Source organism: Indicator indicator, chromosome 14, assembly GCF_027791375.1.
Source record: "Indicator indicator isolate 239-I01 chromosome 14, UM_Iind_1.1, whole genome shotgun sequence".
In the NCBI taxonomy this organism is placed as follows: domain Eukaryota; kingdom Metazoa; phylum Chordata; class Aves; order Piciformes; family Indicatoridae; genus Indicator; species Indicator indicator.
The window spans coordinates 12122539-12194627 of NC_072023.1; the positions used below are offsets into that span (position 1 = coordinate 12122539).

Genomic DNA, 72089 nt, shown 5'->3' on the forward strand with positions numbered 1-72089 from the left:
CTAATTAAAGTGTGTGGAAACCAGAATTGTGGCCTAGGAGTTCTTATGCACTTACCACAGTCCACTACAGAGCAGCAAAAGATATTTCAGGCATCTTGGTTACTTAAATTCCTGTGCTGGTCTTTTGGATAAAAACATTGCCTTTTGTAGCAAAACTTCTTTCTAAATCAGCTGATAAATTCTGTTGCCAATCTTCAAATACTCATTTTGTGGTCACGGTTCCCTTGGATAAAGCGATTGGTAGAGGGAAAAATCTTCATGTTACATCTGAGTTATCAGTTGTTCGAAAAAAACCCCAAATAAGTAGTTCTGTGAACAGCAGGGCTTCTAAAGTTGGCTTGCTGTGCCCACATAGGAGTGAGTTATCCAAAATAATGTTTGACGATGCTTTGATGCAGCAGAGGTGGATCTCTTAAAAGGCTGTTAGCTACTAAAAACTTTGACATCTTTACTGTCCATCAAATCTATCTGAAATTGTTCCAGAAGTACACCAAAGTGTAGGAATCATAACATAAATGATACCATCTCAGAAGCCCGGTTTTCTTAGGAAAAATAGATTGAAAATTCTCCAACCCTAAGCTATTTTTATTTCCAACAGCCTGTAAAAATATGTTCTTACAGTGTCTTGAGCTTCTGGAATTGTGTTATCCCAAATCACGCTGGTGTAGTCTTCCTGACCTTAGTTTTTCTTTATGCCAATCGTTTATTTGTGTTCATGGACTCTATTAATGAACACCAAAGTCAACAAAGCTTCAAGTTAAATTAAGACTGTCGTTTTAATAAATTACCATAACTATTATCGAAAAATGAAAATTGAAGAAAGGTAAGGTAAAGTGGCTTGTGATGGAGGAAATGTCAAATTGAGACTGCCAATATATCATTGTTTAATGGCCATGGCAGTCTTAGGTTGATGGTTGGGCTCCAAGATCTTAAGAAGTCTTTTCCAGCCTAAGCAGTTCTGTCCACAGTCTTTTCACAATTCTGTGTGGAAATTTCAAAGTAGAAACAAATGTACATTAAATCATGTTAAACACAAAAGATGAAAGATTGTATTTGCATGATTTGCAGAAACTGCAAAACAAACTGACCACACCACGTCAGAATAACTTAACTTTCAGGAAATATCTGCAACCTACCCTTCATGCAAAATTAAGATGATAGACTCATAGAATTAATTGGGTTGGAAGGGACCTTGAAGATCACCTAGTTCCAACCCATTGCCATGAGCAGGGACATCTTCCACTAGACCAGGAATTGTCCTAACTCTTAACCTTTTTTTACTAGTTTTAATTAAATTTTTACATGCCATTGTAGTTTTGTAATACTGTAGGCTTATTTTTATATTAGTCTAATTTAAATTATTTTAGACTGATTGCCCTCTCTTCTTTCCTTGATATTATAGCATTTTAGGAAAAAATATAATTTATTATGTATGTTGCAACTCTTTAACATAATTTGTATGTTGCTTCAGAGAAAGATTGGTTATTACAATTTTAAATTTGCATGCTTTTGAATTGTACATATCTATTTTACCTTGTCATCTCTTTGTGGGGATAGAGGGCAGTGGTTCTCAGCACTTAAGACCTTTACTACCCAGAATATTGCTTTGGGTTTACCGCCTCTAGCATTTTGAAAGTTGGGAAATTGGAAGCAATAGCATAGAGTGGGAGGGACAATGATGCTCCCCAGTGCATCAGGGCGGTTCCATTTGTCCCTACCCTTGTGCCTTGTAGAAATGATTTTCTCTTGGGACCTGCTACCTTCAGGGCCACTGGAAGTCTCAGGCTGCACACGGTGTCTGCCTGAAAACTTTGACTGAGGTCTGAAGAATGGAAGAGCTAGGCCCTCACCAATTCACTTACCTTCCACATTGCTGTTTCTTTCACAAACCAGCACACTGGTTTGTGAAACTTCCTCACTCACCAACTTTCCCTTTTCACCTGCTCATGTCTTTCAATGTAGGCAGTTAAATGTTGGAAGAGATTGGCGTTTTTACATATATTTGCTTTGGAAAGATACTGGATGATCTGAAAATTTAAACCAATATCTGGCATATCTTGTAGAATTAAAATATTTTGAAGCTTGAAGATATATTTTTTTTTTTTTGCAGACCCAGTCTTGCTTATGGAATTGTAGAAGATCTGAGATGAATGAAAAAAACATTTTTGCATGCAAAAAAGGATAATTTTGGTTTAACTATATAAAATCATCAAGTGTGGCACTTGACGACTCGTCTACAAGATTTCTTCCCTGCCATCTGAAGAACAAAGTGCTTCTCAACGTGTACTTCTGTAGCACTATGACTAACTGTAAAGGCAGATCAACCATCTCCAAAACAAATAGCAAAGTTCATGACAGAGAAGGTTTTGTAAACTGGACCATAAATCTTAATACAATTCAGTCAGATAAATTTTTGAGATTGCTTTTGAGCATGGTTCCTGTTGTTTATCAAATTAACCAGGAGGAAAGACATAAAAAAGTGAACGGTGTCTGGCAAGATGGATTACAACCAGCAGGACACAATTTTAGTGTTCGATCTGAACTACACACAGAGTACCACCACTTCTCAGAACAAACTTTTCATGGTAGTAATGGACACAGCCCATCTAGCTGTAGCCCTAAATATGATGATTTTACCAATTATAATTTCCATGATGGAATGGACACTTCAGAAACAGATGCCATGTTGCAGGAAGACAATCTATCTAGTGATGGTACTGAAGATACCATTGTGGAAGGAAGTAGAAAACAACCCAAAGAATCTAGTAGTATTATGGCATTACAGATACTTGTACCTTTTTTGCTAGCAGGATTTGGGACTGTTTCTGCTGGCATGGTTTTGGATATTGTACAGGTTGGTATTTATTTTGGAAGATGTTTTTGTAACGGGTAGTCTGTGAGGTTTATAATTCTAATGTGTGATACTGTATATTTCTACAATATTGAGGAGCAGTTAGGTCTGTCTATGGTTCTGTTACTGTGAACCCCTTCCCAAACCTCATCTTAAACAGTTCCAATGTTTAATTTGGAGTTATTCAAGTCATGGTAAGTGTTGTCACTTAGCCACAGTGAGCTGGTGAATAAAAATGCTGCCTTATGCTTTAACTAAGGATAGAAATACAGTAAGGGTCCAAAATTCTGTTGACATTGATAAATGCATACATAGTCAAGTGGGGAGGGTAGTCAACTGTGATGCTGCTGTACATAGGAGTTTAAAAAGATTAGAAGAATGTTGCATTATCTCATCTCCTTGGGTGCTTCAAGTCTACTGTGTAGATTTAGGCTGTGATAATGCATATGGTATATAAAAATATGGATTACGTCAATATGTTACATGAAATTCATATGAAATTATTTAGAACTTTTTTGAATTTTCAAGTGTACGTAAGTGACTTTTTTTTTATATCATTATCAGTAAGGCAGGATTTTGAAATGTGGCAGAACATGTTCTGAAAATGAAAATTTCGGAACAGTGCGCACAAAGTTACAGAAGAGTTTGCTGTATAAAATCTGAGCTTTGGAAAACTGGACTTTTCTAAATTTTACACTTAGAAGTAAAACAATGAAGATTTGGTTGTTGTTGTTGTCGTTTTTCCCTACTAGCAGTCTCTCTTAATTTGACAACTAATTCCGTGGTGTTTTTACATAAAGTTTCTACACAGCTGGAAGGGAAAAGATGAAAATATTTTTGTAAATTAAGAGTGGAATTCAAGAGCAGTCATAGTACTTTTGAAACTGTGTACTGTTCTAAAGTCTTGAAAAAAAACCTTCAGATTAATGATGTCCTTTTTTTAACTAGGTTTTTTTTAAGGCTAAGTGTTGTATCTGTTTTGGTATTCTCATCTTTGAAGTAGTAATACGTACTCATAAATCTGTTTTGTCTAGACGGATAACAGTTCTGCCTCAAAACTTTTAGGTGTAATACAAAAAGATTGACTTTTTTTGAGGATTAATTTATGATTTACAGTGTTTTTTTTAATACTTTGTGGATGGTCTAAAGATAATGTTTTCAGTTGAATGTTTCCCACTGTATCCTTTATATAGCACTGGGATGTGTTCAAGAATGTTACTGAAGTTTTTATCTTGGTTCCTGCACTTCTTGGTCTCAAAGGAAATTTGGAAATGACCTTGGCATCCCGTCTGTCAACTGCTGTATGTAACTTTCTCTTCCTCTTTGCTTTTCATATGTGTGTTGTAAACACTTCGAAAGGAATGTAAATCTTTGGAACACAAATATTTTGTGTTTATGGCTTAATCTTGTGTGTTTTTTCACACAGCGCCAGTTGCACTGGGCACAGGTCTGCAAGCTAGTGGATAGCCAGCTGCATCGTCCATTGTGTTACTGCAAAGCAAACAAATGCAAAGTCTCTAATGGTTCTAGTTGTTAGTTAGAAAAACAAACCACCCACCCAAACACAAGCCAAAACCAAACAAAACCCCCACCCAACAAAACAACAACCACTAAATAAAGACTGTGGAAACTTGTTACATGTAACTACTTATAAGTGACAGCTTGAGCTTAGCTGCAAGATAAAAATTTGAACTCCAGGACAATTGCCTTGATTGCTTTGCTTCCCCCCAGGTTTCTAAAACAGGTGTTGTGCCATATTGTATCATTGCTTACTGGAGAGTTTAATCAAAAAGCTTACTACTAGACCTGCAATTTACATGCCAGTCAGTTCTCTTAGACCTCTATGACAGAGGTGATTCTGACCTTTGCATTCTTCACATTGATAATATTGATCCCTACTCAATCTTTGGCCATGCCATCCTCATCCTAGGTGAAAACGGAGGGACTGTGTTAATTCAGAGCATATCTAAAGTTATTTGGAGGCACTTGTATGATCCTCTTCCCTTCTCTGACTAAATTTGCACTATCTGTCTCTCCACCAGATGCTGTCTTTACATTAAATGCAAGATTGTGCCCCTGTGAATAGCTTTACCCTTTGAAGAGGAAATTTCTACCTTGAGTTCAGCACTGGAGCTAATTCATACCCTTTTTGCTCAGTTAACTTGTAATTGCATCTGAATTTGTAGACATGTCTATGCTCTTGGGGCTGTAAACTAATTAGCTCTCCTTCATTTTGATCATGTAGTCAGCCAAAAAGTAATGTCTTGTTTGCAAGTTTCTGTTATCTGTAACATACCTGATTTCAAGTGTTATCTGATCACCTTCATTTGTCTTGTTGCCCAGATTCCTACTTTAGCTGCTTCTTACTGGCGCCCTCAGTTTCCTATCCACTTTAGAATGAGTCACTTGTCTAGCTCTCTCAGACTTGTTTTTAATCTGCCTCAGAGCATAGCTTGTACTTCTCTTTCATGTTAATGTTTGCTCTACTCCCCCTGCCCACTGCTGTACTGGCATAACTGTGTAAGGTGTACTTGGGTAAACTGCCCATTCAAACACAATATTTATATTGTGCATGTTTTGTCCTTCAGCTTTGTTCTGTGGTTTTGCTCACTCCTATTGTCTCAGTTCACACTGTTGTCTTTTCTCTATTCCTTTTTGGTTTTCAAGAGGAAGTAAAAAAAAAAACCAAAACCCCACCAACAAACAGACACCAGGCAACACCAAAACACCAGTCATGCCTGCAAGCTTACACAGACGGGTGTTTTGACTGTGTGTCATCAGGGTTAGGCTTTAGCAATATGACTTTACAAACTTTTTGTTTAGGTCCATCTGTTCCACAGTATCACAATAAACTTGAGCTTATTTTATGGAAATTTGCAGCTGAAAGGAGCAGCCCTTCTACTTTTATTCCCTGCCAGACCCTAAGAGCATTTATGCATGGTTACATAGTTGCAGGTAGTAGGTAATTTTGTAGCAGAGAACCTCTTCTTGCTCTCTCTCAAAAAAAAAAAAAAACAAAAAAAAAAAAAAAAAGCAAACGTTTTCCATGAAACCAGCAAGCAAATTTATGTTGCTATGAACCCACTCGTGGAGTTGGTAGATCTGGGTCATGAAAAAAAAACCATGAATATGTAGCTAAAATTAGGAGAAGGAGGAAAAATGGCATTTGGCAGTGGCTGATGGTTAGGCTGGATTAAGCATTTTACTGTTACTGTTATAGCAGGGACTTTGGGGATTTTTTCCAAAACTTCTCCAAGTGAGAAAAAGAGTGAAGCTCTCCATAACCTGCCTTTTCATTCATTTAGCATACATATTTAAATAGAATGCAAAGGAGAGTCCTATCTGGACTTCCTTAAATATTTCTGTAATAATTAAATGTAATGCATGTATTTGTAGAGAGTTGACTGTGCTTTGAACACCATAAAATATTTATAGTGTAGAGTGAGATAAAATGTCTTACTACATTTGTAAGTTTTTAAGTTAGAATTTCTTTTAATGCTTTGTCTTCTCAAGTCATTACTATCACAAAATGGAGAAGAAATGGAAGTAAAACTAATTGGAAAGAAATTATCAAAAGATTAAAAATATATTCATTAATACTTTCTGTATTTTGAGAAGAATATTTTCTTATAAATTAGTATTCTATGGGAAAAGAACAGTAAAATTTATGCTTAACATGTAAAATTTTTTCACTTATCTCAAAGGGGAACTTAGTTTAAACATAGTCATACTGCAGTTCTGTGAACTGTTCTTCAGATCTTGTCTGTAAGACAAGCAGAAGTAGGAAATATATTATAAAAGAGTCTGCATGTACTTTTTAATTTCTTAGCATAACTTTTTTTGCTGTCTGTCCAGCCTTAGGATTTATATCACAGCATCATAAATCTCTATCTGCATTGTGTAAGGGAAAAAATTAGAATACTAAGCAGTATTAGGTGTGCTTTCTGATCTTCCATCAAGCACTTGCAGTTTTTCCTTGTAGGTAGTTTCATTGTAATCAGTTAACATGCTTGCATGAGAGTGTGTGTGTGTCCAACATATAAATCTACACATTTTTTCCACTGGCTCATAGGATCTGAGAACTATGGAAACAAGTTCAGTCTAAAGTGACTGAACACTGGAAAGGTTCCCTTCCAGCCACTGATCTAATCTGGGGGTGCTTCAACATTCCTGGAATGTAAGGTGGCTAGCCAATATTAAACAGAATACTATGTAAAATTACATCAAGTTTAGCTATGTTTGCATAGTTACTGTAAGTACAATGTAAAATAAAGAGCAATGCTTGACTTGAAAAAGTATAGCTTGCTTTTAACTTGCTTTAAAAACTTTTTTTTTTTTAATGAGTTGAATTATTTGTGTGTTTCTACCACATTTTCAAGTAATACAAATTTAAAACCAAATGTCTGAAATTATTTTCTAATTTTGACAGGTAAATATTGGAAAAATGGACTCTCCCATTGAGAAATGGAATCTAATAATTGGCAATTTGGCCTTAAAACAGGTAAGTAGAATGGATTTATTTGATTAACTCTTTTGAATGAAGTTACTGAAAAAAATCCATCACAGACATTGGTAAGTTTGGAGACAGACAGTGTTAATTGGAAACGAGCTCTACTGCTTATGGTAAATGTACAAAGATTTTTTTTTTTAACAGTGTAGTTCTCTAAATAAAGATGAGCTCATGTTGATCAGAAGAAAAGGTAAAGTATTTTTTTGTCACTGTCCCACAGGTATTAATTTTTTTAAATTTTTCTGAGAGAGGATTTGAGGATTAGAGAAAAAAGTTCAGATTTGGCAAAACCTTTTAAATTTGACCACTGTAACGTTTTCAATACTGTATGTGCCTCGGATTCGATCTTTAAAGAAAGTACGTGATAGAGCTTTTGAACAGTATTTTAAACAGCTGGGTCATCTGAGGAAAGGAGTGTTTGCTCTCCAAAGCAACTATTTCTTAAGCTAAAGAACTATTTCATGTTCATATGTTATAATACAACACACTGAAAAAATAGGTGAAACATTTATGCTGTGCGTTCACTTTTTTAAGTGGCTTAGGAGTCTCTTTAGGCATTGGCTTCTGGTAAACCTGATCCTCTTTTCACTGATTTTACTTTTGTTATTCTTGAGTCTCTGAAATGCTGATGAAGCCTTTTTTGCTGTTACAAGATTTTCTTCTTGATCATCCAAGGTTATCATCATCTCTACAAAATGGATGAGCATGTTTCTTTTACACCTTGCAAACAATGTAGATAGGACAGAACAACAGAAAATGATTCTGTAGTCGTTTTAAGACTACAATTATTTTAAGAATTATTCAAGTGTGGGTTTTTTCTTTTTTTTTACATGCCCCCTCCAGGTTCAGGCAACAGTAGTTGGTTTTCTGGCAGCAGTGGCTGCTGTTATATTGGGCTGGATTCCGGAGGGTAAATACCGCTTCGATCATTCGGTCCTTCTGTGTTCTAGCAGCGTAGCAACTGCATTTATAGCTTCTCTTTTACAAGGTAAGAGGAGTATGTATATTACTTTCCACAGTTATTTAGGTATCTGTGGATGCTGAATGTATATTATGTTGCTATGACTTGTTGCTGTACCAGTAAGGTAGAACACAGGTGAAACCCAGCTGAAGCATAGGATGCCCTTTTGCAGTTTCCACTTAGGCCTCCGTATGGCATTCCTCCCTTGTCATACTCTTTGAAAAGATTTGACTTGCATGACCTCCTGAGCACATCTAAAACAAAAACTATGGGGTTTAGGATTTACCCAAGATGATGCGGAACTTTTTCCCTCTGTTTTCTGTGTTCATTAATGTACAAAATACCTGTAAATTAATATGTAGAGTATATTAAGAGATACTTGTACTAAATAGGTATGTCTTACTTTGTAATTAGACCTGGATGTTAGCTCAGCTGAATCCAGACTTTCTGGTTACCCCTTCTCCTTATATGTTAGTTTGTGCTCTGCTTTGTATCTGAGGTGAACAAGTTGGCTCGTTGTATGAAGGATTTGGACCAAGGTCAAGTCCCTTTCTACCAACCATGCCAATGTCTGTCTGGAGCCATATTTCATGATGAATTTCATCTTCTCTTCCCAAATGTCCAGAAACATTTAATAACAAAAGACAAAGGCAGGTGGGGAAAGTACCTCTGTGACATATCCTAGTCAGTAGTCTTAATAGTAAGACAAATAACTTCTCTCTTTTTTTTTTCTTCACAAATTTGATATGCTTAGTTCAATGAAAAGTACAATTTTTTTTTAAGTGACTACAAAGCCTTTGAGTTTGATCATATGCAGAAATAAGAGCAGTGAGAAAATTGGGGAACATAAGCACATTTTTTCCACTTGTCATGTATAATTTGGACGTGAAGAGAAAATTTTGCTGTTCTCTGGTGATGGGCCAGCACAGGAAATTACTTTCTAAGCTTCATCCTCCTACACATGGATCAGGTGCTTTAGAAATATTGTGATCCTACAGGATAATTTCAGCTCTTTCTTTTGAAAATTTAATGGAGTGTTACCCTTTTGGCAGTTTCTCTGGAAATGAACTTCCTAGCATAACAACACATACTATTATTGATAAAATACATGAAACATGTAATACTAATAGTTTCCAGAATTCTTTAAAATCACACAAAGGATGGTTATACACAGTTGAAGCTCTTATGTGTATTATATAAGAAGAGGGAAGTTACTCAAGTTATGCCAAAGAAGGATGTTAATAAAAGCGTTAATTTTATTTTTAGTAGCCATTTTCATCTTGCAGGGAAGTTCCTCTTTAAAAGCTAGTGTTACTATTTATAGGAAGAAAAAAAAAAAACAACCAACAAAACAGAACCAGAAACCTACATCCTCAATTTAAAATATTTTAATTGTATAACAAGTAACATTTTTGTATGTTATCTTAGCATTTCATTTATCATGTAGCTTCTTGAATTTTGGTGCTAAGTCCATGACTGGAAATCTTGTGTGATATCAGATTTTGAAGGTTTTAATCCTATGTTGTTTTCAGCCTAGTGTCATTTAAATTTTAGACAGCTAAAGTTAGTAGGATGTAGTAAAAATACACTGCATGCTTTTTTTGTTCAGGAAATGGCTGATTTGCAATTTCAATAATTCTAATCATAAAGTAGTTCAGTGTACCAATGATTCTTGACTTTTTTTTTGTGTGTGGCTACTGTATATTTTTAATATATATTTTTTTTTTTTTTAATGGCTAAAGTTTTAAAAATACCAAATCAGTCAGCTGGGAAGAGCAATCATCCTGGGACACAAACTGAAGTCTTACTCATCAAGTTTGAAACTGCTGTTGTCTGGCAATTTTCTGTGGAGTTACAACATGGTTACTGTACTGTTGTCTCTGTTGAATCTAGGAATAATAATGGTTGGAGTTATTGTTGGATCAAAGAAGACTGGTATTAATCCTGACAATGTTGCCACTCCTATAGCAGCAAGTTTTGGAGATCTTATCACCCTTGCTATACTAGCATGGATAAGTCAGGGTCTTTATACTTGCCTTGGTAAGTGTGTTTCTAAGTGTATATTTCTTCTTAGGAACCTATTTTGGTAACATTAGCAGGTTGGGGAGAAGGCAAGCAGGGAGAGATTTAGAAAACTTCTAGTATGGCTGACTCTTTTCTTCTACATTTATACTGTTAAATGATAAATCTTAGAATCATTTCAGTTGCAAAAGACCTCTTAAGATCATTGAGTCCAACCATTATCTAACTCTACTGAGTCTCATACTAATCCATGTCCCTCAGCATCTCAACTCTGCAGAACCCCTCAAGGTTTGGTGATTCAACCACCTCCCTGGGGAGCCTATTCCAGTGTTTGAGAACTTTTCAGTGAAGAAGAAACCTTTTAATAGCCCACCTAAACCTCCCTGGTGCATCTTGAGGCCATTTCCTCGTCTCTGATCTTGTGTGGCAACATTATGCCATGATCTGTTTTAAGATGATAGAAATCACTAATCACAATCTTGGCACATCTACTTATTATCTGAAAGATTCTCACAGTGTCATAATTCATCTGTGTGTGAATTAGAAACTGTAGCTACTACATTTACTCTTTCTTGAGGTGAAGGGAAGTTGTCTTCAAGTTTTGTTGAATGCCCATCCCTAAATCAAATATTTGCTTCCAGAGCCTTTTTAAAATGTTCTTCCCTTGCACTAAGGGGAAGGAGTTGAGCTGGCTCTCTTGGTCAGCTGCTGGGAGTTCTGCTTTGAAAATGTTTCATTGTTAGGGTGTGGTTTTAGACAACATTCAAATACATCTTGAGCTGTAACTATGCCCAGAATCAAAATAGCAGTAATTTAAGTACTTTTACTGAAAATAACAAGTCTGCAAGAAGTATGTATTCAAAGAAGTGAAGCCTAATTTTAGATAGGTTTGTGCTTTGGGATTGCTATGACTTTTAAATTATTTACACAAAGACTATTGTGAATTTCCTTCTGATTCCAAGTGCTGTCCAGCTCTCATTGCAATACCTCCTTGCTGCTTCATCCTCCCTACTCCAGCTTCCAATCCCAGCCTATGGGTTAGTAATGCAATAGGTGGGATTCACCTCTGAACTGTGTTCTGAATTGACTATTTCCCCTATGATTTATTAGCCTAAATATTCAAATATACTGGAAAAGCACATGTTTCTGGCTCCTTTCTGCAGGATAAATATTGTTTTCAGATAACAAGTTGGAAGGGGGAAGTTTTTTATATACAGACTTTCTCTTTGCCTGTAATAGAGCTGTAAACCTGTGCTTAACCTTTGATTTAAGAGGGTGCTTGGTAACACATGCAGAAGAGGCACAGGAAATGACTGTGGCATTCTTACCTTATCTAGGACCAAATCAAACATCTTGTTTGGGCATCTGTGCATATTTATTTATTTATTTATTTAGTTAGTTAGTTAGTTATTCAGTTAATCTGAGTGCTTTTAAAATAATCACGAAGCTACAAAACGTGTGGATTTAAATACTAAAAGTGTAACAAATCTTTCTGTCCGTAACTGCCCGAGAGCCGCGGCTGTGAGTCATTCAGTAGCTGGGGAAAGCACTAGAGGGCTCCCCAGGACCAGCGCTGGGGCCAGCAGAACACGGGGAATGCTCTGCAGCAGAAGACTGAATATACATTAGATAAGGAAGTCTGTCATTTGTCAGTAATGATCTGAAAACTTAATTTAAAGACTTAATTTAAAGCTTTCTTTCTTTCCCTTTTTTTTTTTTTCTTCCACAGAACATGGCTTAAATATATACATTTATCTCTCATGGGTCCAGGTTGAGAAGACAAATTTTGTTACTCACATTATTGTTTTCTGGTTCCTACCAGCTGCTTTGAAGTACTGTATTTCCAATTTCCCTCTAATTCATACTAGAGTCTGCATTATTTTCAGCAGCACTGCACTGAAGAGTATATCCCTGCACGAGGAGTAAACTACAAAGCATCTGAGTTCTCTGAATGAAAAGATTAATTTCTATTGCTTTAATAAAGGAATGAGGGGTTACAGTAAATGAGGCAATGAGTAGTTCAAGATGTACTGTGCATCAGTACATTTTTGTGGTTTTTATTAAGTTTGATGAAACTATACTTGTCAAATGAAGAAATGATGTATTGTGCTACTTTTTTGAGCAAGGACTCTTTACTTTAGGCCCACATCTTAGATCACAGAATGAAGAGAAAGGAGAGGGAAAAAAAAGAGGCACCACAAAGGAAGGAGATAATATGCTCTAGAGTATTTAGATAAGGAAAGGAAAAAAAATTACTTGTCTTTTGGGCTTTGGCTCATGCTCATTCTAATAGCTTTCTACTTTCAGCTTATCCAGTGAAAGGTATCTTACTATCTTTTTTGCTGCAGTCAATGCAGAAGGATAGGAAGTTCTAAATGCAGTACTTCCAAGACTAATTTTAACTCCACTAAGATAGCATCAAAGTAGTAATTGCTTGAATTTGCAGCCTTTGTAATGAATGAGAATACATTTTTATATATTAAATCTTCTTCTTTGGTAAAATGTTAGTGCATTCTACGTTAACTATTTCAACCTATTAATTTAAAATATACTTTGCATTAAGACTTGTTCAGATTCTGCAAGTTTAGATAGAATGTATTTAACATTAAATACAGGACAGATTTTTTACAGAAGTAAACACATGTAAAAGTGGAGTGCTTGTATAGTTTATGTATACATATTTATATGTATGTATGTATTTATTTGCCATTGGAATAAATTCTGCATTATTTACCTCACTGGTGAATCAGGAAGCCTTGGATCACTTTAACAGCTTTTGTGTGGATGGGACTGTAAAACCAAATAGACTGAAAAAACATTATTCTTTCTGGAGAGGCTGCTGTTTGCCATATAAGCTTAGTTTATGATGGCACTCACTGGTATTTGCAGTTGTGCTCCTATGAAATATGATGCAATTCTGATGGATAGGTGTAAGCAGCAGAATTGTGGCTGTGAATTTTCAGACTCAGACAGGTTATAAAGCTGAACTGCTGATATAAATGCCTCAACATTACACATTGTACTTGCATCATTTTTAGATATGCTATTTCTGGGAAAACTACCATATTATCTGTGCTTCAGAAAGAAGGGGGTGTGCATATGCTATGAATTGGTACAAACAAAATGCATTGTCGATATATTCAGCTTCTCTCTCTTTTTTTTTTTTTGTAAGATATGTTACAATGTAATATTTTATACTCCACATCCTTATTGAATATTTTACATCAAGCGTCACACAAAGATCCTCTTCAAAATTCCTTTCCTGTATGGATAGCTCTATCCTTGAGAAGATGAGAGGCAGTGATCACAGATGACAGATGTTAACCATTTTGTTTAGTGTGGCACTTGAAAATAGGTACAGTAGTGATAAAGACTATAAAGATTCCTCAGCTGGATGATATATAATTTATTTTACAGTCCTTAATTAGGGAAAAACTGTAAGAATGTCTGAAATTAAAAACTGTTTTCTATATTATTATTTTAGAGACATATTACTATGTATCTCCTTTGGTTGGTGCCTTTTTTTTGGCTCTGACTCCGATGGGGATTGTCATAGCTGCCAAACACCCAGCTACCAGAACTGTTCTCCATTCAGGATGGGAGCCTGTTATAACTGCCATGGTTATAAGCAGGTAAGTCTATTTGTCTTGTTTCATCTTAGTAGTCATCCAGTGTCTCTGTATATCTTATTTAACATCCAATTGTACTTAAACATTTAAGGAGTAAATAAAATGTAATCTTCCCAAACCAAGGAAATCACAAAGTTAAATCACGGGTGGGAATGAGTGAGGGAGCCAGCAGTAGCCTGTGGCAGCAACTGAGCAGAAGTGTGCCATTTCAAATGAAAGAAACAGTGAGCTCTTAGTCTCCTGCATTTTCCTATCAAGATTGTTCACTGATCTAAGAGATTATTTAATCCAGTGAAAATTATGAATCTTAAAAGGGGAGTGAAATGACTTTGTTGTACAGGAAGTCAAATTTAATATTTAAATAACTATACTGACGTTAGTCTGTAGCTGAGAATGAGGTAATAGGGTGAGGGTAGAAATAAATTGAGAAGAAAATGGTGGCTTGAAGATGTTCTAAGACAGACTGCTAAAAATGCTTTTAAATACTAATTAACTCACCTGCTTGCCTTGTTCTAAATATTGTACTTTTTTTTTTTTTCAGTATTGGTGGCCTTATACTGGACACAACTGTATCTGATCCTAACTTAGTTGGAATTGTTGTTTATACCCCAGTAATTAATGGTAAGGCTCTGAAGGGGTTATATGCTACTATATATCAACTGAAACACCTTAGTTTGAGAAACTTACATCACAGTAAATTTCTGTTATGCCAAGTAATATCTGCTGTATTAAGTTTTGCTTTTGACATCAACGGTTATTTTAACAGCTAAAGAATGCTTTCTGATCTTAATACAACATTTAAAACATGATAGAGAATGTGAGAAGCAGGAAGCTAAAGTATGCATTAAGAAACTGAAGGTGTAAATAATGAAGCAGCATATTGAAATATGAATTGATCCAATAATATATTGAAACCATTTTGACTGAGGAAAATGTAGATAAAATTTTATTTTAATGGATTTTCTTGTAAACATCCAAGGACAAATTTTCAAACCAGTAGTTTACTGTTTGCCTGTAATGCATATAGTTATAAGAACTAATAGGGATGCTCCAGGCAAGTAAATAGATTTCTCAAGTAAAGTGTGAGTTGTTTCCCATGCTTGCTGTGCACTTTCCAGGTTTGCAAGAATGTATTTGTGAAAATTTGGTCCTTAAATTAAGTGCTCCATCTTCTAATGATAGCAACAAGGTGAATTTTATATAACCAGTTAATATTTTATTGGACTGATGCAGTTTGAGAATGCTATGTTTTAAAACACAGTATCACAGGATTGATACACATTTAGTTTGCAAAAATTATAATCATCAGATCTGTTCCCACTGTATCGCTCCTGTCCTTTTCTGCTTTTGTTTTTCTCCATTTGATTTCTTACATTATTTTGCACTTTTCACGTATTGCTGATTTTTTAAACCGTTTCTGCAATTACCATAATGATTCTGACTTCTAATTTTTGGCTTATAAAGTGCTGTTGACTTAAGTTGGCCTTTTCAAATTCCATATGGATATATTCTATTCTGTTATCTTAGCTATTAATTAAATTAGTTATGACCACTTATTTTCCATCTTGATAATAAAATTTTAATATGGACACTTAAGTTTTAGTTTTGAACCACATTGCCCTGATACAATGAATTGACCAGAGGTTATTAATGGAAATGTAGCATGGGTTAGCACCAAAACATTTTGGTAAGTATTACTACAATTGAGAGTTAGTCTCTCTGTTGCTGTGACCATAAGGCAAGCTGTTCAGTGAGAGAAGGAAATTGTATTGCTTTGACAGAAGAATGTTCTTGGCAAATTCATGTTAGTTCCCGTTTTACAGCTTTTGTATTTTCTAGATACTTATAAATTGTAATTTAAAATAATTTGTTCTAATATAGGAATATAAATTTCACTAATGTACAGATTCCCTGGATCATCCTTTTTAGCCTTTTCAAAAGATTTTCCCTTTTACAGCCCTCTGGTATTCTCTAACCTTCAAGATAATCAGTTTGCAGAAATAATCACAGATAACTCATGTATTATTCATCTAGCTCTCTAAGGATTCACTAAATTTAACTTACCCTCAGGCTTTACATCTGTAACTTTTCTTATGATAGCCCTTGTTGGTAATTCCCTGGATTTGCTTCCTCAGAGTATTGTTTCTTCTCTTTAAGCAGGTGTACCCAAAACAGTCAGTACTCTTACCAGTGGTTGTGCTTTCCTAGATGACATCCCCTGATTACTGAAGCAAACAACTGCCTGATGATTGTTTCTTAGTTTTCTCATAGGCTTCTACTTCTGTTCCAATACAATACTAGAATAGTTCTGGATTTTTTCTTTAGGCTCATTTATTCTCTTCATACAGACTCACTTATTCTAGACTGACTACCTACGATGGATACAGTTCCTATGGCCTTTCTCAAGGCCTTATTCCCCTAGCAACTGTTCTAGTGATGACAGTCTTCTACCCTTCTTTCTACCCTTTCTTTCAAAAAAATTAGCTGTGAAACCTCGATTGCCTTCATGTTTACATTTTACCTTTGTAACATTTTTAGCTAATGATTTGACTTAAGTAGATAATTGCTACGAATGACAGCTTACTATAAACGTGCCTCTAGAGAAAAGGGTAAATGTACTGCTTTGGGTTTTGTTTTCTTTCACAAGTTTACCAACAGAATTAAAGCAAAGTGCATACATTATCTAGAGACAAAGAACTATCATGTGTATCATAGCCCAGGATGATTAGCTGACAGGTCAAAAGATCCTTGAAGAATGAGGTAGGTAGAAGAGAGAGAAAGCTGGGGCTATTGAAGCAGGCAGGGAGAGAATGTGTCCTTCAAGAAGGCAGGGACAGCAAGAGTCATGTTTGGAGCTGTGGAGTCTCACAGTGGTCCTGTGGAGATGATGCTTGTGATGATTATACTACCTACATTCAGCCTGTTGCTTTTTCATAAGAAGTCTTGTAATTTTAGACTGTTCTTAGCCTTTGTCATCTGCTCCCTGCAATGCTATGTAATGCTTGAGAATGTTATTTTCCAAGCCACACCAAGTGCCTTGCTCTGTTCATCTGGATTTTTAATGCTCAGCTCCTTCTTTTCATGTTATACGTAAAGCAGTCTTTCCACACCTCTAAAAATTTAAACTTCTTCAGGACTAATAGTGGACCATCAGTGAGTTGTTTATAGTCCTGAGTCCATATTTTGAGGACCTTAGCTATTATTCCAAACTTAAACTCTAGATTTTAAGAAGAGAAACCTCATATCATGCTTCCATTTTGGAGCTCACAACAAGCTCACAAGCTTAACAGGTGAAGACTAGAGTCCTGCCATGGTAGTATAAAGTAATGATAGCCTAAGGGCCATGACCAGTTACTATCAGTAGCCATAATGCTTTTGCAATGCCACTGCACAACCACAGAAGCACTAAGGAATCCTGGTCTTCCTTCATCTACAGAAAAGCAGAGGGGAGTAATACGTGTTTTATGTGTGTGTGCTAACCCCCTCAAGCTTCAGAAGTAGAAGGATAGAGGCTTTTCTGCTGGAAAATAAATGAAAATATATTCTGGGTAGAGGATGCAGAGTGGCCCTGTTTTATGGTACACCTCCTGGAAAAGGAAATTGTAGGTAGATGATTTTTTTGGTTGCTATTAGATTAGCCTCTCCTGGGTTTCGTAATTCTACTGGCACCTTTTGATATTGCTGGTTGGTATAGTTTAGTAGATTGGGGTTTAGGAAATCTTTTGGTTAAAAAAGCACATCTGTTGACACTTATTTTCTGGCATAAAAGGTGTGCTAGACCACTTAACAGATGGCTTTTTTAATATTACTGTTGCAGAAAGCTTTCTCTACCAGTGCTTTCCTGGCATAGGAATTGTTTTAAGTCAAAGTTGTGAAAGGAGCTGAGGACTTCCCCATCAAAATGCATTTCAGATGCTTTTTACTTTCTCTTACCTTGAAGTTTGTTGCTCCTGTGATATAGAGGACCTGAAAGAAACCAGCAAAACCTGAATGAAATATTAAAATAATCTAGGATTTTAAGCTGTTGGAATTTTTTTGGTGCCAGTTGGCCTATCTTGAAGTCCTGAACATTGTGCACTGTAGAGTTTTCAGTTGTTAAGCTTCCTGTGTGTGCCATTAAGTAGCTTTCAACTTGCTCCTATCTAGATGGTTTGCATAGTCTTAACCCTACTTTCATGACATGTATTACAGTGTGGAGCCATAAATCTTTTGGTTTAAGGAATATTAGTCTGGAATTTGAACAACCTCAAAGGTTCCTACTCCTATTAACAATAACTGCAAATATTTCCCAAGAATATTAAAATAGTTCTTAAGCAGACAGGCATTTATAGTCAGCTTTACTGCTGGTGGCTAGAAGTACTTCACAACCACTTTTCCATTTTCCCCCCTTATAAACATGTTTTTTTGAGATGAATAATTATTTTTAATTACATGGTTGGTTGGGTTAAATTGTAACTCTGCTTTAAAAAATAAATAGTAAAAGTGAGGTTTCAGCCATAAAATACTTGAGATTTAGATGTCAGTGTTTGATGTACTGAAATTCTGAATAAAATAGCCAAAGCCCAAGCATGGCTGCGCTTCAGCCTAGATTTTCAAATTGATCTTTATATTTTCTAATGGATGAGATGGTTAAAATTTGCAAATCCTCTTACAACATCACAGTGTGTAGAATTTGGCTCAAGAATGCAATTTGCAAGTAACTGAATTCCTTTTGTGCTGAAAAAAGATAATGCCTGAAACAATTACATGCTTCTGAAATTGCAGCAAAAATGAACTAAGGTGCAGTTACCAGATACAGCTACTTTCCTTCTCCATTTTCATTGCATACTTGGACAAAATATTGTGAGATATCCTAAGTATTTGCATTTCAGGAGTTACTGCATAATAACCAATATGATGATAGACTTATAGACTTTACCCCATTTTTATGTGTTTTGTAGAATAGAGGTTCTGCAAATTAACTCTGAAAACACCTGAAAATCAGCAATGCTTTGCAGGCTTTTTGTAGAAAAAACAGTTGCCACTGCAGATAGTCCAAAGCAATACTCTTTAAGGGTAACACAAAGCTGTTGTAATGTTCCTTATTCTTTGGCTATGCATATTGTAGGAATATTTGATATCTGGAGGGAATAAATGTAGATCAAGGAATATGAGAAACACATATGAGAAAATGTAACACAAAACTTATTGAATGCCCGTTGTCTGTGAGATTAAAGTTTAAGTTTATGTAATATATCCCCCAAATGATACTTTTTTTAGATGTCTGTAGGATAAATTGAATGACAGGCTTTCAGATTTTTCGGAGAGCTTTTGCTGCAAGTTGTTTTGGAGAATATGGAAAGAAAATACCCAGAAAATATTCTTCCTCAAAAAACCCCAAACCAAACACAGAAAAAAGGGGGGAAAAAAGCATTTTTAAAAACAATTATTTATGTTAGTCTCTCATAGCATAGTTGTACTGCCAGCTTGCACACAACAAAGTAGTTCTTTGGTTACCCATTGTCTCAGACAGCTAAGCATCTGACATTTGTAAATTGCAAGGGAAGACATTAGTGCCTGTATTAGTACTGCAATAATTTCTGTCTCTTGGGAATTTCTGGGCTGGCAACAGACCTTTCCAAACATTTCACCAGCTTGTCAGGATTTTGCACATGTTAGGGGGTGAAATTCCAAACCACTGGAGGTGACCACCACCCTAGACACTTGCCTGTACTCTCCCACACACCTTGCCACTCCTAATTATCCAGCTTTGGGGCTGATACAGGACCCCAGCACACTGATCCCAGCCACCCCACAAAGGCAAATTCACCAACACAGAGAATATACCACAGGGGAAAAAAAAAAAAAACAAACCAACAAAACTTTCTTAACAATCCTCAATCCTTAACTGAATCCTCTTGTTATCTCACTTCAGTTATCTCAACCCTTTTATCTCCTGTCAGAATCAGCCATCTTAGTTAAGACAGCTGTGATTTTTGAGCCGCATGTTGGGATGCCCAATAGGGACTGTCCTGGGTTGGCACTGCCTGGTCTTGCAAGCCCTTCTTTCTCCCCACACAGATGGAAGAGGAAGTAACACCAAAAAAAAACCCTCTATATTGAGATAAAGAGATGAGATAGTTTTACTGGGAATGATACAATACACAATTACTGTAGCCTTTTCACATAGAATGTGCTGCAAAATGCAGAAGCAGCAGCAGAAGCCAGTGCTGAAACAACTCCCCTTGGCCCAAGCATGCAGCAGCCAGCCCTGCAGGAAAGACTGACACCCCAGAGCAGGAAACGGGGAACGGCAACGGGAACAGGAAGACTCTCATGTTACAATCTGAACTTCAAGCCTCATGATACTTTGTTCCAGCATTTTCATGTTGAAGCTGGCGTGGTAGCAGCATGGGATTGAATACCAGCAGCAGATTCAACTCAACTCATGACAAACTCCCAGCCTGTACTGGGTCATAGGATTTTTCCTATCCAGACACAAGACTTTGCATTTCCTTTTGTTGAACTTCATGAGGTTCCTCTTGACCCAGTTCTCCAGCCTATCCATTATCCTCTGAATAGCAGAATAACCCTCTGGTTTATCAGCCACTCCTCCCAGCTTTCCCTGGAGAATGTTGCCTTGTTTATCAAACATGTAGTATGAGATCTGAGGTAAAAAAGAGTCTGGTGTGTCACCCAGTGCAGTGGATGATCTCAGACCTGTTCAGCTTCCCATAACTTCTGGGTCTTTCACCTGTAATGAGGGTTGTGAGACACAGATTTACTTCAAAATATTCTGAGATGCATTGATGTAAAGTACTTTTAATATGGTTCTCCACATAACATGGTTACTTCTATTATTAGAAAAAAAAAAAAAAGACCTTTATCCAGATAATGATTAATAGACTCATGCCCCTAGGCCTATTCACAAATGCATGACATGGTTTTGGCTTTACTTTGAATATGATTTTCTGTGCTCATTAGACAAAAAAGAACTCTGATAACAATTTTCAGAAGAAGCATTCTTGCTTAGTTAGCCCTTAAATGGCTTAATAAAATGATGAGGTTTTAAATTTTCTTGCAATGCTGGAAGTCAGTGTGACATCCTTCATGCTTCAGCACTGTCTCCTCTCTTCTGCTTCTTGACAAAGCAATACTATCAACGTTAAATACATTTGCTGTTCTGAGAAGAACGCAGTAGCAGGATCAGGATTTTACTTCTGAAAAAAAGTTGCAGTTCTCATGAAAATGAGAAGAAGCTATCAAAGCTAGTCTTTATTATAAAATATTTGCTATGATGGCTGCAGTGCTGTTTTCCAGGGGAAAAAAAAAAACTGACTTAAAAATTTGTGGAGGCAGTCCTTATATATGTCTAAGAAATTTTCGAAGTATGAGCAGCTACTGAGCACATGACTATTTTAAGCATTCAGAAGATGCTGAAAGCTATCAGTTTTGTGTATTGACATTTTGTCTACCTAAACAGTTTTATCTGTTTTCTGCTTCTTACAGGAATCTGATAAATCTGATGCTGCTGAGATAACTTCACATGCACAGTAATTGCTGTTACAAAACAAACTCAGTATCTCTGTGCATACTAAAGTGATTCATTCAATGCAAACACAGCTTTATGAAAGTCATTCTTTGACCACCAGAATAATGAAGCCTGATTCTGTGCTGATTTGTATCTTGATTTTTTTTTTTTTTTTTTTTAAAGCCCTTTTGATCCCTGGTGTTCCCTATGGCTTCACACCCCAGCAATAGTTGCTGCTCAGAACATTCTCTCCATTCTCACCCTGCTTTCCACAACATCATCATTGCTTCTTCTGTGTCACTGAGCAAAAGGCATCATGCCTAGCTTCAATCTAGGTGCTGACTGGCCAACTGGCATCCTTATGTTACTAACTACACAGCTCATATACTACTTTTGTCTTACTCAGGCATGGGTTTGAATCTCTCTATTTACCTAGCTAGCCACCTTTTACTTTTTCTTAGCTTCTTTAACCATACTTGGAAGTAGTTAGTGTTTCTGTCTTTGTGTCAGAGGTGGTTGAAATTGGTCAAAAGGTTCAAAAATAATTCGAAGGAAGAACTGGTAGATGAACTGACAGAACAAAAAGACACCGTGACTGGAGCTTTCCATCACTGTACATTGCCAGGTGGTAGAGACTGAGCAGGATTCTAGGAGTTTTTACACTTTTAATACTTTTCAATTCTTTTTCTTGTTATCTTTATGCACAATGGAGCTTGGAGCATACTTTTGTCTAAACCATGGTTATACAAAAATAGAGACTTGTGTTTAATAGCTATCCATCAAAAGACTAAAAACCAATCATACAGCTTCTTTCATGTCTGTGTTGTCCATGCAATTATTTTTAGTGGCTATTAGAAGTGGGCAAATTTCCATTTTACTTCATTCTTTTCTTTCACTCACTTTCCCTTGTTATTAATTAGGGAAATAGGTTCAGATAATCTTTCACATTTCTGATTGTCTTGAGTTTGTTGAAGCAGGTGATTATCAGCCACAACAGGAAACTGCATACATCTCAGGAAATATTTGAAATCTAGGGGGTTTGTACTAACGTAGTTTATGGTTGCATTGCCACAGACCTCAAAAACATACCTTGAAAAATGGCCCTGTTTACATCTATCTTTTGTTTCTTCTTGTAGTGCTGTAAGAGATACAGATAGAGAGGGGGTTGCAAATTTTTTTGCTTAATATTGTTTCGAATGTATCAGTTATTGCAGTTGTTAGCTTGCTTGTAATTACCCAGACTGCTTTTATCTCCTCTTTTTTAAGCAGCAACTGTTTCATATTTTCTAGTCATATGGCACCATCCCCAGCTTTGTAGATCTATTAAGAAGCAGTTTTGCATAACAGCTTTTTTTGTAATTTAGTCACAGAAATTATCTGATCTCCATCCAAATGTAGCACATTAATCCCTAATTTTATCTCTGCCTCCCTTTCCATACCTCATTCTCATTTGTCAGAAATCTCAAAACTTATTGTTCTCAATCAAAAAATAGATTTTGGACCCTCCTTAGATTTTTTTTTTTAATGTATAAACCTCCTCTGTAGCTTAGATAAATCCTTTATCTCACTTCTTCTGTAGTTCATCTGAAAGAAAGCCACTGTTGTTTTTATTTTCCTTGCAAACACTGACTCAGCCTTTCGGTAGTTCATATTTTGTCCCTGTATCTCCTGACTGGGAAGATGCAGGTAATTGTAATGCAATTGCCAATATTTTTTTTCTAATATCTCTTTGCTTTATTTGTATTTTAAGCTTTCTGTTTAAAAGTTCTAGTACCTTGCTGGGTTTAGCCTTTTAATTGTGTCTTTAAGCATCAGTGAGGTAGGGAATTTTTGAGTTCTCAGTATGAGATCTTTGTCCTTATTACTCCATAGTCACCAAAATGATTTGGCAAATAGTGTCTTCTGGTGACTGCTACACATCAGTCAAACTACTATTAACAAGGGCATTCTCCTTCTGAAGTGGGGACAAGATCTGCATTACTTCTTCATAACCATATCTTCTCAGAGCAGCCTGTGGCTATGTAAAGTAGATGGGGAAGAAACAAACAAAAACTAGTGCCACTGCACTCTGTAATGTAGATAAAACAAGTTGGTTTAGTTTTCTCTTCATTGAAGTAAAAATTCATAGAACATAGCCTAGGTTGGAAGGAACCTCAAAAGATCATCTGGTCCAGTATTTTGTGGGAAAGGGAGCCTAGGTGAGATTATCTAGCACCCTGCCCATTCATGTCTTTAACATCCAATAATGCACCAAATTGGAGCTCAGATTTTTTTACTTATTTTAATGCTTGGTGTTAATCTGTCTTTAACTAATACACATTTGAAGGATGTTTCTCTTTTAGACTTTTTGGGTGGAGGAGACTGTGGCAAACTTAGAGGAAGCTGGCAAATTTGCAGAAACATTGCCTACTAGAGGAAAAAAAAAATACTTAAATTTACCACTTACTCCCTTTTGTATTTCAGGTATTGGTGGTAATTTAGTAGCAATTCAAGCCAGCAGAATTTCTACCTACCTCCATTTACACAGCATCCCTGGAGAGCTGCCAGAAGAAGCCAAGGGTTGCTATTACCCATGCAGAACCTATTATGGTACAGGTATGTGTAGTCAGTTAATTGTTAAAACTGCTGTTTCCTGTTTTCTCTTTTTTTTTTGCCCTGTATGCCAGACTGTACCACCAGTGAGAAATGGCCACAAGCAGAACCTGTATGCAATCTAAAGGCAGCAGAAGAGCAGCAGTTTCCTTTGCCCCTGATAATCACAAGGAGCTCCCTGCAGGAGGCTGTGTGTGCAGAGGAAGGAAGTTCAATCTCCTGAACCTTATGGATAATACTATTACTAAACCAAGTCCCTGCTTTCTATTTCCCATTTCCTATTTGCCATTTTCTTTCTAGGTTCTTGATTCAAAATTACTCCCCTGCTGTATATGTAATAATAATGATGTAGCAGTGTGAAGAAATGTAATGTGCCAACAGCACATTCATATTTATGAAATTACCTGGAATAGATGAGAAAAATGGTACCTATGAGGTCAATTTTTAGAAAGATGAGGTACTTTTGAGGATGTCATGAATATGGTGTCCAAAACATTCTCTTTCCTAGGAAAGCTTTAGGAGATCGCTGCAGCTTCAAAAAAGTAGATTGTATTGCATGAGTACAGAATGCAAGGAAATAGTTTGTACCCTCTTCAGGAAGGGGCTTTTTCTGTCAGACATGAGAGGTGGCTTTTTTCCCCTCTTTTGGCAGAAAAATGTCAATTGACAATAGTCAATGCTGTGGAATTCCAGAATTGCTTTTTTTAGATATAAACTAATAAAAATCTGTTAAAGTAATTGGAAGAGTTTAACTAAATGTTGGTTTTTTTCCAATTTTTTATTGTAGGAGTAAACAACAAATCAGCCCAAGTTCTGCTTCTTTTGGTGATTCCTGGACACCTGATTTTCCTGTACACTATCCACTTAATGAAAAGTGGTCACACTTCCTTAACTCCCATCTTTATAGCAGTGTATTTGTTTGCAGCTCTGCTACAGGTAAGAACAAGTATAACTGGAAAATGCTTGTATAAAATCAAGTTCCTGAAGAAAAAAATGTTTTATCTACTTTCTGACACCTCAGGAATAGTACAAAAAGGTGAGCTTGAGCACAGGCTTTCAGCACACTTTGTAAGTAACTGATTATCTCTATTGTGAGTGGCTTTTGGAAGACACTTGACTCTATAATTTCCCAGTCATGCATCTTGTGCTTTCTCTTTCATTTGCTTCCTGGAACCATTGCATCTAAACCCCCCCATCTCCAGAGGGGAAATGAAGAGAAGGAAAAAGTAGCATTTATGAATGGTGAATATACCATGGAAAGCTCTTAAAGAAATCTAAAGTAATTCACATTACATTTTTTTACACAGTAGACAAGAAGGTTATGGCTTGCTTGGTGAATTCTTAATTGTTAATCTATATTAAAGTTGCAATTAGTGTGACAGTGATCACTGTACAAGAAATTGTAATTGCATTAATTGTCAAATGTTGTTACATTATTTTGTCTGGTCTTGCCTAGTATCTTGTTCACACCCAGGAAGGGCAGTTCTTGAAAGATGCCTTATGAAATAGCAATGTCTTAAATTGAAATAATTTCACTTAGAGAAATCAGTAATAGAAATTAAATGCTTTTAGTAAATCCACAGCCAATTTTTAGCTAAAACCTGGCTGAATTAACCACAATGTGACCAATTTAGTTTTAAAATGCAAACGACAGTGTCATCAGTCATTGTCCCACATGATGTCCTAAGATGGAGAGCCATAGACTTGATGGATGGATGCCTTGGTGGATAAAGAACTGGCTCCATGGTTGCACTCAGTGAGTTGTGATCAACAGTTTGATGTCCAGGTGGAGACCAGGGAGAAGTGGAGCTCCTCAGGGGTCTGTCCTGGGTCCAGAGCTCTTTTGTCAGCAACGTGGACAGTGGCATTGAGTACACCCTCAGGAAGTTTGCAGCTGACATCAAGCTGTGTGGTGCAGTGCACTCACCTGAGGGAAGGGATGCCATTCAGAAGAATCCTGACAGGCTTGAGAAGTGGACCAGTGCAAACTGCATGAGGTTCAACAAGTCTAAAGTGTAAGGTCCTGCATCTGGGTCGGGCCAGCCCTAGGCACAAACGCAGGCTGGGTGCAGTGTGGGCTGAGAGTAGTCCTGAGGAAAAGGACTTGGGAGTGTTGATTGATGAGAAGTTCAACATGAGCCAGCAGTGCACTCATGTGGCCCAGAAGGCAAATTGTAACCTGGGCTGCGTCAAGAGGAGTTTAGTCAGCAGGTCAAGGGAGGTGATTTTTCCTCTCTGCTCTTGTGAGCACCACCTCAAATACTGCATCCAGTTCTGGTGTCTCCATCATAAGAAGGACATAGAACTCTTTGAGTGAGTCCAGAGGAGGGCCACAAAGATGATCAAAGGGCTGGAGCACCTCTGCTATGAGGATAGGCTGAGGGAGCTGGGGTTAGTCAGCCTAGAGAAGAGAAGACTCCAGGGGGACCTTAGAGCTGCATTCAAATACCTGAAGGGATCCTACAGGAAGGCTAGAGAGGAACTTTTCATAAGGGTGTCTAATGATAGGACTAGGGGGAATGGTTTTAAGCTGAGGGAGAGTAGATTTAGGCTAGATCTTAGGAAGAAGTTCTTTAGTACAAGGGTGGTGAGACTCTGGAATAGGTTGCCCAGAGTGGCTGTGGATGCTCCCTCCCTGGAGGTACTTAAGGCCATATTGGATGAGGCATTGGTCAGCCAAGTCTAGTTGAGAGGCATCCCTGCTCATGGCTGGTGGGTTGGAGTAGATGATCTCCGAAGGCTCTTCCCACCTAAGCTGGTCTATGATTTCTTAACAAAAAAATACAGTTCTAATGTTCTGAATTGCCTTTCTGTGTTTTTCAGACTACTACTTCAATACAGATAGGTTTTAAAAACTGTAACTATTTTAATCTTATAGGAGAATTCTATACTTTTGTGGTGTAATATAACTGGTAATGTTCCAACCTTTGCAAGTGAGAATGTGATGTGATAAAAGTTATGAATTGCTTTCCATTTTTCTCTTGCAGTCCTGCTTTCCAGTCTTATCACTTGTTTTATGTGTTTTTCTGAGGAAATGATGTTATGCCTTCACTCTGTTCTGTCTGTTCTTTCTAATAACTTCAATCCTTTGACCCATTTCAGTAACGTTTTCCTAAGTCTTGCTCTCTCAGTGATACTAAATTCCTACAAGCTTAACATAAACAGAGTGGGGAAAGAGTCCCTGTTAATACCTCTGCTGAAGGCAAGACTGCAATGTGATTGCAGCCATTATTGGACTTCAGAGATTTCATGTGGGAATCAGCTGGAATTCATCAATCAATATGAAATTCATGCAGTCTTCTGCCTCACCTGCAGTCATAATACATTTAGGGATACAAACCTTTTCTTCAGCAGCAAAGGGTAGAATAAGATGTGAGAAATGCAAAAGTGCATTTGAAAACCAAGTTAAGGCATCAGGGCAAGGCTTTCATATCAGGCAGTAATTCAGACATGACATGGGCACATATACATGTTAAATTGATTTGTACAAATTCAAAGTCTGATTAGAGTATTCAGTTTTGCAGTCAGGCATCTCCATTGCATTCCATAAGGCCATACCTGAGTTTCATGATTTTCCACCTATAAACAAGACATCTGGGTTGTTGGTTTTTTTTTTTTTTTCCCTCATTTCCTTTTACAGATGATTTTTTTTTCTCTTTGTCTCCTGTCTTTCACCATTACAGGCAGTGCGAGATGTATTTACTTTGAAACTGAGTAACACTGTTGCATGCTGTAACCTCTTATGGGTCTTGACAGATTTACAGTATGGAACTCCATGTATATTAACACTTTCTGGAAATATTTAATAGGTTCTTTTCTCATTTTAGTTTTTCTGGCATTTTTTCTAGTAGTAATTATTGTAGTTTTGCATACCTCTAATTAGAACAAATGAAAAATTTTCAGAGAGATGATGCTTAAAACTTTTAACCCTTATATCTTGAACATATTTTATTCACCTGTCAAACTGAATCACTTCCCTATTGCAGTTGTGTGCTTTTAAGTTTCTCCCTTCTCAAGGAGAACACTTGAATATTTGTATTCATTCCTCTTTCCTTTTATCTGTGACATCATTGATGGACCTGAGCATAATAAAGAACAGTTTTCAAGTTGTTGGCACAAGCCAGCATCCACTGATACTCATTTTTTTTCCAGAATTCTTCTGTAGTTTTGTCCACCCAATGAAAACTTTTCCAGTTACAGTGTAAAAGTGTATCATCACAGCTAATTATTGTAATTTCAGTTATCAACAAAACAAGTCCATTGACAATCTTTTGAGCAGTGAGAGATCTGCATTCTAGGCCTTTTTTACAATGTGTTGGACTTTGCATTAATTTTCCCTTTGCATGTGAAAATGGATGTCAAAAATTGCAATTCTCCTTGCAGGCTGTATCTTTTATGTTTGAGATGGTCAGTGATAATTTAATACAACATAGTGATTCCCTAAGGTAAGAGCTAGTTATTGGTTAGTCCTGTGTTTGAGGAGGCTTGATGTCCCCAGTTTGCCCTATTCATTGCCTTATGTTGAGCTGTAGGATGGAAAGGGTAGCTGAATAATGATTATGGCAATATATTACCTATTTACATTTTTTTCCACTCTGTTAAAAAAAATTAATGCTAAATTAAAAACAAACAAAAAACCCACCCAAAACCCAACCACCACCACCACCAAAAAAAACCACCAAAAAACCACCCCCCCCAAACTCCCCAAAAGCCAGCAGCAACAAAATGAGTTTTCTGTCTTTAAAATTCAAATGGCTATTGTGAGACTGTTGTAAGATGTTAAATTATTTAAAGACATATTTTAGAGGTTGTTAATTAACATCAAGACCTGTTTATTGTCTCTGGTTCTTCAGCTTTGTGTTTATCTAAAACAGAAAGGAAGGAGCTAGGGAAATGACAAAAAGAGAACTGGAATGTTACAGTAAGCTTAAAAAAACCCAGGGAAAGGTTAATACAAAAATTGTCTTTTGTATTTCTCTCTTCCTCTGTCAGTTTATGCTATTCCACATTATAGCTATGGTAAATTTGTAACATAAAATGTCAAATAGAATTCATATGTATCAAGACTCTTTCAAATTGTCTATAAACTTCAATATTCTTCTTTCAAAAGTGACAAAATGGATTTTGTTTTTCTGCACTGCAATCTTTATACAGTATTATTGAAGCTCCAATCAGATAGTTAATTATATTTTTATTAAATTCTGATACTTCTGTTGTTTTATTTTTAATATTTTTTTTCATCACCCATGCCTACCAGCTTCCTACCAGTTCTTAGCTATTCTCTCCCCAGCATGTCATTTAATTGAAATATTTATGGGAAATAAGTAATTAATATGGCATGGTCTACATTAGCAACAGTATAATTTAGCTGTTCTTGTCCAAAAATACACTATGTAGTAAAAAAAAGAGTACATTTTCACTGAATATATAGTTGTTTCTAAAAAAGCATTAAGATATTTACAATACTATGAGTATCCAGTATTATGATCTGCGTTCTCTCTGAATAAAATAGTTCTAGGTGTCTAGACTTAAGAAACCTAGGAAGTGTTTTGGTTTATTTTCTTTTCTGCTAATTTTCCCCACCTTTAATAGTACAGTTGTTTCTGTTCTTTAAATAAATGCATATTCTAGAAATGTTATTCAATTAAATATGTAGATTGGTCCTTTTGAAATCCATCGCTGTACTCCCTTTAACTTTAGTAGGGCAAGGATTTCTCAAGTATATTTTCATAATGGTGGGGAAAACTACACAAATATGTATATTAATCTGCATTCAACTGGAACTTCTAGGCTTGAGTTCAAAAGGTCTGAGTTAGCTCTGTAGTGAAGAGTCCATTCTGTGTTTGGGCTCCCCAGTTCAAGAGAGACAGAGACCTGCTGGAGAGAATCCAACAGAGAGCCACAAGGATGCTTAGGGGACTTGAGCATCTCCCCTGTGAAGAGAGACTGAGAGCCCTGGGGCTGTTTAGTCTTGAGAAGAGAAGACTGAGAGGGGATCTGATCAATGTCTATAAATATCTGAGGGGTGGGTGTCAAGTGGAGGGAGCCAGGCTCTTTTGGGTGGGTCACAGTGGTAAGACAAGGAACAATGGGTTCAAACTTGAACATAGAAGATTTCACCTCAACATGAGGAGAAACTTCTTTACAGTGAGGGTGATGGAGCACTGGAACAGGCTGCCCAGGGGGGTTGTGGAGTCTCCTTCTCTGGAGACTTTCAAAACCCACCTGGATGCATTCCTGTGCAGACTACCCTAAGTGATCCTGCTCTGGCAGGGGGGTTGGACCTGATGATCTCTTGAGGTCCCTTCCAAACTCTGATATACTGTGATACTGTGATGAATGGCAGAACCAGAGGAAAGTAAAATGTAAAAAAACCCATGCTGAGGGAGGTATCACCTGTATGTATGTAGGGTACTTAGAATCATAGAATCAGTCAGGGTTGGAAGGGATCACAAGGATCATCCAGTTCCAACCCCCCTGCCGTGGGCAGGGACACCTCACACTAGATCAGGCTGGCCAGAGCCTCATCCAGCCTGGCCTTACTACTTCACATAATGCAGCATGCAGTGTCTGGACAAGCCAGTGTGCTCTAATAAAAACCAATGTGTGGCCTCTATTCCAAAGGAATCCTCTTTTCCTGAAAATTTTACAGAATCAGGTCCCACACAAGCACGTAGCAGTATGCTACATGCAATTTGGTGTTTGATCCACAAAGAATGTATTAACTGAAAGTCAGGCCTCCCTCTACACCTCAAAAAGGGTCAAGTATTTTGTAACTTTATGAAGCTATGTACTGTGCAAGGTTTCATCCTCTGTCTTGTCAACCTCCAGTAGAATGAGAGCAGCATTGCAACTGCCAAGCCTTCAGTCCTGGCAGAGGGCTCTGAGCATTCAAAGGCAGCCTCTGTTCTGCATGTTCTCACTGAGCCAGTAAAATGCCTTCTAAGGAATTTTCACACCTCCTAACCAAATCTGAGCACACAGTTATGTTACAGACTCGGGGAATAAACAAACAATAGGAGATTCCTAGAGCTATTACCAAGCAAATAAGCAATTCCAAAATGCAGTCCTTCTTATCCTCTGAAGGTCAGATATCTAATGCTGTGAAGTAACTTTTGCAGTGCTCCAGGGCAGTTTGCAGCAAAAGAAAACCAGGAATTCAGCAGTGCTCATAAGGGTTTCCTGCTCACATCAAAACCATCTTGGATTTCTCAGTAGTGTGAGGATTCCAATGATGGTATGGGCCTCATGGATGTGGGAAAACAACTCATGGGGTATATTGTACATTATAGAGAAATAAGGAAGGTGGTGTTTATAGAGAAAATATTGATGCATTTTAACTACTGCTTGTTCTAATAGGAAGATTACTTCTGAAATGTAGAACTGCTAAAGAGACTGCATGATTCAAGGAAATATGAAAACTAAGGTCCAAACCTGGACAGTTCTGCATTTTCAACGTTTTCTCATTGCAGCATGAGAAGGAGACTTGCCTGATTCATTGGGATCTGAATGTAGGGTATCACCTGTTCTTTTACTTCCAGGCCTGTTGCTGTTTGTGGCAGAAGCCTGGCTCCTACCAGGTGCTTAGCTGGGATATATATTTTTTCCCTCCAGAAGGCTGAGCTCAAAGTGCTTATATATGTAGCAAGACACATCGAGTGTGCTACAACTAGTGCAGACTGAGCACACCTGGTCTCATGCTGATAGCTATAAATAGGAGCTATCAAGCATTGTCAAGATACTTATTTCATATTTTGTTAGTCTAAAACTGATGATGTCTTTAGTTTCATTTTCCTCAATTTTGACTGTATTTTTTTTCCCAGAAGAACAATACTTTAGTGTATCTTCCCTTTATCAAAAATCTGGCATGTTGCCTATATTTTTGTAGTCCTTGCTCTGGCCTTTATTTTCTTGCTCAGTGACTACAGAATGTATCCCTTTGCTTAGATAGATCTTTTTATGTATATAGATATTTAGGTATTTTTAACCTTTTTTTAAACTTCAGGATTATTTAATACTTCAGTCTGGAAGAATTTGTAAGACTGTTTCATAATTCTACCACTACTCATCTACTTTTTTTTTTTCAAAAACCACTTCATTATTCTCTTCCTCTGTATATGATAATTAAAAAATACCAGCTCACATCTCAAACAGTTCTGTATATATTTACAGGCTCTTATCACTTTTCTATAGTATTTCATGCTAAACAGATAATTTTTGTACTATCTTCTTAGGCTTTTCTGTAACATTGATCCCTTTATTTTTTTCCCTCAAACCATCTGGTTTTCAGTTTGAAGTATGAAGGCTTTCTTCTTCATAGCATGAACACAGGGTAGAAGTACACAGTTCCTGTACTGCTGTGCCACCTGTGTCATTGTGCTGAAATGAGTATATGTCATTGATAAATCCCAGAAAATGTAAAGTGTGGTGCCACTTAAAGTCACAAGTATTATATAGTGTCTTTTGTATGATTTTCTGTCTTCTTTTTACCTCTTACAGATCTTTGTGAGTGACTTTATCACTTTAAATTCAAGGATTATCCTCCAAAATGCATCAAACTCGTAGCAGGGATAGTAGGGCTTTTTTTTTTTTTTCTCTCTTTTCTCCCAAGCAACAGTTGATTGATTACTTTGATCACTGCCTTTTCCCATTGATAAGAAGTAAAACCTCATTAAAGATTAAAGTCACTTTGATCCTGCAACACCAACTACTGTAGCCAAATAAGCAACCCTTTCCAAAGACAGGTCTGTATAATTTTTGAATCTGTTTCTAACCATGCAAATGCATTATGATGCCATTACTCCTTCACCAAAATTCAGTCTGGTGAACTGCAGACTCATTCCGCAAGCAGTATGCCCCAGCTGCCTTCATATACTTTCATAAGCATCAATTAATCTAATGTTACAGCTTTTTTTTCCTATTACTTGGAGAAGCCAGGCTTGTTATAGTTTGTGTTAAGTGATATGCACCTGTAAGTTGAAATGAGAAGGTCCCCAAAACTCGATTTCCTGACTACTCATTTTAACTCATAGTTTAAGTCAGCTATTTTAGGGTGGAAAATACATAGACAAATTAAAGGTTTTCATGTCATGATTTGTAAAAGCCAAACGTGCATTTAAAACTTAAACTGCCATTTAGACTGAGCTGTGTGGGCTGTGTCTAATTGGTTGTGTCATATAAATGCATTATAAATGAGTCTTGGAAGGAATGCTTTCATCTTCTAATAGAACCATTGTTGATGTGGGGCACTAGAGTCTTCTGTGCACATCCTGCAGGAGATGTTAATGTGCAGTATCTTCTATAAACAGGCTTCTTTTTGTCTGTGTTAGAAGAAGGAGCTGACTCAAAGAATCTGATAGTCTTCCAAAGAAAACATCTGCTTTAAATATATTTGTTTGGATTCCAGTCAGCGTACCTAGGACTTGCATAATTAGCTTAGACTACAGAGTTCCCTTTTCAGAAGATCTGTTTGTATAAATAAACCATGCATTTTTCATTAAGCAAATACTCTTTTTTTTTTTTTTAATTAGAAATTCAGGCTTGTGTTTTAACCTATACTCTTGCAAAGCAACGATTAACTGAGAAACTTTTTCCACGCTTTTTTCAACAATTTTTTTATGCGATGTTCATTTTACTGTGTTTCGTATTGTGGAAAAGTTTCTTGCAGCTATGTTATCAGTATTGCAGGAAATGTGTGCATACGTTTATAAAGATGCTTTTGATACCAGTTATTTATTAGTTGCCAAAGAAAATACTAATATTGTGCCTTTTAACTACTTTTGATACTGTTATTTTAAATGTACTTAGTAGACTTTAGAAAAATGGATTATGACAGTAACCATCTCAAGTTTACCCTTCCTAAGGATCTGGTGAACTCAGAATACATAAAGTAGAATGTTTATTTCATTTCAGCAGCTACTTAGAAGAGACAAGAAGAAATGGAAGCTCAGTTAGTTGTCCTTTCTCCATTCATCTCATGTCATGCCACGCCACTCCTGCCATGATTCCACTGAACCAGAGTCTCTCATCAGACAGCTGTGCAGCATTAAAAGAATCCTTTTCTAAAAATGGATTAATGGTTATGCATACCTTTGATATCAAGATCAAACCTCTTGAATGTTCAGACACTCAGCTGGGAATGAAATCTTTTACTCTGGGGCAAACTCAGCCTGGAGTGACAATTTCATGATATGTATTGCAGGTGTGCTTTACCTTAGTAAAGGGCTGAAACTGGTGTTTCATGCATGAAAGTAGCTTAGAAGATACATTTTTTTTTTCTGTTCATACAGATGAAACTTTTCTTTATCTGACCCAGTATACTTTACATTGGACTTCAGCTCTGATCTAGACCTGTGGAAACAAGTTCCATCCGTGTTGTTTTCATCTGGGGCAGCATTAGTTGGTTCTGAATTATCTCAAAGCCCTGCTTATGCTCTTGCTGTACAAATGATGTCTTGAATGGGAAGTGCAGTTCTGTGTTTCATTGGAATTTTTGCTTTTTCTTGCCTTTCTCAGAAGACCTCAAGCATACACTGGGTGAAGAATGCTATAAATCATTCAATATGTTTTTTCTACCTGTGCATGTGACTGACTGAGAGAAGTTGTCTCTAGTTGTAGGGACTGTTTCAAGAAGCTATTCTTGGAGAGCTATTTCTCAAAAGCAGTTGTATACAACAGTGCTGTGTACTAAAGAGAGGATAATCTTGGCAGTTGGCTTCCTTTCAATGTAACTTATGTGATAATAATACAGACTTTGATGTTCCCTAGGTGTTTACCCTGTTATGGATTGCTGACTGGATGGTGCACCACTTCTGGAAAAAAGGAAAAGACCCTGACAGTTTTTCTATTCCTTATCTTACTGCACTGGGAGATCTGCTTGGAACTGCCTTATTAGCTATAGGTTTTCATTTTCTGTGGCTCATAGGTGACAGAGATGGTGATGTTGGAGACTAGCTGCTCCAACGGACGCCATGACTTTTCCTGGAATGTTGGCAAGATCAATCATTCCATTTGAAGGTCCTCAAAGCGATTGTTCCATCTGGTATAAGTAAATCAAGATGACACAGATATAAAACAGCCTTAATGACTTTAATGTGGTTCATTTTTTGAAAAGCAGGGTGGAACTAGGAGGATACTTGAGACTGACTCTGAAACCAAGGTGGATTGCTGCTAATCAAAAACATCTGAGTAGGCACAGTGAAGGGCAGATCAATCCTTTATCAAGTTTTAAATTTTTAAAAGATCTATTCTTTTAAAAGAACAGCTCCTTACCCGTATGGTGAACCAGAACAATCTCTAATTGCTTGTTCACTGGTGATGGAGAAGAGGGTAAGGCCCAACCAGTGGCTTGCCTTGTCTTTCCCTCCTGGGAATAAAGTGGGTATAGATTTTTATCTTACCACAGAAGTGGTTAGTAGACCTCAGATGAATTAAATTTCATAGACATTACCTAACTAGTTGATGATATGTTCTTATCTTGCAATTTCAGTGCTGTAGCTCTCTGATCATTGCAGACTTGATATCAGTAATAACTGCTATGGTGAGTTGAACCCTGACTGTCTAAACACTTTGTCACTTTATTTTATGTATGCTAATGTGACCATCAACATTTACAAAATTAGACACTTGAAAAGCACTGTGCTAAAAAAAAGGCAACCTAATTATTTTTCTGTTGTGATTTATTAGAAAAAGAACATAGTAAAGACAAATAAAGTGACACTGACCTGATCAATAATAATGGATGAACTCCTTGTGTTGGACAGTGTATTTTCATGTAGCAACTGAAAAGATGTTTAACTAGCTGATAATGATGTTGTGATGGCCAGTGTCCTGATTTTAATGAAGTATTTAGAGGTGTTGATTCAAATGTAAATACTGATGCCTGATTAAAATTTGGGGTATAAAAGATGAGGTTTCTTTTTTTAAGCATTTAGGAAGTCACATAAACTTCTAAAATTCCAGAGCTGTCTTTGTCATCCATTTCTAAGCAAAAATCTCTGCTAATAGGATTTGTTTTCAAACAGTGGAAGTTATGTGGACAATGAGGAATATGACTGTTTCTGAATGATCTCACTTATTTGTATACCTCAGAGTTTCAAATAAGACACTGATCATGAGGACTCTGGTTGCCACTTTGAAAAAAATGTACTAATTGCTCTGTTTTAAAATCTAGTGGGAGTTCTTCACAGCATATGCTTTCAAAGACTGTAGCATAACAAAATGAACAACCCATGTTTTAAATGTGCTTTGGAGGTTTACATTTTGAGACTTGAAATAGGCAACTGAATCCATATATCAGCCTATGTTGTAATCCTGTAAACATTAGACAAGTGATTTATGCATCTAAATCCTCCCTTTTAATTTGATGGACCTACTCAGATTACTTTAACTATGTGGATAGTGTTAATGGGACTTCTGTAGGTGTCAGTCACCTTAAACTCTGTGGAAGTTGAAAGTGTTTGCAGTTCTGAAAATGAAACCAGCTATTCAGTGCCTACACAGGGATTTAGATGCCTGACTTTTAGCTCCCTCATTCCAACCCTTTTATTTAAGCTTTTTCTTATGGTTATGATAATATAGTCGTCTGAATGAATGATATGTATTATGTCTTTTATTAAAACAGTCTCTTGTATGTACCACTGCAGGATATACCATTAAATTGTTTAAAATGGACTAGATGTAACTCATCTTTTTTGTTTGTTTGGGGGTTTTTGTGGTTGTTTGTTTGTTTGTTTGTTTCCCCTCCCAATAATGGTTGTTTATTTTGGGTACAGATGCAAATGTTTCTGTCCTGACAGAGATGCCATCTGATTCAAATAAGCTGCCATTTCAAGCACTTTTTCTTACTGGAGTTACTGGCTTTTAATTAATTTTCTAATTAATTTTAAAACTAATTGCAAGATTATTTTTTTTTAAATGCAAATTTCTTGCGCTACTTGTGAGCAATGCTTAATCTGATGCATGAGGGCATTGTAGTGTTCAGTCATGAGAGTGTCCTCAGCATATTAAATGTTTTCCCAGTAAATAAACAACCATTGATACAATCTGCTGACAAATGGGTGAGGGTTTGGATTTCAGAATTGGGAAAGAAATGTTAAATGGGGTAAATGAAGGAAAATTTGAAAAAAGAAAAATATGTTGACAGACTGGAATAATCTGGGCATGGAAATAGTAAGTGATGGAAAAGTGTGATGGTGCTTCAAGATGGGGGAAGCTCATTGCATGGCTGAAAGAGCAAAATCCATATTGTGGGAAGAGGTGCAAACTTTGACACTGCATTCACTGTAAAAGGCAAGAGCAAACAGAAGGAAGTTATTTGGAGAACAGACTAAAAACACCCAGCCAAGCTTGTTTTTCAAGAAGAGAAGGAAAATATAACTTGTGTTGAAAGGAGTTGGGGAAGAGGTGGAAAAAGAGACTTTGGGGAATGGTAGAAGTGAGAAAGAAGAAGAATGCCCTCAATAAGATATAGTTAAAGAGGAGCATAACATTGATAACGCAGAGAAAACTTTGACTTCTGAAGGGCAAGGGGTAAATACACTCTGTAATGGAAATTGGCTTGATTCCTATGAGGAAAAGGCATTTAAAAACCAGGGTTTGCTAACTCAGCTACTGGTGTTATGAATTTAAAATTTAAAATCTCTTGCCACCAAGTTTTGGCAGGAATATTATAGCAGTCATGGGGATTATAGGGGACAGAGTACTTGGATTCCAGAGAATCTGTTGTCACCTCAAAAACTGCACTACCTAAACCAATTTTAACTCAAGTCAACCCCTCTACATTATTCCACCAACCTGATTTTTTAAAAACACGTGTCTGTAATAGCCAATTATTTCACTGTATGTGTGGGCAAGGAATGTTACCAAAAATTCATTTGGATACAATTGGGTGCTTTTTGCACTGCTCAAAGCATACAGTTGAAAGGGACACCTTGAGATATTCTTCTGTTGATGGTTATAAAAATTTTCATATTAAAATTCATTAAGTGGTTTCCTCTCCTCCACCTGCTAGAAGATTCTTTCAAGCTTTCCTTTAGAATTCCTAGCCTGATTAGACCTATGGCTGATGCACATCTATCTGCTTTTGTGCCAGCATGCAGCATTTTATTTGTTTGACTCTAACTCATATCAGCTCATTCACCTCATTTAAGCTGCAGGTCATCTTAAAGCTCTTTCTGCGGGTTCTTGGACCATTTTCATTCTGCTGGTGAGCTGGACCATTCAGAAGCTCTAGTTGCTTTGCCTTTTTGAGTTACTATCTGTAACATGATGCTGAGCAACTGTGAGCAATCTTGTTTTTGGCCATAGTTATTGTCCTCTCTTCCCCCTTCCCCCCCCCCCCCTTCAGAAATATCTCTAGGATAAACACTTAGGGGAAGGTTGAAATGTGTAATGTTTTGCCATTCTGAAGGATTTTGTGATCATCTGAATTGTTCCATGAGCATGCATGAAAGGGGACAGTCTCATTTGTTGAGCTCCAACTAAATACGGCTTTAAAACCTGGAGTCAGAAGCATTTCATACCATAGGTGTTTTATTTTCCTTTTCTGTGTAATGCTGTGAAATTATCTTTGCATTCTAGTGAGTTCATTAAGTACTGCAGCTTATTTTTAGACTGATTATATAGCCAGGATAGTTCCACAGCTTCGTTATGCTGTTTAATATAGGGGAGGGTTCTTCTTTTAAGGTATTTAGATCAATATTTTGAGTTTTATATCATCACTGTACATCTTGCATTAATCTGTGATGTTGGAATTTGGAATATCCTCTTCCAGTTCCATGTTTAATGTATTATTTTCACTGGGGTTTTTGGAATGCTGCTGAAAAGCTGGTGAGCAGCAAATTAATTTCAATTCTTTTTAGCAGTTTGCCAAGTAAATGAGACTTTTCTCATGCAAAGATTAAACCAGCCTGAGGATTGAGGCTTTATAAATGCAGGATAGTTTGCAGAATCAGGACTCAAAATAAGACCTATCATTTTTAATGGATTTACTATTTCACTTCAATTCTGAGCATCACAAAAAGCTCTCTTTAGTCCAAGAATAACCCAGAATAGCACAAGGACTCTGTGAAATGATGTGTTTGAAATTCCTTATTATTCTAATAATGGTAAAATCACTATTGCAAAGGAGGTAGTCCCTTAAGAGGTGCAGAAAATGGCAATGGTATATGGTAATTGAATTACAACCTACTTTAAAAAGAGTAAGGTGATGTTCAAAGCAATGTGAAGGCTCTTAGTAGGATTTCTATTTTTGGCTAGGTTTTCTGTGATACAATACATTGTTTTAATTGTGTTCTCTAACCCATTCCTAGACAAGTCAGTCTGTTGTTCAGTTATCTTTTGGATTTTCGTTTCCCCCTACATACTCAAAGGTAAAAAAATCAACTCTCTGTATGTACAGGTGGGGAGGAAGAACTAACGAAGAGGCATGGTCTGTCATTAAAGCCACATTCTGATAGCTGTAAAGGAAAGCCTTACTGTTAAATTCAATAAAAATTTTATCATCATGCATGCTGTGCATGGATATTGTAGGAAATTAAGTGTTAAGAAAACATGAATAATTCACAATTAAAGCTAAGAACCAATGTGTGATGTAAATGTACAAGATAATCATATTCTGCCTGGGTACCCAGAAGCAGCAGTGTACCCCTCAGTGATTCAGCACTGGCAGAGCTGAATGGGCTTTACTTCCTCTGCAACTAAAAATTTGAGTCCTTCTCAAATTTAATTTCAAGTCCTAGTTGTTTCTCTAATATGCAGGATAAGTCATCATACCCTCTATTTATGCTTTCCTCAATTCAAACTATACTTGAAATTTGCTTCTTCCTTTACTTAGCATTCTTCAGCTTGCTCTTTTGGGAGATTGTTTCCTCTTCAAGAGTTGCTAAAAGTCTTGAGAAGTCAAGGAAGTGTTTTCCTTGAATAATTTTTAAATCTGATTTTTGCAAGTGAAATGCAGTCCTGAATGAATTACATGGTAGGTATTTTTGGGAATAATTGACATGAATTGTTCCTTGAGATTTAGTATCTCCAAGTTCACAGATTTACATTCTATGTTTTGCTGTGTATAGGATCTAAAGAGGATTTTTGTCTGCTTACTAGTGTTCTCCTGTCATCTCCTGGTTTTCATTAATGAACTTGTTACCATATCCTGTCTACAGTAGGCAGCATGTTAAAAGAATTTGTCATTCTAAACAGTTTTCCAAAAATTATGTGCAATAATACATTTTTATATACTTGGGAAGCATCCATCCACTACTTTCCCATGAATACAATGGTTAGCTTTAGGTCATCCAAAGCTCTTTCTTTCTTATTTGTTTTTGAAGCAAGTGGTTTTCCCTGTGCCAACACAACCAGTTATTTTTATCGTATTATAGTAATACAAGATTGTGGAGTAACATTAATACATGCTTCATCTCAGTTGTTTTGAGAATTGGACCAATTTTTACTTGTTACGCAGGAAAGTTTAGACATGTCTGATTAATTCTGATCCTACAGAGATGGATGGGAGCTTTCATTTAAAGTGGAAAAATATCCTTGGAGTTTGGAGCATTCCCAAAATGGAAGCCAGATCATTAAACTTCACTGTGTTAGGTGACTGAGATCAGCTTAGGTACCAAGATCATCTGAATTTTTGGAGAAAAGCTTAGAAGATTGGGAGGTGTAAGGTAAGTTCATTATTTATCTACTACATGAAGACTGGCTGATCACTTCTGTTTCATTCATTTCACCTTTATGCTTTGAGGTTGCCATTGAGGCTTCTTTAGAGCCAATCCACTAGGACCACTAGACACACATTAGTGTGTCTCATGTGTGCATGGAAACCATGGTTCCTCCTCTGTAACAGAAGACATTAAGGCCTTTGGCAAAACCCTTTACCTGCAGAGCTTCATTTGTGCAAAATGAAAGATCTAAAATGCTACAAATTCAGATGCAAAAAGACATTCTCATTCTTAGGTTTCATGTCCAGCTGGCCTTTGCTCCATTCTCACAATAGAAAGCTGATTCATTTATTTGAAGACTTAAAATCAGTTTAAGGTTGGCTCTGTTAGATACCCCTCTGTGCATGAGAGGAACATGAGCTGTGACTGTTTGCCCCTTAGAGAGAATGAAACCCCTTGCTTTGAGCAAAGCCTGATGATACAATCCTGATGTTAAAGAGAATATGGTACTGTATGGGTTTGGTGCACTGCATGGAACATGCAGTACTGGCTTGGTGGGGCTCTTCAGACAGCTCTAGAGCTGGAAGAGCCATCACTGAGACCCACACTGTATTGCTGGTACATAAAAAGACATGGCTGAAAATTGGGAAAGAAAAATTCTCCATGCAGCAGTTCCTCTAACCCATCCAAAGGTATTAAATGAGCTATTGCTCCTCTGCCCCACAGGCCTTCCCTTTGACCCATGCAAAGTGTCTCAACCATAAGCTTAGCTTCTCCCTTGTTGATTTCATATGGAATGGGAAGTGGCAGCTACCTCTGCAATCCATGTTCTTTGTATTTTCATGTCTTGCTACAGACACAGAAGGATGCAGAAATGTCCATCAGATCAAATGAAGTCCAGTTCTGCTGTTTGCTACAAATATTGCATTTTAAACATTTATTAAGATCTGTAAATATTTTAAAGACCTTCTGACTTGAGATTATTGCATTACATAAATGTTTAATAGATACAGAAGCTGCACTTTAAGCACTGATTAATGCACAGGTACCTCTGGAATATGTATGGCTTTCAGACTGGCACTAAGAGAAACAAACATGAACATTTTTAGCACTCACTACAAGAAGCAAAAAAAAAAAAAATCCTATTACCATAGGAAGCCTCTTTCAACATGTATTCATGGGACAAAATGAACTGATCATTTTGCTGATTGTTGGGTCTCACAGTTTTCTAGCATATTATAGAACTGAGATGTTCAGTGTAAGCTTATTTCTAATAATCTGATTTTTTTTTCCAGAGCCACAGCATACCTGCAGACACCTCTCTACCTTGACTATGTGATGGTTGTGTGTACTCCTCCCATATATTCATGGTCAAGTCATCTGCTAGATGAGGACCAAATCTTGTAATCCATGTAGTCCTGTTCATACTCATACAGAAAGCACATGACACATGTAAGAGAAGATTCCTCCCCCCCCCCCCCCCCGCCTCTATTTCTCTAACTTTAGGATGGAGTCTGTGTTCTCTCCTCTGCCTTGCATTTCTCAGCATAGAAATACTCATTAGCATTCTACTTGAGTCATGATTTACAGGTTTTATTCAGCTTCCCATAGTCCTGGCAAAGATTTGCCAGGTAACATGAAACATGCTGCAATAGGCAAAGCAAGATTACTCACCTCACTTGGTTTTCAAATGCTTTTCTCTAATTTAATTCTCAGTACCTCACAAGGAGACTCCTCCAACTGAGTCTTGCCATCTTAAATTACATCCCATCTTGCATTCCTTTTTTTGTAATTATACAGCCTTAATTTCTCACCTGAATTGCACTCAGCTGTGCCTCATTTTAATCCTTGCATCGTTGACTTCAAGGTGTTTTTGGCAAAAAAAAAAAATAATTCTGTGTTTAATTTGTGAAATTTTCCTAAGTGAAAAAGAGAGGCTTCGAAAAGCATCTCTTGTAGGAATGATGCATGTTGCATGTTTGATTGTACTGCACACACAGCAGCAACATTTTAATGGTAAAATAGCAAAGTACATTGTAAAATGAATGCAAAGTAGCTGAAATGTTAGGTCTTTCTATGTAACTGAAGGCAAATTTCTAAGTAAATGGCAGGTAGCTGTAATTCCATGAGGGAAAATATTTTTCTTGAATGGATGTCTCAGCATTTACCTGAACACCTCTGCAAGAAGTGTTTGCCTCTTCTAGCATGTCTGATTTGACTTTTCATTCTACATCCCTCTACTCTTTCAAGGTCAAAAAGTGGTGAAGAGATACATGCAGTGATTGATTGCATTAAGGGAGCAAACAATCACTTTAAAAAAACAAACCACCATGACAGCTCTGCTTTGGGCATAAAACTAAACTTGCTTTAGCTAGAATGGTTAAGTCTGATTAAATTGAGCCTAAGAAAGGTTTAGGCAATACCACACCCTATCTTTGCAGAAGCTTTTACAGGAAAGCAGAGCCTGTTGTGGGTTAGAGGTTTTGACTTGATGTAGGGCTGCAAATACCTGCTGACAGCGTGGAGACCTCTTGCTAGCTACAAAGTCATGAATTGCCACAGTATAGTTCTAGTTTGTAGAATAACCTGAAGCCTAATGGCTTCAGTGCAATTATTCAGCTGAATCTTACCCTGACAGCTTTATGAATTAGTAAAAATAGAAACAAGGGCATAAACTCTGGATTGATTTTTTTTTTTTCTCTCTTACTGAAAAAAAAAGAGCTTTGTTGGCTGTTTTGGTTTTTAATTAAAAACTCTGACTGCAATGAGATCTTCAAACCCACAAAACGTTACTTGAAATGCTGCATCTTGTTTTCCCACAGAATCTGTTTGTTGCACTGCTACAGGATGCATGCTACCAAACACTTGAGGAAATGTTACCTGAGGTCTGCATTTACTCAAAATCAGGGACCGAAGAATCAATCTCAATGTCAAAATCAATGAATGAGGGGTGGGGCTGGAAGATTAAATGGTCTGGTAGCCCCTGACATGCTCCATTTAATTTTGGTGTCCTCCCCAGTGCCACAGGGATGTTAAGATGCTGGAGAGGTTACAGTGATGAGATACCAAGATGTTCAGTGACCTAAAAGCCTATCACCTCCAAAGAGATGTTGAGGGATCTGGCATTATTTAGTCTGGTGATGGTGTGGCTAACTAGAAACCCAATAGCATTCTGCTACTCAAAGGAGACTTACAAAGAAAGTGAATCCAAACTCTTCTTCCAGCAGTGATAGATAATGGAGACAAGTTAAAAGGCTTGTCCATTAGGGAAAAAAACCATCTCTGCTGGATTAGTATTGCACTGGAACAGGTCATCCAAAGAGGCTCTGAGCCCTCCATCCCCAGTGGTATGTAAGGCTTGGCTAGTTAAAAACCACAATCAAGTTAGTTTTGGTGACCTTCAGCAGTAGGTGGCCCAGCTGATTTTCATGATCCCTTCCAACAACACAGTCAGGATTGTGAGTGGCTATTGCCCCAATGTATTTTTTTTCCCTAATTTATGATGCTGATGTCCTCACTAAATTCTCCTTCAAAACCCAGGTGGAAATTTCTGCTTTGGGGTTAGATGTGGCCTCAATAAAAACCACAGATGAGCGTATTTGAGGGCTGCTGGAAATGTTTAATTCAAAGTCATTGTTAGCAAATTAACATGAAATTGGGCAAGCAGACAGCCTAAAGCTTATCAGATAGCTGGAGTTTATGTCTGACTGACTCTAAAACACCCTTGCTTGAGGTGGAACAATGTTTCTGTGCCTGTGTCAAGTCATTGAAAGCTCTCATCCTTGCTGGGCTGGAACTTGAGAAGGAAGGGAGCAAGGATGTTCTTAGATGATTTTAGTTTTCCTGTTCCATAGCAGCAGAAAATTTTGAGTCTTCTGCTTGTCCTGCCACAATAACCCTTGTGACAAAACAAAGCTATGCAGACAGCAACCCCACCCTGATAGACCCACCCTGAAAGCACAAGCCAGAAATAAAGCACACAGAGAGGAACTTTCTTTCTTCAATTTAATTGAAGTTACTTAGAAAAATAATCAGGCTTGAATGGCTTTTTTAAGGAAAGATTCATGAGCAGTTCACACTTGTGTTGGCAATGTATAATTTAGCTTTTTTCTTTATTAACAGTATATTTAGGTATGAGGAGATACTTTTCTACAACAAGCCTTCTACTGCATACAAATAGGTTAAAAAAAAAATCCACCCCCACATCGATGTTAAATTATTCGTACACATTTTATTGTGCATGCATGTAAGAAAATAACACTCTCTGTAACAAGAGTAATAGTAAGGACAGTCCCTTTTTGTACCTGAAAAGTGCAGCAGACTACAGTGAAACCCTAAAAGGTCTAGGATCAACTTATTTGTAAAATGACTTCTGCTTGTGGGTTATTTTTTTTTTTTTTGTCTTACACAGCGCATGGTTCAGGCAGTTTGCACAATTCTGTGCCAGTGGGCATGGTTTATGAAGAGGCTGAAGCATGGACCAAGTCAAGCTTGGGAGGGGCCTCCCACCACCCAGGAATCACCACCATATTCCGATTGACCAAATCCAGCCTGGGCTCCAGGTGATGGTGCTTGGTGCCATCTGAGGGGAATGAACCCCTAAGCTGTGAGTATCATGCCTAGGTGCTGCAGGGCTCAGTGCTGGCTCTGCCAAAGACAAGGAGGCACCAGCTGCTCAGAAATGAGGATCACCGTTCCTCAAGCCCAGCAGCAGAGGACTGGGGGCAGAGGTGGGGAGCAGGACCTTCCCTGCTGCATCCTCTCTGCACTCACCACTGCTTGACCATAATAATGCATAGCTTTCTAAACCAGCATCTCCTCAGGTGACCCTTGTGGTCCCATGAGCACAACTATATTTTGCATTTTGCTGTAGCTGCAGTTTGGGCCATTTGACTCCCAGGACCAACTGTGGCCACAGCAGAAATTAATCCAGGAGCTCAGGAACAGACCTGCTTCTCTTCTTCTCCAGCCAGAGGAAACCCTTTGACCTGGTGAGGACTTTGTGCTCACCACACAGGACACACAATCATATCCAGCATGCCAGCTGTTCATTTTTAAACACAGCTCCACAGCCCACCCCAAAATAGATAGACCACACTTAAATAAGCAGTTTGTAGTAGTTGAGGATCAAGGTTTTTAAAAAACAAGTGACTTTTAAATACTCATTTCATTCCACATTAAAGCCACCTGAATACTGAGCATCTGCCCACAGGGCAGCCCTCTGCAGTGAGGCAGAATCTGGGTGATTGAACCCTAAAGCTGCTGCTAAAATTCCCAGCTGAAGCAGTGCTCACCCCTCAAATTTCACAAATGTGTTTTTCAGCTATAAAATAGGGGAGGAGATGGGTTGTGTCTTCCAAATAGTGAAGCAAAAGAGGGTATTTCAGAACAGATTACAGAGAAAAGCCCCAGAAGAAAGGGGGAAGCACCCCCCATTTTAAACATACTTACTTTCTGAAGCAAGTTTTTTCCTAAATGAAAAAATTCACATCACATTCTGTTGGAGGGATTAACAACTAAATGAAGAGAAAATTGGACCAAAATATGAGCACTGTCAGCTACAAGACCAAACAAGCACACAAATAGCTTGTGGGAAATATTGAAGGGGGAGGGAGGGGGGGGGGGGGGGTGGGGAAAGAGGAGGAATCTACCCTCAGACAGTTGTTTTATTTATTTTTTTTTTTAAACAAAAGTATCACCATTGAACTACAAACAAAAGCAAGCCAGGGCACACTGTGATAGGCACTTGCAACAGCTCTGCATACTCTAAATGAGACAAAACTGCTTTTGAGTAAAAAACACCAGCCAGCCATCAGCAACTGTGCAGGAATCCAGAGCTGTCAGGTGCAGCCAGCCAGCTCTTTGCTAGCTGCTGGGTAAGTGCTCCAGGTTATAAATGGGACCTGGGCTATGAAAACTGTGGCCATTCCAGAATGGATGAGACATTTATTTGTAGGGCATGATAAAAAAAGCAAACAAAAAAAATTACCTGAATCCTGGCTAAGACCAATCCAATTGTGAAAGGACTTCCGCTGCTGTTAACTTGTTCTTTGCTGAGATCTACTCAGCAACTTATTTCTGTAAAATAAGATGGAACTGATTTTTCTTCTTTCACCACACGTCCTGCAGACTAATGTAATTCAGTGAATGTTGTTGGCTACTGCACACTACCACGTTTTCAGGATCTGGCTCTGATATGGTTAAAATAGCTCTGCCTTCAGCTAAGTTTATTCAAATCTTCATTAATTTTTGGAAAGGTTTGGTCTGATCACAAGACTGACATGCAGGCAAGTTAAAACACCCTTTTAACCATTAATCAACTTTAAAACAGAATTTAAGTTTCCACACGTGCTTCAATTCAAGCCTCTGCCTCCTTTTTCCTATCAGCTGTCTGACAGCACTGCTGCCCCAAGGACAGGACAGCTTGGGGTGGCCACAGAGTATTTCCCCAGGCAGGCCACCTGCCATCTGCTTGGCTGTACGCCACACCTGCACCAAACTAAAGCAAATATTTGGAGAAGCCTGCACTTCTGTCCCCTGAGCTTGCTAACAGATCCACACTGAAATCTCATGTTTCATTATTTATTTGCTATGAATAAATTACTACTTGCTTGCCCAAAACAATTGCTCGGTGTGCTACGCCTGGTACGCTGCGGTACCTCAACAAGCTGTTAAACAGAAAACAACCACTACTGAGACGTTTACCTTAAGTAAAAAGGTCATAGTCACGCACCAGAGCTGGCTTAGATGAAATATGAACCCACTGGAAATTAGAAGCATCCCTGTCAATGGTATTCAGGCATCAAATGAAAAAAAAAAAAAAAGAAGACGACTCCCTCTTCCCTTTAGGAAAAAGCCATGAAACCAGCATGTAGGGAGATGAGACCTCTTTTATTACCTTGCATGTTTAGAGATCAACACCAAGATGACTTTCTGACTTTTCAGAAGACATGCCCACATTCTTTCTAGCAACATATCATGACTGGTATCTTTTGAGCACATTTTGCTTGTCCATCTTAAGATCAGTTAAGGAAGCATGGTTTGAAGAGGACAGAGCTCATCCCAGCCCCATCCTGGATATGAAGTAAGTCAATACCAATTGGTTTGGACATTCAAAAATCTCTACAGTCACTTTTAACACTTTTTTTTTTTCTTTCTTTTTTTTTTTTCTGGTGGACTGTCTGTAAATCTGCATTAGTTTGGGCTGGCAGGCTTCAAATTAGCAGACAATGGGACTGGTCATATTCTTGATAAACTCATTTAAGTCCAGACTTATAAAAAGCTCATGGTTTTTCTTCCCAAGGAATACATTCACATTTCTTTCAGTCACAGGGCTGGTTTTAATTTTCCTTTTAGGGCTAAAAAGACAGATTTATTTTTTAGCACATTTGAGTGCAGCATCACTTTCTGAAGAAATTATTTCCACCACTCTTCTCAATGTGTGTGGTATCAAGAACCATTCCTGTATTTATCTGCATCAATGGCTTATAGAAGAGTATTATTACTCAGAGAGACACTCAACCGAGGAAAGCACAAAACCAGACTCCTTTTCTCCAAATATTATCTTACCTCTGCTGCTGAAGTGACACCTACCAAGAGACCACGTTTTAAATAAGTATAAATAACATTAATTAAAATTGGAGGAATGCAAGATCAATGAAATTCACCAGAACAGACTTAGCATTTTTTAAGCAGCTAGATCGTCACAATCCTGTTACCCTGTGAAGAGAGCTGTCCTTTCTTACAGTTGATTTAAATAATTTTGACTGTGCTGCTCGCAGCATCATTCAAAAAAAAAGGAAAATATTAATTTACAAAATAACCCATTCTCCACATTTATTATGACAAATAAAAATCTTAAATAAAACAGCCTTTCTCTCCCCTCTCTCTCCCCGCAACCCATCCCTCATTCCAATTTCAGGTAGCTTGGCACTGAGTAGTTGAACATTAAAAAATCAAGTTTGTAGACTTCGTACAGCTGCGTTTGGTGCTCGGAGCTGATGTTCTGGAAGAACTCTGTGGTCATTTCATCAGTAGTTCTCGTAGACTTTGCATAGGTGGGAAACTTCAGGTAGTTGCCTACTCCCGCCAGCTGGAGAATGTAATTTGAATCCTCTTCGAGCGTTTCGTATTTTCCTATGAGGTCGTAGTGGATGTGGCAAGGGTGGCAGAGAGAGTACACAGTCTGCCAGTGCTCGTTGAAGGGCTCTTCTCTCTGGGTGTGGGGGTCGATGAGATACGCCACGAACTCTTCAAATTTCACGTCGTCGCCTTTACGCAGAGCTTCCTGGGTTGCGTTCTTCCTCTGTCGCCTCACGATTTTGGTGCCGTATCGTTTGTGGAAGGAAGTGTTGTACTTCTGGGTGAACTTGTTCCTGTAGGCTGACACCAGTCTCTCAAAAGGCTCGCGAACAAAGAGGAACTTCATGTAGTTTTTCAAGCGGTGGTTGATCTCTGGAATGCTGTACTGGTTGAGGGTCTTCAAGTTTGAAGACACATGGGCTTCATTGGCTGGGATTTCCATTGGGTCGCTGTACTTGCCTCTTCCCGTCAAAACCATCATGACTCGCTTCCAGTTTGTGCAGGCCACTTTGGGAACGTAGCAATAGATCATTTCGTGATCTTCATCCACAACCAGGTGTTTGAGATCGTTGGGCGTCAGCACGCGGCGCTTCCGGCTAGAGACGCTGTTCGCTCGGCATGTGTCTGTCACCTGGTCTCGTCTAATCTGATGCAGAATTGCTGTGTTGGATAACTGCAAAGAAAGCACAGACACCACTGTAAGGCAGGAGGCTGGCAACTCTTACTGCTTCCTTGCTTATTATACAAAGTAGGTTACTGCCTGTATAGAAAAGTTCATTCTGTGGCTTGGAAATATTGTTCCTGTCCTAGAAGATAAACTCTTTTTGGAGTCCCTGTCCATGGCAGGGGGGTTGGAACTAGATGATCCTTGAGGTCCCTTCCAACCCTAACAATTCTATGATTCTTTTGTCTCAGTCTTCTTGACATGTACTGCTTAAATGCTGTTGATAAAGTGTCCGAGGCTTTGCTTTGAAGCCAACACAAAGGAGCACAAGCACTGACACAGGCTGGTGGCAGGTGTATTCACAGAACCCTCACCCTGACGTGTGGTCACTGCTTAATCCTGAAAAACAAATCTCTGTCTCCACTGTGCAGTTCATCCCACAGCTACAGCAGAGCTGGACCCTGCCTGACCTTTTGCTGCTGAGATGGGTAAGACAACACCAGAGTTGGATAATTTGTCAGAATGAAGACAGGTTGTGCTCTTGGTGCTGATGTCTTTTATCCTAGACAATTTAACCATCAAAGCTATGACCTTGTCAGAAGAAACAAAGTCCATGGAGATTCCCACTACTTCCTAAGGGAAATACTCAGTTGTGATTTCTTGAGGAGCAGGGAGAATATTAACTATGCATTTCCCTCTCTGCTAAAGCCATATTGACAGAGAAGGAAAGAGTGTGTGGCCTTCTAACACATAGCACTACTTTCACCCATAGCAGTTCATTGTTTTTTTAACAGTGCCCTAACTTTCTAGTACTGCTTTGGAGAGGTTGTAATCTCTCCTAGGGTGGATCCACATGGCAGTTGTGCAGTTGCTACCAGCCACCTCCAGCCCAGCTTGCGTCCAGCAACAACAGTGAGAGCTGCTGCCAAGGCAGGTAATGAGCTCCTTTGGGAAACAGGGAATATTAGCTCAAGTAAAGGACTATGCCAACACAGGACTCCTGTGTTTGGTTATTCAGAGCCATCTGAGATGTCTCTGCATGGCAGTGCTGGGCAGTGCTGTGCAGCCCTGCCCTCACTACTACAAATGACTTTTTACATATTCTGAATAAATTGCATCAAAGCAATAGGGGGAAGGGTTTGGTAGTGTTATTTACATTTACTTAACATTGCTTGTTGTGAATTTCAAAGAGCCTTATGCTCAATAATTAGTTTGGCATCAAACCCAAGTATTAAGGCAAGTATTGACCTATAGTTCTGGCTATAGGGGTCTTTCCCTTCACCAATATAATACCTTTGGCAAATGATTTTGCACCAACTTGGGGGTTCCTGCATTAATGAGTCAAATCTGTTTTCAATACCAGTAGTTAGCCACGATTAATATAAAAAAAAAAAATTTCAAACAAGATCCAAATGCAACTAAAGGCAAAACCCAAACCAAATCCAAGATGGGACCAAGCCAGTTATAGGACTTCTGAGCTTCGGAGGGAAAGGAAATAGGAACTGTATTGTTACAGGAAACCCTAAGAGTCCAGGTTTCACCTGCCCCAGGGGCAGCAAAAGCTCCTGCAGAGACTCTCCCTCTCTCCAAGCTGCAGTGGGTTGCAGAGAATGTTCTCGTGGGATGGGCAACACCAAGAAGCTGGTGCTGTCAAACCTGGACAGGAAGATTTTTTTTTTCTTCAGCACAGTATTTGTGTGCCAAGCCTGGGACCTCTGTACTTTGTACAGTGCCACCCACCACTTCTCTGAATTTCTTGGTATTTTCCTCATCTCATCTCTTTAGCCCTTTTGTTCAGTAAAATGTCATCTACTAGTTAAAACACCCAATAGCTCAGTGCAGCTTCTTTAGACAGCTTGGCTCGTCTTTTGGGCATGTGTGGTATCCCCCTGGATACCTCCTAGGTGTGCTTCAAGGACAGTTTTGTGTTATAGAGAGAGATGAGAAGCCAGATGTGAAATGTGCTTCATGTTTCCTAGGAAAATTGGCTGGCAGGGAATTTTCAAAATAAGATGTTAGAAAGCAGTTGTCAAGGACCACACAGATTTTTGAAGAAAATGACCTTTTATGCTAAAAAAAAAAAAAAAAAATCCCTATTTCAGTCTATGCTGCCTTAGAGAGAAACAGAGCTATAATGGTTAGTTGCCTGTCAATAATTTTCAAAGAACTAAACAAAATACATGCAAACATACAAATACTCCACTGCAGACAGATAAAATGCTGAAATCTCTTCTGCAGATTTTCATTGTATGTTCAAACAGCACAGTACTGCTGTATGCCTTTAGGTTTAGAGTTTAAAAACCATGAGAAATGCTGAATATCTTGCTACATTACAATATGTTAATGCACTGTATTTGGTTTTCTGGTGCTGTTCTTGGGATAAACACAGATTTAAGTGGATGAGATTCTACAGTCTGTATTAGATAGAAGGTCAGATCTGATAATCTAATGGTTGCTTCAGACCCTAATCTGCATATGAATCTTTGTAGAGCTGTGCTTTGCTCCTGATTTCATTCCTACATCAATAGGCTAACACTTCTTCCCCATACATTAACATTAATGAGATTTCCAGACATTCAGAGTAAGGGCTAGAGATGCAGCCTTACTATTTGCAATTGCAAATGAGATTGCACTACATTAAATTCACTTAAAAGATGATACTTGTGCATTTTGAAGTGGTACTTGTCTCCCACTCTGTTTAACATGGGGAAAATGGCACACAGGTTTGGTCAGATGCATTTACTAAGTATACACCAACACCCCAGGACCAGCTCTGCATGTGCTCTGTCCTTTCTGGTGGCACACAGAATGCATATGAAATACCAATGGAAGACTAAAAGAGTATTGACCTATTCTCATAGCAACGGCTTGATGGATGAAGGATCCTGTAGGAAATACACAATCTGCTTCCTTTTTTAACTTTGCCTATAAACTTCAGCTTATTTAAAACCAACAAAATAAAGAGGCCACTTTTGTGACTGTCCTAGAACAATGCCAGTTATAGCAGAACCTATTTTCTTCTGCAACTAACACACTCAGTGCACCCTGGAGGAGTTGTTCTACCTGCCTTCACCAAATAAGCAGAAGAGTCCTCCTGGCTTTCCTTGAGGTTTAATGGTAAGAGCCTTCTTGTTGAACGGGTGGGTGACATGCAAGCCATACTGACACTGGAGAGCCTTTACAAAGCTCCTGCAGAACCACTAAACTCTTGTAAGCTGCAAACCACAGAGGACATGTTCCATGGCTCCCAGATCTGACAGCACCGTGTGAGGTAACCATAACAGAATCACAGAATTGTCAGGGTTGGAAAGGACCCCAAGGACCATCTAGTTCCAACCCCCTTGCCATGGGAAAAGACACCCTCCGCTAGAACACTTTTCAATTTGATGTTCTGAAATTGTGTATCAGTGTTGGGTTATCCAATGCTAATAGGGTTCCTCCTCATTTTAAGTTATGGGCAAGGTTTTGAGACACATAATAATTTCACTCCTGAAGCTAGTGAGGGAAAAGAATAAGATTACATGAGACTGGAGCTGTATTAATTTAAACTAGAGGTCCACTTGGCCAGTGAAAATGTGCCCACAACTAACAAGGAAAACACCCTGCAGATTTAAGCAGCCAGAGAGAGAGAAGATCCAAAGGACAGACACCTTTAAACACATGGGTGTCAATGGTAAGTCAATTAGGACCACAGGCTGTCTTCCCCCAGAGTTGTTATAAACGTGGCTGCAGTAGAGTTGTGAGAGTGCAGCTGCTGCCTGGACAATGTTTGCAGCATCTATAGTCGTTTCCAGAGGTCATCACTGATCCCTCAGTTCAAGAAGGCGCAATAAGTAATGGACTAAATCCATCTTACTTTAGCAGAAGGCACTTTAAGCAAGTGTGCAGGCTACCCTGAGAGCAATGTGAGGATGGTGATAAAGCCAATGCTCAGGTCTGCCCTCTGACAGTTCAGCTTGGACTTCAGCTGGGCATTAAAGGTTTTGGGAAGACATCTGATAAAAGCACCTATTCTTCCCCAAAAGTACTGACAACACCAAAGCTGCATTTGATCTTTTTTTTTTCTCCTGTGGAAGTCATAAAGGGAGACAGAGAAGAAGGGCATGTCAAGATCAAAGTTCTTCCTTTTCTGGTGCAGCAATCAAGTTGAACGGGGAGGGAACATGAGCAGCAGGAGACTCGTAAGCTCAGTGACATTTAAGAGAATAAGATCCCAGAAGCTTCTCATCTCTGTCACTCCCAAACTAACACTGAGGGAGGAAAGCCAAGTCTGACACACTCTGCTCATGTGGATATCTTCTGTACAGTAGGGTGGGAGAGGAGGTGGGGGCTTGAGAGCAGTACACCAGAAAATATACTGATCAGCAGTATGTATGCTGACCTACTGCCAGTCATCAACCTACAGCAGCCAAAGGTTATTCAAGGTAAACCACAGTAATGAAATGGGAGGTATTTTCTTCTGGTTACTTAGGCACAGCAGGGTAAAATAATCTTTGAGGGCCTTTCCAAGCTTGATGGTCAAGCAGCAAGCTCAGATTTAAACCAGGGCATTTTAAATTAATGTTTTATTTCTGAATGTAGCAGTCTACTGCTAACCAGGAGCAAAGATCAATCCAGTTCACAGGTACCTGCACTGAAAGCACTTTTTTAATAGGATGGAAATAGCTGAGTGTCACTCAAGAAACCCATGAATTAAGCTTTGTCTCACTATAAAAAAATCAGTGTGCAAAGTATCCCCCAGACTTATAAAGCAGAGTTGTATTTATTTCTGTTGCACTGCCTGCAGCTGCTGCTAGGTCTGCACATTACTGTAAGCAGGCTGACAACCAGCCTCTGCTGGGAGCGCTAACACCACATTTGGGCATGGCAGACTACAGGGCAAAGCTACCCAGATTAGAGTGGAATAAGCAGGACAAACATTGTGAATGGGATTTGCAGTCCCATGCCCTGTTAAAATGATTTTTCTCTTCAGTTTTGCCTCAAAGAAGACTTTCTATCTGCCTTTAGTTCTTCAATTGCACTTGTGTTCAGAGGTTTGGTTACTTCCCTGTGTTATAACTATGAAGGCTGCTGTGATGTTCCCTTTATCTGTGGTCCAAGCAGCTATCAATCAATCAGCTACATCTCTGCTGAACACCCAGTTGGATCTATTTGGTAGCACTGTTAAGGTTAGCATAAACCAGCCCTCATCTCCACCAAATTCTTCTTCCTGGTGTTTGTTTAGAAGGTCTGTGCAGTAGGCTCACAACCCACTGAAAGCAAGGTCTTAAAGTGAAAAGTGTCAGACTGACTAACTATAGGTGGCACTAACGGTCCTAGTTGTGTGACATTGAGAAAGACTAGGATTTCACTTGACTAAAATCTCTCAGGTATTATCAGCTTTCCTCCCCCCAGCCCATCAACCACATCACCCAAGTTCTAGGATGTGTTTTTTATTCGACATATAAAATGTTTCTCAGTATTACTTGTATTTCCCCAAATGCTTAAAGGGTTTTCTTTGAGCACAAGATTACATACAAGCATGTTTCCAAGCCTGTTTTCACATAAAAAGTGCAGCTAAGATTCTTGCAACCCTGATGCAATAGCTCTGATGTTATAAACATATCTGAGACTGTTCTAATACTTGGCTTTTACTATTTGTATCTGGCACTACCCTATTTGATGTATGCATAGACTATACACCAAATTACAGTTTGTTCAGCATTAGACAAGAAAGGGGAACTAGCAACTTTTCATATTTGATAGTCCAAGCATGAGCATTTCTCAAATAACCACAAATAATTATTACTCTTTGCAGATTTCTACAGATGACAGTCACACAATTATAGTTATTACCAAAACTAAAAGAACAACTGCATCTTAGATAGAGGGATTGTGTTATGTTTACTTGGACTGCTGTTGTTTTTATAAGTGACAGCTTTGCAACGTTTCGTACTTTGAGTTATTTCACATTTCTTGACTTTGTCAAAAATCTCCAGCACTTATAAATGAGAACCCCATAAAACCTCAGTTATTACTAGTTCAAAGCCCAATAAGGTAGATGAGAAACCACATCATGTGTACTGGAGGTGGAAATGCTTAACATCTTCCCTGACAACTTGCAGACAGACAAATTGGAATACAAATTTGCTATGAAAATGTCTCAACAGAGTGTCCAGATAATAGAAGACAATAAAACCAATATTAACTTAGGAGGTTTTTTACTAAGTGAGAAAATTCTAGAGGCAAATTATATCCTCTAAAGGAAACTCTTGAAATATTACAAAGCTGCTCTCTTTTCTCCATTTCATGCACTGAACTTGCTCTACAGAAAAGATAAGACCCAATATGTGGTTTCTTTCAGTTCTCTGTGTTGCAACCTGAGAAACCCAAACCATTTTCAGTTCCCACTCTACAGGATGCACCAGGGCCAACAAGCAGGACTGAAGCTGTTCAGAGTAAGCCTGAACACAGAAGGTGCTAGCATTGTATTGTCAAAAACCCTAAAGTGCTTCACATATTCCTTCCTTTTTCTTATGCACATCCTCAACTTTGTCCATGTGCATGAATGTAAAAGGGAAGGGTGAAAAAATTCAGCAGTTGCATTGCCTTGTAGTCAGAGGCAGTAGTTATCCAAGTAACAACACATCCCAAACCCTTATCAGCATTCACTCTTCTTTGTGCAGGTACATGATTTGAGTGCTAAAAAAGAAACAACACTAAACTAATCACAGAGCAGACACACATGTGGCCACAGATGCTAAAGCTTTTCTGGAAAATCTTCACAACTAGGTCATTAAGCATTGGCCTTTATGTCTTGGAGAGAAAGCAAAGTAACACAGTGAGTGTAAATGGTGCAAAAATCACGTTGTAAAATGACACCAGCTGTGTTAAAGCCAGCTTTTTAATCAACCTAAGACTGTCACACAGTAAGACATGGATTCAGGAAAAAAAAAAAGAGCAAACCTCCTTTTAAATGACACCTTCTGTACACTCCCAAACTCCTTTGGAAGCCTGTCCATTCCCATTCTCCCTACTAGAAACTATTTGGTGTCAGGACGCATGCAATATGTAGGGTTTGGTGCTAGAAAGATGAATGTATACATCATGTAAAAAGTATTTTCTGAACAAGGTGATGGAAACTTTGGAAGTCTCCAGGAAGACCAGCCAGAAAGACCTATGGCCTGGCCACAGAGGGGCTGAAGGACATGCTGCCATATGTGCTACTGTTCTGAAGCTCTGCAGGAATCTTAGACAAGGCAGGCAAAATCAAAGTGACTGAGTTTAAATGCAATAGACACAATAGGTAAGAAATCATCAGGAAGGCTGGAAGGGTCTGGAGGTGGGAATAATTAAAGCAAAAATCTCCATGTCAGTGGGTTTCTTGTGATTTAACTTCTAGAAGACAAATTTGGAGCCTCGTGTTGTGTGTACAAAGAGTACTTTGCATTGTCCATCCAGCAGCTGATGCTGGCTGTCAGAAGGGAGGGGGAGAAGGAGAATTTGGCAGATAGCCTATTCCCCCCCCCCCAAGCAAAATAAAAGGTGGATGAAACCCCAGGCTGGGACTTCAGCTGCTGCAGTGGTGTGAGGGTGAGGGAGCAGCACTGCCTTCCCACAGCAGAAGCTCTGCTGCCAGGAGCCTGACCGCCGTGCAATGTCGCTTTGACAGAAAAGGATGGGGGGTGATGAATTTGTCCGCTCCTGGCTCGTTCTTTAAGTGTAGCCATAAATCACTGCTTGTATTAAAAAGCTGAAAGGTCTGGCTATGCTATGAATTTCATTTTAAAATGAAAACTTTCTGGCCTTTCCCCTCCAACACATGCACAGAGATACACACATGAGAGCTGGAGCAGAGCTCACACTCTCTGGACCTGTGCAGGCAAGCTGCTACACACAGGGACATAACCACAGTCTTTCTAATAATTCTTGGACCCCAGGCATGTATGTTTCACCTCTATGCTACAATCACTGGCCACTCAAAGCTGCCACAAGTAGCCTTTAGGAGCCTCTACCTTCAATGGACTTAGTTACTCTAACGGGGGATTGACAGCAGCAAGGAGTGAGTTTGCACTCATACTGGTAGGAGATGGGGAGTAGGGACCTGGTGGTAGGACACAACAATATACCACATTTGAAAGTACAAGAGATTGCACTCAGCCTTCTTGGCTGAGGGGGAGCTGATTGCATCTGGCCTCACCTGGGAAAGTCCCTTCCTGAGGATAGCTTCTGCTGGCTGCAGTTGCTTGGGAAAGGGCTGCGCTTGCAGAACTGCCTCCAAGTCACCAGAGGCTGTAGATAGGGTGAAAGGGACTGTTTAGCTCAGGATGCAGAGATGAACTATGAACTGGGACAACCCAAGCCTAGGGACAAGCATAGGGAAACTTGAAGCCAAGGGAGTGACCTGTAGCTGCTGTAGTCTGCTATTACATCTCTACTGTGGGAGCTGTAGATGTGGTTTGCAAGGAGAGGCTTGAGAACTGGTTAGGAAAAGGCATGCTGTGGACATCTGCAAATGGTGCACCAGGAGGAGCACTGGGCTGGGGATGCAGGGAGTCAGTCAGGGTGGAGCTGGGAGTAGCCCTTAAAAAACAGAATAAGAAACTGCATTTTAACTGGCATCTAGGAGACAATGGAAAAACTGACATTTATTTCTCTGTTGCAAGAAGTTGTGCTAGTATGGGTGAGATAAACTGGGTGGAGGGGGAAAACAGGACAAAATAGATACGTAAATACAAAAACACATAAGAAATTCCACAAGGAGGAAAGGAATAACCTTCTGTCTGGACTCAGTGTGGTTAGGACAAGTAGTAATATAGCTAAACAAGAGACTCAGTTCAGATATAGGAAAAATCACAACAGAAAGCATAAAACATGTTTGTGCTGAAACAAGCTGAGAAATCCCCAGCAAAAGGAATCTCCACCTGCCTGAGAAGGTGTCAGAGGGACATAAATGATCCTACCATGTGGGCAGGTGTCTCCTTATGTGTCCTTCAGGGTTCAGGAGCCTGAGATAGTGACTTCTGGAATCTAAGCTCACTGTTGCAAACCTAGGTATTTTACATGCTTCAGGAACAAGGCTTTCAGCAAATGCTACAGAGCCACACAGGTGGTGAGGCCAGTTAGTGCTTTGAACAAAATTTTGCTCAGAAAAAGGCAAAAAAATCAAACTGTGGTGTGGGCACAGAGCAGGCAGGAGGCTCAGACACCACCATGACAAGACACTGTGAGAGACCCTGCAAAGGACACGGTGGAGGAGATGCAGAAGGCCTGAACTCCTGCAGCTGCCTGGGACACGTGTGCCCTGCACACACCAGCAGCTCTGACCTGGCAGCCCACCTTAATGGATTTCTCAGTAACTCAAATCATCCTCCTGTACCTCTGGGTTGCAGCTTAGGTGTCACACAGTCAAGCAGAAATAGGTATTTTCTTCTCTGCAGGCTATCTGCTATTTTAACTGAATACAATTTACTCAGTCCCATGCTAAATCAGGGTAATACATTTCCAATTTTTAACTCAGCATGCCACACACCAATATTGCTCCAAAGCTTTTGAAACCCAAATGGGGAAAGGAGAAGATAGTTGCTGCATAACTGGTTGTTTATGTGTAATTCATGGGCTTTAGCAATCTGCTGGAGGAGAGGGGAACCCTATAATCATGTGTTGAGTCTCTGTCCCCTGACACCCAGGGCAGGCATCTGTGTGGGATGCTGTGTGATGTCCCTTTCTAACATCTCCTCCCTCCCATACAGGAAGGATACAGACTCAGGACCCTCCCAAGAAATGCCATGGCTGTTTTTTTTAAGGAGAGGTGTTGGGAGTAGAAGTGATGATGCTTGACAGTGTATAACCCTGCTGAAAGCTCTCCCCCATGGGGCTCATTTGCTGCCTAACTGGACAGTGCAAAGACCCAGAGGCAGGAAATTATTTGAATGAATTAATCTGGACACACACTGGCAAATTACCAAAATACTTTGTATAATGCATTTTTTCTCCTCAACTAAACTATTACAAACTAAGACTAAATTTCTTTTACTTCTCCTTGGTGAGGTCACATTTTGCTCAGACTAAACAGTGCTGTTTCAAGTAACAACTTTTCCTGGCACATTTGTCCATGCTGCTCACTAACATTCACTGAAGGCAACTAACCAGGGCTGCTCATTCTCCACAGCCTTAATTACAGCTAACCCGAAACTTTTCACCTTTCTGCTGCTGTACAAAGAAGAATTAGATGACCCCCTGCTTGAAAAGACAAAAGGCCTTTTCAATCAAAATGTTGGCATCCATTTATAATCTTAATTACAACAGGCTTCACAGGAAACCTTCCTGCTGTGGAATGAAGTAGTACAGAAATAAGATTCTGAATTAACATGGAAAGCTATTTCATCAACAGCTTCCTAGGTCTGATTTCTGCTACCTTAAGATAAATACTAGTGACTCCAACTCTGAGGGATGCTCAGCACCAAACAAGCCAGCAGCAGTTGTTTTGTCCAACTCTAATGCTTTCAGGATTAGGCACAAAGATGACACAGAGAAGAGGACTGAAGATGTATCATGACACAGAAGAGGCATTAATTTGTTTTTTCAGTATTTTCCAATCTGTTGTTTTTTTTTTCTTTTTCTTTTTTTTTTTTAGCAACACACAGATGTTTCACTCTTTGTGCACTGAAAAAATCTCATTGCCAGTCAGTGACCACAAATGACTCCACCACAGGCTTCTCTGGGAGGCAAAGAGTATCTGCACAAGGCTTCCCTCTCTTTTGGCCACTGACACCTCTTCCCAAATGCCAGCATGTTCCATCCACTGTGCCAGGTCCACATAGATGATAACAGCCAATACTCTCTGGATCTGACCAGCAGGCCCTCACTGGAAACATCCTGTCTCCCTTGGTCCCTTTGAATTGCAGCTGAGGAGACTTCAGCATAGCAATAAAAGAAGAGAAAACACACTTAGGCAATCTTCTTTAAATCCCAACAAACCTAGAAGTCTTTGTCATATTTTTAAGCATCTGACTTGCCTCATTAAGCCTTCTTTTATGTTAGAGCATGAGGGCAACGTTAAATGTAACTTTCATCAGTGATTTAAGACAACTGGAAGGTACAATTATTACCGTGATGCCTTGTTAATTTTCCTCATCTCTACAGCTGTGTTTACTGTGGTTTCTAAGGGTTCTCTGTCTCATTAATAACTGAACCATTTAGGGGCTGCATACAAAATGTTAACTTACAATGGAAAAACAAATTCTTACTATTTCTTTAAATGGCAGCTATGTTTTCCGAATCTGTTTCCTCAGTTACAGCCTGAAAGAAATTGCACATAATCTCTTTTTCTTTTTCCTCCCCTCTTTTTAATGCTCATTCTTTTTTAAACTTCCCAAAGAAAATGAGCAGAAAAGGCCACTCCGAGTTTTTGCACTCAGGATCCTTTCACAGATGCTGAATGCACGCCAGCCTCCCATCAGTTCCCTCTCTCTCTGGTGAAAGGGCCAGCTCCCTCTTTGCTGCTCCCCTATCCTTGTCATCTGCCTTGTCCCACCTGCAGTTTGAGCATGCCAGCAAAGATCAGAAGAAAAAGGAGCTCCAAGACTGAGTTTTCAGCTACTTCTTGCTCTGCATGCAAAATCTCCCAAGTCCTTGCTGTCCCTGAGCTGACTGTAGTGCTAGGCAGGCAATTGTGGCATTTGTGAACACAGAGGGCACAGAAAGATTGGGAAGATGTCTCCTGTCCTTGAGTAGCAGGGCAAGATGAGCAGAGGTGCCAACCTGCAGCCCTCTGGCCCAGGGACACGGTGTGACAGGCAGGAGTGAGCTGAGGCATCTAGCTGTGTGGGTGACAGGAGCCAAGAGCGTGTGCTCGAGGCAAACGTGCCCCCTCCAGCACCATGGGGAACAGGAGGGCTCTGTGCTGCACACAGGGCCAGTACTGTTCTACCTCCCACAGGGTTCCCCACACAGCAGAGGAGTGGACTCTGCCTTAAGGCAGAAGCTCCCATGGGCAGCTTCTCCTTTGCATAGGTAATGGTAACACCCAACAGTTTACACCCAAGTGCTGCTTTTTGGTGTGAGTCTTGGAAGTGTGCTTATGCTCAGCTATCAATACCTCCAGATACCACTGGCTTCTGCTTGCCTTCCCCTGTTACTGTTCTCAGGGCTTTTTATAAGTTGCTTACTTTTCACTTTTCACAACATATAATGCTAGTAAGCTGGGCAGGAATACATACATCTTCCTATATACATACATATACATACAGACATCTCTGCTCAGGTCCCACCGGTGAGTACCCAGATGGCACACCCAGCTTATAGGGGTCACACACCAGGACACAAGGGTGCTTCCAGGCAATATGGAAGCACTGGGAGACATTCTCTGGTGTAGATAGGTGGAACAGAAAAAATTCAGTAACACAGTGAAGGGAAAGTCTGCACCACTTGCTTAGTAAGGTGGTCTGAGAAGCATCCCTGGTGCCCACAGCCAGTCAGCACCTGGGACTGCTGTCACATTTCTGATTATTTCAATCAAAACAGCAGAGGCACCTGATGGCTCCTGAGAAACAATGGGAGCTGATGCTGTTCTAGCTTCTTGAACAGAGGTTGTCTTTCTCAAGAGCTGCCAAGTGATGTGGATTTAGGAGCAGAGAAAAGTGACAAGTTCACCTAACTTAGGAAGAGCTGATACTCCTGACAGGAGGATTAAATCTAAACTACAGTTTCCAGCTAAAAGAGCTGTCATTTTAGATTCCCTATGCAATAACTTCCACCCACTGGATCCATGAATGAAGAGTTAATGGTTCCTACTCCAATCTGCAGCATTGCCTGCTGCAGTACCCATCTTGGCAGAGAGAGCTGCCAAGCACTATTGTGTCCTTCACCCCACGAGGGTGCTTCCATGGCACAAATGCCTCCCACAAGCATGCTGATAATTAACAGTGGATTTTGCTCTTTGAGTGCATCCTGCCTTTTATGAAATCCATCAGCACAGCTGACCCAGAGATTAACGATGGCATCCAACTGCTCTCAACCCTTTTAGTTTTGCATTTCAAATATAAAACTGATTTCATGAAAGTCTACTTATCCAACAAAGTCTGTTGTTTCTAAATCCCTTCCTGAGGTTAATACCAGCTGGAGTGAAGGTCTGTTTGCAAGGGCCACACATAAATTCTACACCCATTCCTGTAATCTGTGCCCATGTGTATCTTCCGCCTGCTGTGTATCCCAGGAAAAGCAGTACTGCTGCTTCCAGGAACAAACTAATTTCATTCAACTTCTGTCCTCCTAGGTGCTCTCTTCTTCCAGCTTTCCATCACCTCTGTTTATGCACATGTGAGTGCAAGTCCCCAGTTTTAGTCCCTCTCCCCAGTGCTCTTGAGAATCGGTCAAGGCCCCCAGTGCATCGTACTGACACCACTGTGTTCTCAGCCACCCAGGTTACTGCAATACAGGTTCTAAGGCAATCTCAGTTATTTTAAGGTTAGCCTAAATTCTTCATTCTTCCTGAACTTCTTTTTCACTTGTGCCTATCACTGCTCTTTCCTCACTCTCCTTGGCTGCTGTTTGTTTCACCCCTCCCACATCTCTTTGGCAAGCTGCATTCAATACCACTGGAGCTCAAGCTGAACTCAAACCCAGAGAGGGCTGGGAGCAGTGGAAGGAGATGCAAACATTTTCAAAGGAAGACATGAATGTTAAACAGAATGAGTAAAAGGCTGCTCCAAAACACACATAGTACTTGGGAGACTGAGATAGAGCAGCTACCATACATCACTAGTTTAAACCTGATGCAGAATATCTGCTTCTGTTTCATTTTTAAAGACTCATGTTCACTTGTCTGCAGCTCCAGAGAGAGAAGGACTCCTGAGCAGAGATAAACTGCAGGTTCGCTTACATCATTTCCAGGAGGAAAAAACACTTGCCAAGATTAGCTGAGAAAAAAATTGAACTGCTGAAGAGCCAGCTAGGCTATGCAGAGCTTACACATCAGCCTAATAATACTTTTTGCTCCCTCTTCACCCACCTCAATATTTGCAGACTGGATTGCAGGACTGGGCCCCTCTCCTCCTTCCCTCCCCAGTTAGCTTTGGGGATCAGTTGAGATCAGTGAATCTTAGGAGGTCAACTGCAGTCTAAAATTACAGCTTGTTGGAGATACTGTGGGATCTCTCAGCTCCCTACAGGGAGGCAGATGGAGCAGTCCTGAGTACAGTCAAATATGGGCATATTTTAGCTATGACATGCCTTGTTAGGGACTGAAGGCAACAGATGTCCACATTCAATGGGAAAAAAGTGCTGCTTCCCAAACAAAACTCAGATAAACTGCAGAGGGACCTGCAGATGCTGGCAGGATGGATAATTCCTCCTGAAGCTGCATCTGGAGCTGCTATTGCAGACTGAGGTCTGCAATAAAAACAACACTCAGTACTTATGTGGCCTTTTTCCACCTATAAAATTCAAACAATAATGTTTCATCCCTGCATGCCAGATGTGAGAGGCAAGCCACAAAGAACCAGTCCAGTGCTGCTGTACCTTTCTACCATCTTCACAAGCTGAACCTTGTCCTCTCCCAACATCTCTTCCCTGCTAAGGGCAACTCTGTCAGGTTCAGGGCAACCCAATGCTGCCAGTACTTTCCATTTTATCTGATTCTGCTCATATTTTAAGATGGGAGATTTTGCTTATTTTTCAGCTCTGATTCCTAGTATTTCTCTGGAAAATTTTCAGAACAAACTATCTCTTTAACTATTTGTCCTCTCTGCAGTTTCTAGTATTCCCAGTTTTTATAAAGTATTGAACTGGAGTCTCAAAATCTAGGTTGAGAAATTGTGACAGTAAAGAATGCTGGTATCAGCAGATTACAGATAACCAAAGTATTTGGTTTAGACTTACGCCTTTCCTTCTTTGTTATTTCTTCCCTGACCAACACTTCTGAGATTCACCATCAGGTGTAAATTCCATATCAAGTTAGTGCCTATGAGAAATTACTAACAGATATTCAGTACTGCCTGTTGTGAAAATGTATAGCATATGCTGCAGAAACGCATACAGCTTTTCATTTATCAAAACAGCTACCTTGTATGCCACTGAGATCTAATGGAAAGCCATCAAAGTACTCAGAGCACTCCAAGATGTTGTACTGGGATTTTAAAAAAATCACTTCAGTGCAAAAAAAGGAGGGTTACATGTGTTGGTCTGGTTTTTAATTTTATAACATGTTTGTCATACCACTGAAAATCAACCTGCATGTTGCTGAAAAAAACTCAAAGTTCATCAATCTACAAAGGTTATGTCAAGAAGTAAAAGAAGGCATTTGTTGTTTTTCTTTATTGGAAAGTACTGGGTTCAGTGCAACAAACAGACGTGAGAAGCATACAGTTTCTCTGGAAGAGGTGGACAATATTGATCCAAAGCAGTCTACTTTGGAGAAGCAGCACTAAGAAGTTGGTGAGAGAGTACAGCTTAAATGCAGTATTGCAACTCTGCCTGCCTTCATCAGCCTACTGCACCTCACTTATCTGCATTAAAATCAACTAGAAACGCAGTAGAAAAGGTGAAGGAAAAGAAGTGGTTTGAATGATTCAGTGAAATAAAACAACCAGGAGCAAAACCATAGGCTGCCTGGGAACAGCTCTCTGGATTTGAACAGTATCCAGTAAAGCAACCTAGTTCCTCAACATCAGTACAAAGATGAATGAATGTTCTAAAATATCTGTCCCTGGATGACAGGAGAAAAAGGTTGCTGAACAGGTTTTTAAAGCATTACAGTCCCCTCCAAGGAAGCAAGTGGAATCAGAGCCTAGAAGCTGCTTGGGAAACAACAGAAAAGAAAACATAAATGATATGTAGTAAAAATACTGCTTCTACATCTCTAGGCTGAAGAGGTTCCTTTGAGAAGCACTAGCTTTTGATGGCAGGAGGACGACATCTCTCTGGGACAAGACAGGAAAGGAAAACAGAAAAGCCTGTGATAGAGGAAAACTGCTAAACAAAAGAGACTGAGTAGGCAGTTAATATTTATGAAATGCAAAAAAAGACTGTAGTAATATAAGAGATAACACAAACCTAATGAAAGCTGAGTTGTTCTGAATTTAAAAAAATAAGATGCAGAGCCTGCAGTCTGGAGCTGTGCTATCATGAAATCAATTCCCTTCTGTTTCAGGCAACATTGAAACAAAAAATCCCACATATGGGCCTGACCCAAAAAATAGTGAAGTCAGTGGAATAATTCCTCTTGATTTCCAAAAGCTTTTGATTTGACTCTTTGAGAATGTTACCAGGCCAAAGGATTGGTTACTGCCAGAAGCTGCACAGCTTCTCTGCTCAGTAGTAGATGTTGGTGCATCCTAAATCCTGACCTGGGGTGCTTGGAGTGTTACCAGCAGTTTTACTGAGTTTTTCATGTTTGAAAAAACATTTGCTCCAGCAGGGAAGAGCAGGTACTCAAAGTGCACAGAGAGACAAACCACATAGACTTTCCACTCAGACCCTCTTCATGGGAGCAGCTCTCAGCACCCAGCACCAACTTGAAGACAGATGCTTACCATGAGCCAACACAATGTTGGGTCAAGACTGTGTAGGGGTCACATAGGGTCCTTCCCACTCATCATGGTCAGGAGAGGGGACACAATGTCTCACAGGGGCAGCAGAGCAACAGTGATACCAACTCATCTTCATCTCATTCATTTGTGTGGGCATGGCAGTGCAGCAGGGATGTCACCTGGCCTGATCCCATGCTAAGCCCATGGCCATCCCAACTGACAAAATGGTACAGGCAGCTGCTCTTGGAAATAGCAGCTCCTTCCTGGGGAAGAAAGAGTGAGTCTCTAGAGGGAAATGCCAGGTCATGGGGCATTTTAGGCCTATTAATATAATTGAGAAAGAAAATCCAGGCTAGTCTATTAGCGAAACTCTGGTGTTAGTGCAGAGAAGACACATAAGACACTGCAGTAAATTATGGCAGTTTCACTCTACCTCAGAACGTGAATTTTATTGAATGGCTCCCAGAAGAGAGGAAAATGGATTTGGTACTTGACAATAAAGTCTATAATTAGTTTTCTGTAGAAAATCTGTGCTTGACTGACTACTTTTTTTTTTTTAAGTCATTGACTGGTGAATGCTCTTATCCAGCACTGCCATTGGTGGGAGTGGGATGTATAGCTGGATGAGGCTCTGGGCCATCCCCTACCTCTCACAAGTTGCCAAATTCTTCCTGTTGTGCCATTGGAAAGGAGTAGTAATGGGTACCTTCATCCATCCAAGGCTACCCTGACCACCTGGACACCTGGCAGGCAGGACAGAAGCTGTAGTTGACCCAGTCTCCAATGAACCCTAAAGCTGGGGTAGGCAGTGGCAGTGGCATGGACAGTGAGCTTGGCCATGCTGCATGAGCTACTCATGAACAATGTCTGTGGCAAACCAAGCCTTGTGTTTTGTGACTCATAGACCTTGAGCATTTCTAACCATCTGGTTTCCCAGAAATGGCCAGTCTAACGGGTTTGCTGCCAAATTAACAAAAGAAAGGAAATGTGTGGGTACATGAAACCATGGGACTGCAGCTGGGGATGTAACATCTCACTCCCTGGAGATTTAAAAACCTCTGCACCCAAGATTAGATGGGATGGGTAAAGACAGCATAATTAAAAAGATTCACTAACGCTGTAAGAAAACACTTTCTGAAATTATTAATGTAACAAAAATTTGTTTGAGGACATTAAAGTCATTCAATAAGCAGCTCACAGCTATACAGCTATTGTGAAGAATAACAAATGCAATTTTGAATGGAAAATTTATAGATGTGTTTTTAAAATATACACCAGTACCCTTGTTTTGCCTTTTAAAAAAATGTCTCTGCCTTCTTTGCTTTCACAGTCCTTCATGTGAAGTTTGAGAGGACCTGTAAATCAGTTCTTCCTCTGGGCCTTTAAATAGCATGCAATTAAATCTAAAACCAAGCTCTAATTACATCAAAGCAACCACTCAACTACTTCTGGCTGTGGTCATCAGGCATGATGCAAGCTTACTCCCTCTGTGGCTCAACAAAGTCAAGAAACCACAGACTATTTGCAGACATAGTTTCTACAAGTCTAAATCTAGACAACTGTAACTTACACTAACTTATCTTTTGTATCTAACTTAGACACTAGACCTTTAGAGAGAGAAAACACATATTTAACTTAGAGATTCAAGAAGAGCACTCAGCAGTGTTTTCACTGCTGTATACTGAAGAGGTGAATGCCAGCAAAAGCATGACTGGACTGGACCTAACTGTCACAGAAAGAAAAAAGCAGCAGCCTTGCATTTTGTATGTTTGTGAACAAGCAGATGGCTTATGTTTGAGTAGGGGCATAGGGGATCCCCATAATTACAAAACTCTCAGCCCTACTGTGAAATGTAAATATTATTGCCATTCAATAAATGTGAAACCAGGTCAAGCTCACATGGTATGTGGCAGAGTTAAGCTTCAACACCCAACAGTGTCCAGGTCTTCTGTCATTAACACCAGCTTTTGCAAGCAGTGCATCTACCCAAGTAATAAGACAAGCAAAATAAAGGTTTCACAGTTCCTAGTCCACTGTTTCCCTTTCTGCATCATACTTATCCATTTTCTTACTGAGTTCACCACTCAATGAAAAATGTGTTTGCCATTGACAAGGCTGGAATTAAGCATGCATAGCACAGTTTTTTGCCATGTCCACTTTTCACTGCAAGAAGGCTGTGGTTCAGATCATGTACCTTACAAAAATTAATGTCAAACTTCTGTGACTTCAAAGAATTTGGAATGCCCTCCACTCTATTTGTGCAATGTCCAGAGCTGTGAAGGGCTGATTGCCAGCTGAGACCAGAAAGTGCTGATTCAGTAATTAATAAAAGTAATGGAGAACTGAGCAGATCCAAATCACAAGAAAATTAAAAACAGTGAGAATACAAATAACATGAATGTGCTTTGCCTCATTGTGGCAAAGTTCTTTTCATTGCATAGCTAGGTATGAAGAAAAGCTTTCTTTTAAATACTTTAGGGCTAGTGTATCAAGAGCAGTTCCAAAGAAAAGTGAGGGAACACAGAGCAGACTTTTCTAAAAAAAAAACCCACCCAACCAAAGTATCTACAAATGTTTCTAATCTCTCTGCCTCTATGGGGCTGCTCTGTTTCATCAGTCTGAAATGATGGGAATTGTCCAGTAGCTACCATGAAAATACCCACTTGAGAAAGTTATGAAAATTTTTGCAGGATGCAACACAGCTGGCTGAGGACTCAGTGGATGACCTGGTAACAAGAAGGTGATTCCTGCTTTGGCAGGGGGGTTGGACCTGATGATCTCTTGAGGTCCCTTCCAACCTCTGATATACTGTGATACTGTGATTTATATTATTAGGTGAGCTGCCCACAGGTTTCATTATTAAGTTTCACACCACAGTTTTCAAACAGAAGAAATTTCAAAATGACAAGGGCAATGATTTTGCTATCCTGAGCCCAATCCTGAAAATTTACATGGTGATGTGACTTGAGGACTGCAAACAGATAAGAATTTGATGTCTAGATCAACAGACCGAGAGTGTATTTCACTCCTGTGGTGCTGGTGTTTGTTTTAAGCTCTCTGGCTTTGAAGAACATAACAGAGACACTGAGGTTTGGTAAGTTCCAACCTGAAGACATTTTCCCAACCTTGCAGGTCATGTTCTGCCTCTTCAGTCATCAGAATCCAATGGGAAGTTCATGCCAAGGCAGTATTTTATGCTGTCAGTAACAATCCAATTTCTGTAACCAGATTTTTGGAACAGAATGTTCTTATTTTGGGCAAATCCCATGTGAAGGACATGCCTTAGCAGACAGATGGATACTTTCAAATTACTGATACAGCTCACAGAATCTATTATTAGATAGACAGCTACTGTCCTGTCACGCTTCATACACGAAAAACTATTTAGTGTAATGCAGACTCTTGTTAGTGCAATACAGAAATACACTGAAAAAGAAATATTCTTATTGCAATATTCTCATCCAGACCTCGATAAAAAAAATCACTGCTTTGCACTTCATGGTTTAGATGAACTATAGTGTGTAAAATGGTGTGACTAGAGAAGCTTTATCATAGGTAAGGGGAACAGGTGTCTCTGCTGGAAATTTCCATATTACATAATTACATTCATTTCCATTTTGTGATACAAAATTGCTTCAACACAGAACACTGCCAGGTACTGCACCCACCAGTTTGGGAATCTTCAAACTGGTGCTTAAGAGCTGATCTATGGAGAACCAGAACCAACCCCTCCTTGTTTCTACCAGCAGTTTGTACAAGGTTGCAGCAGGCAGTAATTTCTTTTTTTGTCTGCATAGAGTCTGAGCACAAAATTTCTGCTTTCAGTTCCATAACACACAGAGGATCAGTTAATGTCAATGTAAGTCCCTCCTGGGGATCAGAAACAACATGAGAGAGAAAGATGGGTACACAGATCTGAACTCTTGCCTTGCAGCTGGGGAGCTAGTCTTCTGAAAGGTGCTCAGGAAAATGCCTGGTCCGCTACTGTCAGCCATTCAGCACAACGCTACAGAGCAAAGAGGCAGTGGCATTCCACGACCTTGGATCCTTTTCCAGAGGGTCTGATGAAAGTGGCCAGCCTTTTGGGCAGGCAGCCTGGCATGCAACTGGGCCTCGCACCAGAGGTGTGAATGGCAAGCTGGGTTACAGCAGCCATTGAGGAAGTTATGAGGAAGTTATGAGGAAGTTATTCAGTGTACATCTCACAGGTCAGGTCCACCAGATGGGGAATCACATAACACAATTTATCTGTAATGCAATAACTGCTTCTCCCTTTCAGTCAGGAACCACAGGATGGACAGGAGAAGCAGCAGGACTGGGGTAGTGCAAAGTAAGATTTCCTGAGTCCTGGGCACTCAGAGCTTGACCTCGGCTCAACTGTGCATGAGCTGGAGAAAAGCCCATGGTTGCCTCACCCTCATTGTCACTCTCACCACCAGACCTGGCTGGACACATCGATGTCAGTCACAGAAAACAGAGTTTCTGCCTGGGACCTGTGCAAGGGGTTCATGCACTCATTTGAGTCGACTCTCAGTCACAGTACCGAGAGGACAGAATGCATATTTATTGCCCTAAATACTAATACTAATTAATAATAATAGTAGTAGCAAATTCACCAGGCTTTTTTTTTTCCCATGCTAAAGTGCATCTATGTAAATTCTGTGGGTGATTTTAGCTGAAAATATTATGCCTGGTCTGAAGACCCTTTAATGTCTTTCTTACCCTGATCCAATTTCCAGAGCCTGGATATACTGTCAAGCTGTGCACACTTTTTAACACATCACAGCTCTGCCTGTTTAATAATGCAGAGTATCAGCCTGAGCTCTGCCCCCACCAAAGTCAGGACAATGATTAAGTTCCCACTTCATTGGGGATTAATTAATACATTGCCAAGTGCTTTTTGAAAATCCCACCTCTCTTGCTCTGATATTTTTTTAGAAATAAAAGTTTCAACTGAGAAAGGCAAAGCTGGTAGAATAATAGAAATAATAGCAGAGAAATACTGGGGTCATCCCACAATACCAAGCTGTGTAACTGGTACAGCTCATCTGACCACTTAATCCACTTCCCCTATAAATGGAGTCTGTAAATAAGCATCAAGTAGATATATAACCCATGTGCTGAATTTTATTTTTGCTGTAATAATAAAAGCCATAGAGAAAGATTCATGACAACATGAATCGTTACTCAACTGTGCATGAGCAGCAGCATTCATTACATTCTGATGATGCATTTAGTCTTCAGAGTACAAAGAGATGTTACCTTTTTTTTTTTTTGGCAATTTGCATGAGAAGTGCAGAGCATTTAGTCTTTGAATTAATCAAAATATCTCTGCCTTCACTGAATAAATATATTTGAATACATGAATAAATAATATTTTGAGTAAAATAATGAAACTAATTTAAAATAAGGCTGAGAATGAGGTCACAGTTTTTATTAAATGTGACATTTTCCACAATGTTTACACTTCAAGAGATAATAATGGCCTATATATTTTAAAGTGGGTAACAAACCATCAAAAATCAACTTTAGATAAAGTAGCTTAATTTTCAACAAGCACTGGGCTTTTGATTTGACTTTCTGAGAGCTAGGTTAAGATGGTTCAAGATGAAACTTGAGCATATGTGCCTAGAATGAAAATCTGCATTTAAAACCAAAGCAACCACTTACTTGACAGGCAATCCTAAGAACTGGGGGTCCAATTGAAAGGTCAATCTTCCTAAAATCGTCAGCACCTAACCTCAGAATTTGATAGAAATATTTCATCCAGTGCTTGCATTTCAGCTATAGGTATACAATATACTGATTATCTTAAACAAAAGTGTTCAGTTTGTACTAAATCCTGTTACTGGAAGCAAGCAGAGAACTCTATAAACAGGAACTGAGCCTGAAAAACTCTCATGAAAACCCACCAAGCCAGATACAAAATGTATTCACCGACAGTTTACTTGAGGACAACTCTATTTCACTTGGCTGCCTAAAGCCATTGCTTGTCCAGACAAGCTAGAAAACAAAAATAGAAGTGAAGCAGGTACTAGAAATGAACTCAATTAGTTTGCAAATAGGAGAGAAAGAAAGGAAAAAGATGACAGACACCTT

At 39.1% G+C, this 72089-nt stretch overlaps 2 protein-coding genes across 3 annotated transcripts in view; one reads left to right on the top strand and one right to left on the bottom strand.

Annotated features, from left to right (window-relative positions):
• The first annotated feature begins 2299 nt into the window (after window positions 1-2299).
• SLC41A2 (solute carrier family 41 member 2) lies at window positions 2300-35028 on the top strand. The gene is made up of 10 exons (XM_054386692.1): window positions 2300-2854; window positions 4045-4152; window positions 7281-7352; window positions 8205-8349; window positions 10216-10362; window positions 13829-13976; window positions 14515-14594; window positions 23947-24078; window positions 24863-25011; window positions 34843-35028. Exons 1-10 carry the CDS (start codon window positions 2300-2302, stop codon window positions 35026-35028), a joined length of 1722 nt encoding a protein of 573 aa, XP_054242667.1.
• A 13614-nt stretch (window positions 35029-48642) lies between these two features.
• The window catches only part of CHST11 (carbohydrate sulfotransferase 11), a 161423-nt gene continuing 137976 nt past the window's right edge, over window positions 48643-72089 (bottom strand). For both annotated transcript variants that reach the window (XM_054386837.1, XM_054386836.1), the window contains exon 3: window positions 48643-49491. In XM_054386837.1, coding sequence (XP_054242812.1) covers window positions 48643-49491 — 849 coding nt within the window. The remainder of the gene's footprint in view (window positions 49492-72089) is intronic.

Bases quoted from the DNA above. Each gene is read 5' to 3' on its own strand.
- SLC41A2 (XM_054386692.1), top strand. From the start codon at position 2,300: ATGACTAACTGTAAAGGCAGATCAACCATCTCCAAAACAAATAGCAAA. The intron at 2,855-4,044 runs GTTGGTATTTAT...TCCTTTATATAG, and splicing joins TGGTTTTGGATATTGTACAG to CACTGGGATGTGTTCAAGAA. The intron at 8,350-10,215 runs GTAAGAGGAGTA...TGTTGAATCTAG, and splicing joins TATAGCTTCTCTTTTACAAG to GAATAATAATGGTTGGAGTT.